At 38.7% G+C, this 52,059-nt stretch overlaps 1 protein-coding gene across 2 annotated transcripts; it reads right to left on the bottom strand.

Moving 5' to 3' along the window:
- Nucleotides 1-5,186: 5,186 nt before the first annotated feature.
- LOC137603372 (SH3 and PX domain-containing protein 2A-like) lies at nt 5,187-50,775 on the bottom strand. Of its 2 annotated transcripts, XM_068326755.1 has the most exons (14): nt 50,384-50,775; nt 46,019-46,099; nt 40,492-40,567; nt 39,321-39,397; nt 38,484-38,575; nt 33,290-33,321; nt 27,104-27,232; nt 16,336-16,449; nt 13,824-13,907; nt 10,441-10,558; nt 10,014-10,342; nt 9,850-9,899; nt 9,225-9,344; nt 5,187-9,000 (listed from the first exon to the last, which is right to left on the bottom strand). In XM_068326755.1, the coding sequence occupies exons 1-14, from the start codon at nt 50,459-50,461 to the stop codon at nt 7,072-7,074; spliced, it is 3,309 nt and encodes a 1,102-aa protein (XP_068182856.1). In that variant the 5' UTR covers nt 50,462-50,775; the 3' UTR covers nt 5,187-7,071. The 2 variants fall into 2 exon arrangements, with proteins under 2 accessions (XP_068182856.1, XP_068182857.1); XM_068326756.1 differs by lacking the exon at nt 13,824-13,907 and having other exon boundaries at nt 50,384-50,774.
- Nucleotides 50,776-52,059: the final 1,284 nt, after the last annotated feature.

Genomic DNA, 52,059 nt, shown 5'->3' on the forward strand with positions numbered 1-52,059 from the left:
TTTTTATGCTGCACTCCAATAGACACACATACAGCCCATGAAGTCCAGACATGAAACAGGCATCAGTGAATGCTGTTCAGAGCCAAGTGCTCTCAGAGTTGAGAGGTAAATACACAGCCTGGTCTGTGACAGTGACATGAATACAATATACCCCATTGGTTTCCGTGTACACACAGACTTTCTGCTCAGACCTTGCTGTGAACCTGGCTGCCAGCCTTCTGAGGGCTTAAAGGCTTGGCAGACTTGTTTGAGTTGTGTTCTTGGATCTCTTCTCGACAGCCATGGAGGTATCACATTTGAACTAAAAAAAAAAGCTCAACACTATCGATTATGAATTTTAACCACACATCAGACAGTCCAAAAGTGAGTTTGTTCCTCTGTTGTAGTTAAGGCTTTAAGCCTAGTGTGATGTTAAATCTTTTCCTCAGTCAGATTTGCAGTGTCGAGGGACAGAGTGTGAGAAGAAGAACATTTGCATTAAAAAAATACAGCTTTGTTCATCGTTCAGTTCAGCTGAGGGATCTTAGTCCTGCTTTGTCCAATTACGGTGCTGACGAAGACAGAGGTGAGGCTCTCTGTGATGCTGAGCTCAACCTGTAATGACAAGCTGAATGCTGCTGCCCTCCAGAGGCCAAAAACAGTTCCAACACCATCAGCATGGAACAAAAAGGAAGTGAGATTCATTTATTTTCTGCATGTGACCCGTGGCACCACTGTGTAGTCATAGTAAGATCAGAGAGTGTGTTCTTTATTTGAAATATGATGATGGAAAGAAGTTATACTTTACCTGCCATTATATTTTTCATGTCCAAACCAGCATATTTAAGTATTTATTGGGCTCAAGCTCCATTGTTATTTGTATTTTTTATATTATTTCCGATCTTTTTAAATTTTTACTGAACATGGTTCAACACTTTTTGCTTTCTTGTATTAACTTAAATCAATTTAAGACACTCCTCACTAGTGTTCTTTTGCAAAACACTTTAAATCACATTTCAGTTTTACAGTCAAGCAGCTATTTCTAAACTCAAAATGTAACTTAAACACTCATTTTTACATTGAGGTGTTTTTGTCATGGAGCAATAACAAACCACCGCCCTATTTCAAGTTATAATCCTCTTAGGAAGTCAAATTCACCTGCACATCTTGGATTTAGTGTTTCTTCTATCTCCCTCTCATGATTTAGTATTTGCATGCACAAATGAACACATATTTAAGTACACAACTCCAGCAAGCAAGACAATATACACACACACATAGACACATACACATACACACAGCCAGCAGACAAACATGGTATGAAGATGATCAGCAGGAACCCATTACTTAGTTCCGCACCAGCAGTACAGTGCAGAGATGGCAATGGAAGAAACAGCCACTGGGATGGACATATTTCACATCAGATTCCTGTGGGGTGTAAATCTTATTACAATTCAGGCACCAGATTCAATATATCAGCAATATGCAGTGGCTGATGCAGCATCAGTGTTTTGATTTCGTGTTTCTCAGATTATAGCTGAAGGCGACAGTATTATAAATGACAACTCCACACTGGTAACTTAACTTTAGCATTGTCTGTTAATGTTCAATTTTTCAGTTCTGTGAGCATAGACTGAAAGTCATTGACACCAAAGTTCAATTTACACGTTCTCCTGATGCTGCGGCTGATTAAGGACAATCACAGTGAATCTTACAACAATCTGTGCCCTGGGTGAGAAATGAGAGGGATGTCATGCAGCTGAGGTGATCAGCTTCATTTGCTCTGCCTGCATTACTTATGCATGCATGTAATTTTTTACTTAAGTAGATGTGAACGCAATCAATACTGATATCCTTTACTTACTGCAAGGCAGACAGATTTAATGCAACACGTCTGAGATGCTTAACTAAAGTAGAGATTATGGGCTGGTATACATTTTCATTAAATATTTATGTATTCATGTGTTTGCTTTTTCAAATTACTCCATTCATTCTCAAATGGCTTTTATAGTGTTTTAGTTTTAATGATCACCAGCAAGAATTTAAGTCATTTTTTACTCTTCTATGTATTGAAATAAAAACAAAACAAAACAGAAGTTTCATGATTGCCCCAGCCCCTATTTATATTTGTCTAAGGAATTGACAACGTCATTTCAATAAAGCCAGATGTGATGTTAGCAGCAATCTGAAAGGAGCAGACAAGAGCATTAAATGTTAAATAGATGAGGATCTGAATGTGACTCAAGATTCAAGTCACGCAGTGTGTCATTTCAGTGCTTGCAGGTCCCCCACATAAATTTTAACCATGGTGTTCTTGTATTCTAAACAAGGCACACTAAAATATTTTGAGCAAAAGAAATGATGTTCAGGGAAATAAATATGTTATTTGTAACAAAATCTTTATTCAGATTTAATGTTTGCTGCCTACTTTTATAGTTTGAACTGAGGAATCTATGCATGTATTTAAAGCAGGACACAGAACGGTCATAAAGTGTTAAATTAAAGCTGTAAACTGAAATTTTGATTTATTATTGATCAGCACTAAATTTGATCTGAAGCAATTACAGCTGGAGCATGGTACACCGCCGTCCGCAATTTAAATAATATATACACATTTACAGTACAAAGCATGTGAAATAGATATATCACGGGTCCAGTCAGATCCTGGTGTTGTTCTGGCTTATCTTCACCACTAAGAACTGGCTATTTGCCCATGACATATAGACACTGTCCTCCAGGCACCACTGACACTGAAACTTAAGAAAGTATAAACAGATAGTTAGCTATATGTAATGAAGAAGCAGTGCAAATAATTCTACTGTGTAATGAAGATTGTTCACTGGAAAATTTTCATCTTTTGAGCATCATTTAGAATTTAGGTTAAATTAAACATATATACTAAATTGAATATTTAAATACTGGTGCAAATAAATATTCTATTTTAAAAAATGCATGACTTTGTAAAGATATTTTCAGTTATTTGCATCATTTCACTGTTTGGTAATTTATGTAGTAATATTGGGTGATTTTTACCTATACTTAATGTCTGACAAAAAATGCTGGGAGAACCTCGAGCCACGTTTTACACATTTATCTTTCTGCATGCTTGAGCTGACCCAAAACAGAAGGTATTCTCCAGATGTAACTATTAATAAGGGCTTTAATATTTCAAATGTCACTGTGCAGGATGCTTCTCTATCAGATTATTTCTCTGTATTTTTCAATCTCTTCAACTTCAAAGTATTCACTGGAGAGAAAGCAACATTAATGAGAATCCCAGAACACTTTATGGGGGCCGTGATCTAACTGTCCCAATTTCAGATGACGATGTTCGACTAAATTCTTACACTTCTAAAATTATAAAAGAGAAAGATGCCGTTTCTCCTGTTAAGGTTAAAATGATCAGTGGCATGACAGAATGATGGCATAGTGATTAGCCTCACAGCAAGAAGGTCCTGGGATCAAATGCACCAGAGAGCCCCTGAATCTAGTTGGCTCCCATTCCTGTGGCCCCCTCTTACAGTCCAAGACCCTGCAATTCAGTATGAACGTGCGGGTGGGTTTTTGTCTGTGTGGCCCAATGATTAATTGGAGAGTTGTCCAAGGTGTAGCCCAGCAGTACCAAATAGGATAGATTAATAGGCTTCAAATCCTTCCCTGCCCTCCAACCCATACCTTGTAGTAAATAACTGGATAGATGATAAGGAAAGTAGAAGGAATCACAGAAAAGAAACTGCTGGGGAGCAGAATGAAAATCACCAAAAACCAAAGCTCCAAAATTACTCTAAAATAAGAAAAAGCTCAATACTGCTCTGGCATTGATTTGTTTTGTTTTGTTTTGTTTTGTATGTCTGTCTGTTTGTTTGCTTGACTTTTTTTGGTCTTTTCATTGTTTTGCAGACATACTGGAGTGTGTCCACCAATTTGAGCCATGCTTCTACAATGTTATTATCTAGTCTCCATAAATTTGGATAAAAACAACTGTTTAATATTGCACAAGTTTTTATATCTTTCCAGCAATAATTTAACATTCGTGGCACTCACAGAGATTAATGGTTCAATAACTCATTCATGTAATCTTGTTAAAACAGTCTCTTTTATAATGTAATAAGGCATAAAATTACATTTAGCAATTTTACAGCGATAGTTAATGGAAAATATTACTATATGTGGGGGAATTGCATTGTAAAGATTAAATTAATAAATTTTATAACAACTCCTCTGGGTCTTTTCCAAGCTACACTTCACAATTAATGTGACTTGGTATAATTTGCAGATTTTACAAATGAAAACAAACAAAACGATTGTTATATGATTTCAAGAACATTATTCCATAGTACACCTTAAGTTTAAAGACACCCTTTTGTGTGAAGTCAATTTGGTGACGTGAAGTTGTATGAGGGTAATGTTATTCAAATAATTCTTTTTCAGTTTGAGTTTATGAAATAATCTGCTTTTAGCATCTCTCATTATACAAAAAACCAAGAACATTGGGATATCACCAACAGCGATCATTATGGAATTGAAAAAATTGTCTCCACCAGGTAGGTCACGTTTTCACTTGGCTTGTTCTCAGTAAGATTACAATTAAATTACTACATAGTATTCCCCGCAAATCGGTGGAATGATGGCCTGGAAGAACACATTTAATTTCAGTTAGAAAAGGTGCCACTCTCATATGCTACTGCTGCCCATTAGTGTTACCATCCATGCTGTCTTCTCGAGTCAGTGGACAGCAGCTCACTTGCGTCACACTTGAACTGTTGATTGTCAGGCTGTAATGACAACAGGCCCTTACAGAAGTTCTAGCTCTCGAGTTTGAAGTTGCTTGTTAGTCATATCTATCTATCTATCTATCTATCTGCGTGCTGACTTCCTTCCTCCCCTAAGCACCTGATTTCTCCCATCACTACTGACTACGATATGGATTATATTACTACAGCTTGTATTACTACATTACTTTAGGAAGGATATTTTTGTAAATGTGTGACAGAATACCTTGAACTGCAGATAATTATTATGATTTGTCCACTCTGTAATTACTGTCGCACTCAGTCAAGAACATTACATAACTAATGTTAATCCTTGATTCAGACTGTTATTATTAGTATGACTGAATAAAGCTAACAATAGCATTACTAGCAAACTATATTGGGTAAACCAGAAACTATATACGTGAGTGATCTGCATTAAAAAAAGCAAACAACTGTTTAAAAGTGCATTTATTGACTTCATTTTTGGCACACAGTTAACATAAAACAAAAGTGAGCATCCCATTATTACTGCACCTGAAGAGTTATGTCAAATTTACTGCCCAGCAGAAATTCAAAAGGTTAAGAGTAAGACAGCGGTTCTTAGAAATGTTTAAGCTGTCGCAAATTTGTTCATCAGTAAACTACTAAAAATAAAAATAAAATGAGTAATAATGTGATTTTTAAGTAATTAATAAATATGATCACTGATGTCTAGTGAGGTTTTATTTTTGGACAGTTTGCCTCAAGTTTCATGGGAGTTCATCAAGGTTTCTTTTTACATTTAAGGATAAAGAAATACTGAGATAGTCAGAGATGCTCACAAATTGCTTTGTTAGGACAATATTAACAGAAATGGATAAAATATTTTACATAAAAGTGACATACAATATAAAGAGATATAAAACAACAACAACATGCAAACAAACAGCACCAAGATGAGAATAAGACAAAGCAGCTTTGGCAACAACTGAGAATTTCTTTGTGGAGAAGAGGAGAAAAGGTTTAATTTCAATAGCTCAAGGCATCGTCCATATAACGAGTAATTTCAAACATGCAGTAAGCTTTAAATGCTTAAAAGGTTTTAAGAAAATTACATTAGAAACTTACAGTGAGAGTTTTACAGAGTGGACACAAAATTACATAATAGTTCAAGTTAAAAGTAACCACTGAAGAATTTTAATATTCAGTCATTCTTCTACTCTGGTATTGGGTTGTGTCAAAAGTCCAAATACATTTCCCCTAACGAAACACATCAGGTACTGTCTTACATAGAATTGCTTTAACATATATTGTAATTTAATCGGACTCCTCCTTATGGTTAAGGTACCGGGTAAGATTTTAATCGTAACTTAATGACTTAAGCTTTTTTTCCTTTTTTTTTTTTTTTTTTACAAAATAACCATATCGCAGTACTTGACATTACTACTCAGTAATAACCTGATAAATTAGTGCTAATAGTCTGATAAAGTGGTGATAATTATGTAATATCTTGCAATTACCAAAGTAAAAAATAGGGTACTGCTTGGTATTAACAGTAGGAGCATTGGGTACTATTAGACTGAAAAGGTGAAATTATTAAAAATATTTTGAATGTTACAAGCTGTCTCATAACACTGTACTAATATCACTTCAGGTAATTTTCTCGGATATTGCAAACCTTATGTTTTCAAGGTAAAATTTCATCATAAATTCTGTGCATTATTGGCAGGTTTTGCCTATCTAACAGTTTGAAAATTTAAAAGATTGTATCAGAATATTTGACCAAATCAATCCATTAGTATTTAATTAAACACCAGAATGTGTTTAATTAAATACATATTTCTTGAAAAGTATTTCTTAAAAGCACTTGTGTCTTCCAATAATTCATTCATTCATTCATTTTCTGTAACGGCTTCATTTGCTTGCGAGGGTCCCGGGGAGCTTGAGCCTATCCCAGCTGTCTTGGGCCGTGAGGCGGGGGAATTCTGATTATATAATTCTATAATCATAATTAATCAAATCAGGGTTACTAATTGCAAAACCACCATTTAGCATTTTTATTCCAAGTATTACATTTACATTATTATTGATGTTAAAAAAGGAGATGCTTTTCCTTTGCTTATCTTTAAACAAGCAATCATTTAAAAGAATCTTGTTAAATATCACCTAGATACACCCACTGTTGATACCAAGTCATTGATAATCCCTTTGTTATTTACATGTTATCACCTCAATATTCTTATTATCAAACTATGACCCACCATTGCCACTTAATTACTCAGTTACAGAGTGCTACCAATTTGATCAGACTAAGTTTTAACATGTATATTCAGAGTTCTGCTAGATGCACACACAAATGTTAGTGCTTTCTCTCGAGGTAATTTGACGGAACCCATCCCTTTCTTTGTGTGCCATTGTCTAGAATCTTGCAGTACCACCATCCATTCGGGTTTCTATCCAGGACCTCCAGACTTGTCCCCTCAGGAAATCCCATGGTCTCCTCATCACCATGGTAATCTGCTATGGAGACATACACATCTCTGAGGTTGTTATGGATAAAATGGGGCTTGGGTTTCACTGTGGATACGGGGATGACATTCTTCTGTGAGCTGAGGCCAAGGGATTCAGAGCTACCGGTACCGAATCTGTTTCTGGTGGGTAGTGCTATGTTGTTTGGTGCCAAGTTGCGTGGAACAGTGCCGAAGGATGCATTGCGTCGCACTGTTGGGCTGGCACGAGGGTGATCTGCTGAGTTGAGTGACTCATTTCTCTTGAGAGAGCCTGCAGGGCTGGGACCATCTCTAATGGGGGCCGATATGAACACAGACTGAGGTCTGACAACTTGCTGTTGTTTGGTACTGTTTTGCCTTCTTGGATTGAATAAGCTGCTGGGTTTGGAAAGACCACCTGGAGGCTTGGAGGGGATGGGTGGGGTGACCTTTTTTAGGTTTTGGTTGATGTTGTTCAATGCCTGCACTCTTTGCTCATTCTTCTCCAAGCTGTTGGACTTGCTGAGGCTTCCAGGTTTTGTTGGGGTGCCATCAGATTCTGACCCTTCATTGTCATTTTGTTGCCTGATTGGCTCAAGGTAGTAAGTTGGGGCCCAACCCTCTGCATCTCTCCAACGAACATACCACCAACCACTTTCCTGCTTCTCCACCACTTCCACCTCCACTCCAGCAGGAAAGCTGAGCTCAGATTCTTGGACTTTCTCATAAGGATCAGTGGTGCGATAAAGGCTGCATCCTTCTAGGTCAGAGTCTCCCCGACTGCCTTTAGAATAGATGGAGGAGAGATCGGATGTGCTCTGAGAGGAGAAAGAGTCCTCCGAGGAGATAACTGATGCTGTCTCAGAGTCTTCACCTTTAGCTTTGGAGCCATTTTTCAGCTGCCCTGTTGGCCTCAGCTGTCTTCTCAAGGTGCTGATGTCCATTTTCTCAGCACTGGAGGCCTTGGCTAGCTGTGGTTTAGGTCTCACAATTGGTTTTAGTTTAGATGAAGACTTGATGGAAGAGGATGCTTTGCTTTCCTCTTGGTCTTTCTTACCATTGGATAGATCCGGCGTCGACTCACCAGAGGCAGATTTAGGAACGGCTGCCTCTTCAACTTTGTTTGAAAATGGGCTGCCATTTAAGTCAATCTTGAACTTGTTACCTGTAGGCTTCCGTGCACCTGATGCTGAGCTTGCAGTCTTGCCGGTTTCTGACAAGACACTTGTCTTAAAGGAATTTGAGTCCCTGCTACTTTGCCTTTCTGGTGTCTCTCTGAAGGGACGGAAGCCATCGTTCTCATAGATACACTCTTCCTCTGCCTCCGCTTCCCCCTCAGCCTCATGGCTATCGTCAAATGACTCACCCATCTTGAAGGAGGCACTGTGGAGTGAGGAAGCAGGAGAGGGCTTGGAGGACAAATGGGATCCCTTCTCTGAGGAAGTATCCTCATTCTTCCCATCCACCAAGGAACCTTCTCCCCTCAAAAACTCAAACTCAGACTCCATGTCCAGATCACCAATGGCAGGGACATCATATTCTGGCTCCTCATACACTGGCCTACCTGGAGATACAGGGGACTCTGGAACTTCAGACACAGGGCGGCTGGGAAGTGCGGTATCCACTGAGTCCTGTTTCTTGATAGGTGGAGCTGGAGGTGGAACTTTTGGGCGGCAGAGAGTGCTTGTTCTACGATTCAGGTTAGGCTTTTTGCGCTTATCAATGTAGGAACATGGAGCCCAGCCCTCCTTCTCTCCTATCTGGACATACCACCAGCCACCAGAGTTCTTCTCAATGACCTAAAATTCATATTCAAAAAAGTGCTTAGTGTTAATATCAAAGTGTTATTATTATTATTATTATTATTATTATTATTATTATTATTATTATTATTATTATTATTATTTAGAGTTAGACAGCAGATATGCTACTTAGCTACAATAATTGTATCAATTTTCAGGTAGACATTAACAGTTGGCAGGGTATCTCTTTGCTAACATTTAGCTAATATATGAAACCTTACCTCTGCTTTCTGTCCTCCATTGAAAGTGATACCATCCGATATACAGGACTGGAAATCTGCAATAGTGTAGTACTCTGCCTCAACTGTAGGGGGCTCTGGTGGAGATGGCAACTGAAATCCCTAGTAGAGGAAACTGGAAATTATTATTTGCCCACCACTACATTTACCATAATCTCATGCAATAGAGTACATTGCAGGAACTTTCTACAGAGTCACATTTCAAATGTCTAAACTAATCAGTTTTGAGAATTTGAATGCAAAGATTCATTTTATTTTTAAATATCTCATATTTTTAAAAAATATTTAATAATTTGGAATTTTGCACAATAATTTTGTTGTGCCAAGGACTCACCATGGATGTCAAAGTCCTTCGTATTATCTTTCACTGGAGTAACATTATTGTACAGTAATATCTTCAATTTGTTGATCTTTTCATAATAGAATTTTTTTTCACTTTAAGAAACAAAACAAACTAGAGACCTTACGCTGCCAATTGAAAAAGATAACAAGGATGCACATTGATATGCATCACTTAACACCACATTTTTAGTTCAGTAATCTACTATAAAGTAAGGAAATAGGTGGATGGCTGGAATGATGGGTCGGCAGCTACAATCAGTCTTACCAGTGTTGCATCTCTTCGAGGAGGAGGCTTTTGCCTTAGAATTGGGGAACCTGTGACAAAAAAATCTAATTAAAAATACATGCCTGGGTTTGGCTAGATTTCAGAAGGCACATTTATACACATTTAAGAAGACAAGGAATAAATGTCCATAAAAGATGACTAACCAATTTCTACCCGATGAGGTGCAATGCGGGCTACAGCTGGTGAGGCAGGCTCTGCTTTACTTTTTCCGTCCTGTGGGCTATTAATAGGGCTGGGGTCACCACAAGGAATTGGCAAGCTGATCTCCTTCCTGGCCACCTGGGGGCTCTCTGAGACACCATCAGTCTGTGCATCTTTCTCACATAGAGCTTTCTTATTAAGCAGGTTACTGATCTCCATGATGTTTCCAATTATCTCCACTGGGCCTGTCACGGTCTTCTTGCAGGGAGACAGGTCATCCTTCATTTTCTTCAGGTAAGAAGCTGGAGCCCAGCCCTCTTTATCTTGGTACCTGTAAAGTAAGTTGGAATGGACAAATGATTAGAAGACATAGCTGTCTGACATGAATGAAGTCGAAAAAATGCCTGAAGCAAAGGAGCACATGTTCACCTAATAAACCACCAGCCTTCCAGGTTCTTCTGAATCACTTCCACAATAGCTCCTTTCTCAAAAGCGATTTCATCCTTGCCCTGGCTGGTGTAGGACTGCACTGTTACATACTTCTCTTCTGCCAAAACCAGAGCAGACAGTGACAAGTCAAAAAATAATAATTAAAAAAAAGTTTTTAAATATGAATCTTGACAATGTACGTTACACACATTTAAGGTCAGACTAGATTTGTAATAGATTCTTTTTTAACAAGTAATTGGCTTTAAATGGCACTGTAATACAGGTAGTCCTTTACTTATGAACATATGACTTATGAAAATTCGGACATTAAACACGTGCCACCATCTTAAACTATTGAACCACAGTTTGGCTTTCTGCCACAGCCCCTGCCGAGCAACACTGCTGCATTCGCTCATGTCTGACACTCATCTCCCCCTCTTGTTGTTGTTTGTTGTTCTCTCTGTGAGCATCTCAGAGCATCAGAGTTTACCTTGGATACTTAACTGTTTATCTTTGATTATAAATAAAAGGCTAGTGATGACAGTGTTGATGATCTTTCTGATGACAACCCTGCCTCTGACTGACAATAACTTCCCCCTTTGCTCTAAGGTAAGGTAAGGTACAAGCTACAGTACTGTACATTAGATTGTCAACATCAAGAAATGACTGTTGTGGTTGGATAAGCTTTAAAAAATGGTTTAGAGTTCCTTCTTATTATTATTCTCTTCAAGGATTAAATTATAACCATAAACTAATCTAAATTCAAAACAAACGCGTGAATTAATAATGATCCTTAACGGTAGATATTGGAATTATACGTATGTGTTTAATATGACATTAAATGTTTTTATCCTATTTACTGGACAGTAACATCATATTATGTGCTTTTAACAGTTTTAACAGTGACTTTAGGAGTCCAATATTTGTGGCGTACAAACGTAAAGTTGAGTGAAATGACGTAAACGTGGTTATTATTTTTCCATTTTCCTTTCTGGTCTCAACAAGACCCATCTAAAAATAATTTAAAAGTGATAGGGGAACAACATCTACAACCAAAGCTCTATGATGTGTTAGACAATAAAACCAGATGTATTTTAGCATTAAAGTATTGTTAGTTCAAATTTATGCCATTTTTCTGCTGTCTCTTCTCCACGGCTCATAAAGAAAAACACAGTTGGAAAATCTGCCGCAATATAGGCTGACTGGATTTGACTTCTTTGTTCTGCTGTAACTTAATTACTTCAAATAAACTTGAGTCTTACAAGAAGGGATGTGTTTGAGGCCAATGCGGACATGGAGGGCAAAATATAAAGAATATATTATATATAAACTCCAGACAGCAACTCCATCTGGCCAATCTGCCTCTATATCTCTTTCTCTTGCTTTCCCTTGCCTGTCCCTATCAACATTTTATTTCTTTTCCACCCAGCCGATCAAGGCAGATGACCACCCTACAGAGTCTGGGTTCTGCCTGGAGTTTTTTCCTTAATGAGGTAGTTTTCCCCGCCTCTGTCGCTTATCCTTGCTCAGAAGGATTATTTGGGTTTTTCTTTCCATACAAATGCTTTAAAATCTCTGATGATGTGATTAAAGACCCAAATAAAAGTTATTTTATTTGATTGAAATATAAGCTTGAGACAACTCTGAAAACTAGCATAAGGAAACTACCACACAATCCAATAAAACTCTAAAATCATGGACAAGAATCATCCGTGTGCAATGCTTACTTGCTACAATAGGTCATTAGGTATGTGATCACCGTGGACTACTTAGCCCACGAGATTTAAAAGTGAGTGAAATATTTAATATACCGTACAACTCCCTTGGAATATATAATTGGTGTGGCAATCTATTACAACCTCCTCTTTCTTGTGGACTGATTCTTCTTTGGTCAGGTATGAAGCTCTTATAGTTACTGTAGTTTTATATATATATATATATATATATATATATATATATATATATATATATATATATATATATATATATATGTTGGTTTTTTTGCAGTGCAGATCTGATCCAACCAAGTTCACGATTATAATCAGTTCAACCATCATTGACCGCCTTGAGGCGCTGATCTTGCAATGTCCGCTTTTTGAGTTGTTTCCCTTTCTCTCTCTTCCCTCATTTCCTGTCGAAACTATCAACTGCCCAATAAAGACCTTAAAATGTTCTCCATACACAACTAATTATACTAGTATTAATAAAATGTGTTGACAAAGGGAAAGCTAGTTCCCTAATAGTATCCTTGGCTTTGTGACAAGGAGCATCTTCCACTCAACTCCATAACAAAGAGCAGAGGCTCCAAATTGATTTATGCCTAACCATGAGGCCAAGAGGCAGACCAAAAAAATAATTTCCTGTCATTACAGAAAATCCTGTTTGAACACAGACACAGAACTGTCTTCATACAAGTACATTGAAAGATGCTGTCCTGTCTGCTATCCTCCCGTTAGTCAAAATTCCGGTGACATAATTTGCCAAACGTCTTGGACGCAAGACTGGAATTCTGTTCACCTGCAAAAACTACAAGCAACATCACAAGCAGACACAGCACATGTCTATACAGTTTATGTCTATACATATACATATGCATGTCTATATGTCTCATTTTCTTTTCGCCTGATTCTTCCAGGCTTTCTCTGACAGAGCTGGTCACTGTTTTTCCTCTTACCAGCCTCTTTCAAACAATATCCAGCAAAGCAATGAAGGGAAACTCTTAATCAGATGTTATGTTAACCACAACATGCATTGCCTGCATCAGTGTTATAAAATATTCGTGTGGAGTCAGCAAAATAGTATTTATTTTCTTAAACACTAAGCAGGATTTCTGAGGTCTAAGGGTGGAAAAACTTTCTCTACTCCAGAGAGTAGAGTCCACTGCCAAGCAAAAACTCTGGGCTGAACTCAATAGCCTATCCTAAATTCTCTCTCAACAAAACACCCTTGGCCTAGTTCAGAAGAACATGTGCAGGTTTGTGACTGATATCCATAAGGAAGATATTCTTAAGTTTTACATATATCTACTGTATGTCACAACATAACTGTCAATAAACACTGCAGACTCTGATTTTTAGAAAGTTGTCTTTTTATGTTAAAAAAAGAAAAAAACTTGAAGAAAAAAACAATTTTAATGAAGGAATTTTGTAATGTAAATTTGAGGCTGGCATCAATAGTTGATGTGTACAAAAGTTGCTGATTTCACCTTTGATTTCTTGGTTCATTTCATATGAATGTCAGTTAGTGGTTAGTTATGGCAGGTTGTGGCTCATGATAAATGCAAGAAGACAACACGGCTGAACCATATGATAAGTGACAAGAAGTGAGAAGTGAGGATGAGGTTGGGGTGTGGGGCGATGGATGAAGCATTTGTCTCAGTTCACCTCGGCTCTGCTGCCTGCTGATGACACCACCCAACGTCCATCTCCGATCCAGCCTCTTCAGATGACTCTTATGTCGCTTAGTAACTGACAGATACACGTGGTGACCAGACAATGACAACAATGGACAAACAAATATGAAAGACATGAAGAGCAAGCACAGATGTTACACAACACAGAGCAGAAAACTTGATCCAACTAGAGAGCCCCATTATTAGCTGGATGAGGACATGAAAATGAGACCACAAAGCAAAACAAGGCAGGCAGTTAGAGAGGATGGATGGAGGTTACAGAGGAAGACATCTCTCTGGCCTGTAATTATGATGGTGTCAGCATGGTTTCCCCATCCTGTTGTGTAAGAGCATCCGTGACACACACCGCTGTTGCACGAATGCCATCCAATTAATAGAGCAGCTGTCAGTACAGCCGGTTAGAGTTGTCAGTCTGTAATTCCCTGCATCATTTGGATATAAAATTGGAGATGAAAAGGATGACTGTGAGATCCTGTGTCACATGTCTACATGATGGAAGAAGCAACTCCTTCGTCTAATGGTTGAAAAAGAAAATACTTTTCACCCCCAAATACTATTCCTAATTTACAATGTTTTGAGCATCAGAAAAAATCTGAGAGACAGATTAACGTGTATAATTGTAGGAAGTTACCTGTACTTACTTTACTGATGCCAAAAAACAAATAAAACCTAAAAGGACATTTTGGATAAAAATAACTCACGCTATTGTGAGTTTAGTAAACACAAAAAGTGGAAGCAGAGGATAAACATTAGACTTAATGTTTGGCTTAACCTACTAAAGGTCACAGATTCACCCTGAGACTTGCCACTTTCCGTAAATTTTCCATGCAGATATAAGAGTGGTGTCAAATTTCTCTGCTAACTGTTGTGAAGAATAAGTGGACATTTTCCAAAATGTGGGATTACTCCTTCCAAACATCATATTTTATGCATATTTATTTAGAACAAAATGTGACCAAAACAAGGAAAGAGAGCATGTGTTTCAACTCAATCTGTCAGGTTTTTTTTAACTCTCTGGCCTTCTGAAAGAGTCAACATGACTTCCAAATGTTCAGAAATATGTGTTTTTGCCTGTGACACTGTGGTGCCACACAGCGCTGAAGACCACAGGCCTGACAAAGAAATGCTTTATGAATTTCATGCCATTCCCCTTACAGACTGGATGCATAAACACTACTTAGAATGGCAGATTATCCCTCATGAAAACCCTCTGGAAACATCTATCTCAAGCAGAGCAGTTAGTGTGTTGGATGTAAATGTTTGCATTTAGATTTGTGAGTCTGGTTTTACATTTGTCGAAATCGTTCGTTGATAAATGTGTATTCTTTAAGACCCAACGGGGACAAAGCATTTTAACATATTGTGAAAGAGCAACAATGTGTGGCCTCATGTTTTCTCTCCCTCTCTCCCTCTCTATCCTTGGGTAACTAGATATATGACACAAAGGGGAACCAAGGTCCCATTGTTACAAAATACAATAATTGTACAGCTAAAGAGGCTTTGGCCAGATGACTGGAAAATCTCGTTGTTTGTTTGGAAGTGCAATTTAATCATTTCCGTGCCTCTTTTTGTTTGGTTTTCTCCAACACGGTACTCTATAAAGCTTAACAAACACACTGCAGTTGTTGATCTACCTGTAAAAATGATCCCAGCCTGAGTCTGTGACGCTAAATGAGCTCTGTTGTTCTGAGATTAAAATGTTCTCTTCACTAATATTTGAACTTTAAGACTTGGCTCGAGAGCCATATCTGGCAGGGCTAGAGAGATGATGGGACCCCATCTTCAGCTTCATATGGGTCTGCATCATATTTTGGCAAACCGAGCCCCACAAGGGTGTGTTTCTTATCAGGGCTTTGGATCCCTCTCTGACTCAAGTATGCTCACAAATTTTAACGTCAACACTCGCCCACTGTGCTCCAAGTTAGCGGCTATCCACAATGAAAAGCAGATATGGAATAGCATAATTTATGTCAGCTCTTGCTTTAATTAATGATGACCATGACTTGAAACACGACAGAAACACATGCTTCTTTCATGAAGTCACTGCACTGAGGTCAGATCAAGTAGTACTGTGCTGCACCTCTAATGTACAGAGCATTACTGTGCAGCACATCACTTCAGCAGTTGTGGTCTGGTCTCTCCTGGAACCCCTGCTTGCTGTTTGCTCAGGCCTGAATCTACACTGTGTTTAAGCATGCTTGTAATGGCAGACAGACAGAGAGAGGTGCTCACACCAGTAAGGCGCCAGTCATTAGTGTAACGCAGCATTGGTGAAGAAGTTAACTCTGTTTTTCTAACAGATCAAAGACTGAGCATTGAGGTAAGAGGTTGTATGTATGTGTGTTAAACAGAGTATGGGAAGTTGTGTGTGTGTGTGTGTGTGTGTGTGTGTGTGTGTGTGTGTGTGTGTGTGTGTGTGTGTGTGTGTGTGTGTGTTTGCGTGCGTGCGTGTGTGTGTGGCCAGAGGCAGGAGTTTGACTTACCTTCTCCAGCTTTGGAGGCACCGACCTCCAAATCATCCCGCGTGCCACTGTGTGAGTTCAGATAGGTAGCAGGGACCCAACCCTGCTCCTCTGCGGTGCTGACAAACCACCAACCTATGGAAACACACAGAGGATTGAAATCATCACCACAAACATTACACTGCAAGATGAGGGCATCCTTAATCTTAAGCATGAGGAATTAAATTGCATTTGAAGTTGAAGTTGTTAACGCTGGACAGATCAATCTGCGTCTGTGACGAGATATAAAAATGAAAAAATACACAAAACTAGAAGGGTGCTCATAGAAAACAAAACACCTTTCAAGATTAAAAAAAAGTCACAAATCAGCAAATGCAAATGCTGCATGTGCGGATTAATTTCCAAACTAATTAAAATTACAGAAAAATAGGGATGTGCTGTAAGCATTTCCATGAAAATAACTACATAATAAAGAACTGAGGTTAAAATGTCTCATGCAGAATGAGCAGCAGTGGGGCATCTTACAGCTGGTTAGAGCAGAGGAGTGTGTTATTTCTCCGGATATGTTTTAATTCCCTCCATGCTGTTTTATTGTCACTAATGGCATTTTCTCTCTCTGGCTTCTGTCTCGATCACTTTACTGTTGCCACTCTTGAGCAAGCTACGATGACCTGAATCCTATCTGCAAAAGTTTTCAGTATTTCTTGTGCCCAACCTAACAGCATATTTAATGAAAATCAGGAAAGTTAGGGTTTTGTTTTTTTAATCCTTCTACAAAATCAGACAACACACACAAAAACTAAATGAGGTGATAAATCTCAACAAAGACAGATGAACTTGAACATGGTTCAAATCTGCTATTGTAACAACAAAGCCTACAATTTAAAGTCTGGGATACCTGAATACTGCTACAAGTATTATGTTTCAGTCTGATATCCGGCTTGTGTACTCACACTCCAATACCACTTCACGGAAAGGTGAAAAAAATACAAAAAAGTGTTACTAATGTTGAAAAAAGTACAGTAAAGCAGACCGCAAACTATGCTTTGCTAAACTCTTGAGAAGAGAAAATAGTTCCAATAATACAAATAATCCAATCAACCATTTTAAGAACCAGCACAATGCAGTTTCAAGGTAAAAACCTGGGATCCCCCAAAGATGTGCAGGCACATACTTTACATCTGTAAAAAATATAACAAACATAACAAAAGCCTTGAAACTGGGAATCAGCTACAACCAAGTCAGAATTTTGTGTCAATGTAGTGCATGCTTCAGCTGTGCGGTGTGCTGGAAGGTGTTCATGTTCTGCTCTGGGACGCCTCCAAAAATCACCATGAGTGAAGCTGGAATCGTTTCCCTTCTAGCTGGATGTTAATGAGAATCTTTTGGCTCAGAGAAGTATCGCTATACAATATGCATTTTAATGACAGGTACTCAGGTGTAAGCACTCATACCTATACTTGGTCTGGCAAAAACTTATATTTGTGCATTCCTAAAAATATTTGTTGGCACTTTAACAAACTGAATTCATTTCAGCAAGAGAGATGCAAAACAAGTTACATTTTCAAAAGGTCTCATACCACATAAATAGTGATCAATGGTTTTAGATGAATAGTGATCCATGATCTTAGAAAAAGAGTTCTGTCGACTGGATTTATTGTGAAGGAATGCTGATAAGAATGGAAAGTGACAAAGCTGGCATCACAACAGTCAAATATGTGGCATGATACACATATGTTATGTGTTGTGGAACCGGGAATACAATATGGCTGACAGCTGTCCAGACAACCTGCAAAGCAGATTGGAGGATTGTGTCACACATCCACAGCTGGTCCAAATGGCCAGTGAAAACTTTCCTTTATAAATGGCATGTTACAAGACGTCCCACTCAGTCTCAGTCAAATACAAAAACAAAGCACAACAGAGAAGGAAATACACATTACACATCAGGCAAATAAGAATAATCTGCATGTTGCAAAATTAGTACTTGTCTTTAAATTTGCAGTCATTCACACTTACAACAGAAGATCTACAGGACGACCAAACGCATAACATGAAATAACCAAAGTATTTTTTATCTTACATGTGAATTAACCCTTCACATGATCACTCCATTTCTTGTACGAGATGTTTATCCAAAAGATGAATGTGCTAAGCACCACAGCAAACAGCTCCAGCAGCTGGAGCTGTTTTCGATAGAGATAGGGATGGTCCAGATGGGACGATAACATTAGTGTTTGGCTCTTAGCATCTTGCTGGCTGAGGCTCTATGCAACAAGCCATATAATGTGCTCTGACTTCAAAACAAGGCTGTGGCTTGAGCAAAACCTCACACAAATAAATCAGACAAGAGCAGTAGAGCAGTAAGCTAGCAAAACAAAAACAAAAAAAATGGTGTGACATCCTGATGTCAAATAAATAGTTTATAGTAACATTTTTCAATACTTTATTAAGTCATTGACAATATTTAAGTATATCAGATGTGTCCTGTTTAATTACCAACAAAGGGTAACTTTAACCATATTCACAGTATATTAAATTAGACTCTATGAAAGGTCAGCTCATCAGGAGCAAAAAGAAAAAAAATACCATTTTCACACTTGTCCCATCCCTGTGATGCACTGGCGACACGTCTGGAGTGTACCCCACCTCTTACTTGCAGCCAGCTGGGATAAACTCCAGCAAAACCCCTGACCCACAAAGCGGAAGAGTGTCTGAAGATGAAACGATTAGTCATTTCATTTTCAGAAAAATGGATGAATGGATGGATGGATGGATGGATGGATGGATGGATGGATGAATGGATGGATGGACACTTTTGACACATGCTAGTTTCAGGATTATGGTGTCATTCTCACATCAGCAAACCAACACCCACCTGAATTTTTCACTTTCCATTTACATGATGTTAAGTTTAAAAAAAACAATACATTATCAGATGTTATGATGGAAATTAATATACTCAATTTATGGATTGTATTTTGGGCTTCAGGGTTGAAATAACATTATTATTATTATTATTATTGTTATTATTATTATTAATAATAAATAATATTAAAATACAAGATTCCTCCTCAATATGTTTTGTAAGGCCTGCGAAAAAAATACGATCCTTAACTTGTTTTTATTTGACTGTGTTTCCAACTGTATACTCTTTGTAATGACTCAGACTTTATTTACAAAAGAAACAAAGCCTCAGCAATTTTGCTGTGAGTGAAAGAGTTGAGAATAAAGCTGAATGAATACCAAAGAGTGATTGAAGTCCTAGATTCAGCTGCTGAAAGGCAAAATGATAATAGAAATATGATTAGGAGGAAATGTGTTGTCTCTTTCTTGTTTCCTGGACGGCTGGGCTCTAAACAGATGTGGGTGGAGTAAAAAGTGAAGGAAGCATGTGTGATTTTGATCCAGTCTTTTGGCTGAGCTGTCCTGGATTCCACAGCAGAATGTGGTGATTTAAATGTTTTTAATCTGTCAGTATAACAACCTGTTCAATGTCTCTCGCTGTTGCTATTCATGTAAGGAAAACTGTAAAGCTATTGCACAGTTTGAACCTCAAAGGAGCCTGGCAAATGCTGACTGGCGATACACTTGGGTAAACATTGTCCAATATTATGATTATAGCTACTCAGTCCACATCCTGAGTAAGTTAAAAAGCTTTTAAAGCAGTTGAGCACAGTTGAGTTTTGCGGTCAGTGGTTCCATAAGACAATAGCTAAAGCCACAACTCTTTGGTGGAGATATAGCACCATGCCAACAAACATCAAAATGTCTCTGAACTGTTTTTAGTTAACAGATTTTTTTCATTTCACCAAAATAAATTCATGAAAAATTATATTTTAAGTGGAGTTAATAGTAAGCAGTACCCAAGTTTATACTATGACGTATGTTTGTATCTGATTGAGTTAAATAACTGCTGTATTAACATTATTTCCTGTAGTAAAAATTTAATGTTAAAAATACTGATAATAACTTTGCACCCATTAAGACCATAGCCATATTCAATGGCTTAACCCAGAGCAAATATTTGGACTGACAACATTCACCCAGGAGACTAGAGTGTACATTTTGAATGTTTGATTTGAATTAACTAAAGAATTTATATCAAAGAGATTTTGTTTATCACGTAGTTACTATAAATGGGTCCTCGTGCATTTGGATGAGGTGTGAGTTGCAGGAAGCACAGAATCAGTATCTGACAACATTAGAGGTGAACAGCTCCTGTAGGGCTTGAGATTTACCTTAAAGTTTCATTTGAACTGTATTTTTATTAGCACTGTCTAACCTAGGTTTTTCTTCAGTAGTTATCTGCCATCTGGAAACCCCATCAGCTCCAAGACCCTTGCTTCATTTTTAATGTAAAAAGAAAGAGCTCCTCAGTTTCACAATAGATTAGATTTTTGCCGTTTGACTTTTTTAATAAAGTGCCAAAATGACCTACAAAACAAATCCAAATCTACAGTAACAGTCAGTCAAATGTGATACCTGAGCAACGGCATGCATAAGATAGTATGACATTGGAATGCTCTGTAATATCCTCCTACTCTTTACATATTTATCATTGTGACAAACGGACCTTAAATTACACTGAACAGACAAATCAACATTTGAGCTTTGGAGCTACTTTGCAATACTCCTGAAAAACTTTTCTACACATCTTGCAAATCTATGAGAACCACAGATTCAGCAGCACAAGGAGGCTTTTTTTCCATAGCCTGAAATGTTGAGGAATGCAGTGGTCAGCAGTCCTGCAGATATCTGACACCACTGTTAAGAAGGGCAGGAGAAAACCTCATTCATTTCTAGCTTCTGTATTCACTAACAGTGGATCCAGTATCAATGCAGAGGGGGAAACCTATCCGTGCCAAAACACACGCTTCCAGTTTTTATTAAACACTGGTTTTCAATTACCTGTGTGTGAGCTAGTGTTGACCTAAGGAATAACCCTGTGTCCCTCACCACCTCTGAATGGATCCCCTCATGGTTGGAATGAAGGTATAGCCCACAGTTTGTGTGCTCGCCACTGATCTGGACAAACAGTAGTCTTAAGTGTTTGAAAGACCAGCTTCACCAAATGCTGGAATAACTGAGTGGTCCATTATTGAGTGAAGGGCACCGCTTTGCTTCCACAGACTGATTTTTGTAACCTTTTATTACCACAACATGCACTGTTATCACTTCTCTTATTCATCTCACACCAGTGACAAGATGGAGGTTCAGACGCAAGTCACAAATCTTCTCTTTCAGTTTCAGTTTCCATATCTTAAGTGACAGTGAAAGCTTAATTTCCTTAGACACTCATTAGCGCTTCCTATGGTAAACTGAGAGAATTTGGACAATGGGGATTACTATGAGAGAATAATGAGTCTTCCATCTGCCACCGCAGCTTCAGCTTAAAAAAGGCATTTAACACTTGGCAAGGGTCCTGCATCATGCCTGTGGTTCATTGACATGTATTGTGTAGTTTTCTTCTTTTATACTTGTTAAAAATGTTCCTGCTGAAACGACACATACCAAGAAAGGAAAGAGAATGTTATTATTGTAGTAGCACAACCTCAACATCGACTTAACCTTCTGAATAGCTTCTGACAAAAACTGCAAACTACAACATTATTTTTCCTGTGTGTGTTTTGTCTGTGCATAATAAGATGTAAGCTGATATGGTGATATTATTGTGTGTGTCAGTTTTTTTCATTAGTCATTATGCACTGCCCAAAAACAAGAATAAATGTGATAAGATGATTCCAAACAGTAAAAGGACTTTTCGATACTGGGATATGAGGTTTTGATCATATCAAACAGCTTTACTCTACAGCCACGTAAATATGTATTCTATTCATATCTTATTTTAGAATGTTAGCATGCTAAAATTTAATAATTAGGATAACACAATGTACAATTGCAGCTCATTGAAAAATAATATTTTTGCAGGTAACTTAAGTCTTTCTCAAAGATGATTTATTGGTTTGCAGAAAGCTGAGAAATCATCAAATGCATGTATTCTGGGTGGAACATGATCACGTAAACCAAACTTGAAATTACTACTATGTGAACAATGTGACAGAAATTTTGGCACAAGATTTTATGTCTAACAACTTGTCTAATCAGGAGTGGCTCAAGATAATTCTAGATGTACAACATTTTATGAATTCATCAAAGTTATAAAGAACTAATCCTTTACACAAACTCTATCTCATCACAAGGAGTCCTACTATGTTAAGGATATACTTGCTACCAGCCTGAATATGAATACATTATAGGCACTAGCACAAGTTGTTCCATGTGAGAGCCCAGAGGATATTCTGGACAGTCATCATGCCATGCTGAGGGACAGGACTTTCTTTATCAGTCAAGATTGAACTCACTTGCCTCATATTTGTAAATTTGTACATCTAACATTACTGAGAAAGCGGCTCCTTAAGCGCTTGCTTAAGTTGAAGGGTAGAACTGGGATACAGTACAACCTGCACATAGGTGGTGCCAGGAGGTCTAGAAAGAGATGGTGTGAAACAAACATTACTGGAGTTCTTTAGGTAAACTGTAATTCATAGAAACTGATCTGGAGAGGAGATGGGTTAAACCCTGACTGGGAGTGATTTTCTAAGGAAGACTGCACGACACTGCCCTTGAGTTGTAAGCAGACATGCAATATGTCCAGAATTAGCTCTGAATCATTTTCCTTTCCTACGTATGCCTCATAAGAGGGTATAGTTTACACCAATGGATAAAGAGTTTTTTATATGACCAGCAAAGCTGCTACCTTAGCTTTGGTTAACATCTCTGTACTCTAGTGTAAACTAAGGCATCCTGGAGGATCCATTAAGCCATTATAACCAACCAACCTCTCTGAACCACTAACTTTGGCAGGAAATGTCTTTTTCCATTTTCTCCCTGAGTTCCTCCCTCCACTACGCTCTCCTCCGGAGCCAACATCTCCCCACTGGCAAACTCTCATAAAACAGCTGCAAAGGGAGTGAGGACAGAATTAATAATTATATAACAACTTTTATATACGGCTTAACTTTTTTAACAATAATAAAACGCTATTTCAATAAAATTTTAATAGTGCTCCTTTAGACTGTATTCACTGCAATGCATCAAAGGAAAGAGTTTGTGAAATAATGTGTTATTCCTGAAAAAAATGAATGGTCAACCCAACTACAAACATAACAACAGAGAAATTAATATAAATTACTGCAACTGCTGAAATTAAGGTCACCATACAACATGTATTGATAGGTTAGAGCAATGGAAAATATTGTCTTGGCTCAGAAGAGCCAGCTGGAAAAGTAGAGAAACTAAGCTCACTTACAGGTCTGACCTAGATTCACTGGCCCCGTTGAAGGCATATATTATCTAATCCATGGTAGGGAAGAGCTGATAACTGCACTGGGCAGCAGTCACAGCCACAGTTTATGGTACAGTTGTTATAACAGCAGGATTTTTGTCTGAGGACTAGGGCGGAAGTCAAGAATAGAATCCCATTTCTAGAGCTCTAACTACTCCACTCTCATACCATCATGTTAAACATCTCATAAACAATCTGAAAACAATGCTGATACCATATTCAGAAATGTCACAATGTGCAGATATTGTCCTCTTAGCGCATCCAAACCCTTTGCAGGGAAACTTAAAGTAGGAATGGCTTTCAACTTAGCTCTGCATTGCACAGATCAATCTGTAAGAAACCCTTAAGGGGTTTTACTCCTACAAACAGAATGGATACTAAATCACATGAACTCACAAATCTTAGTGCATACTTGTTGCCATTGGCAGAGGGATATAGAGTGATGTCACCAAGACAAATGGAGCAAATGGAGCTGACCTCCATTGAAGGAGGTGTTAAGTTTCCATTTAACTGCAAGCTATGCTGCTGGAAAAAGTCTCTATGGCAAGATGTACAGTATGATGGAGTTGGAGTTACTTCAGATCTCTGTGAAAGTGTCAGTCAGTGTGTAGTAAAACTGTTAAATAACCTCAAGTTGTGTTTTAAGAGGTCTGATGTCTACTGTTTTGCTTTCTAGGAAGTTATGACAAAACCAACCAAACTCAAGCAGAATGAATGAGCTGAACCAAGAGTGAGAACACTATATATGAATTGAAACTACAGCAAAAAATATGTGTCATGCATAATTCTGTGGAGACTATCTTCATACCTTTACCCTGCTCAATAATAACGTCAAGAAACTATAATGATTTTATGTAAACAAACTGAGGCAAAGGCTTCATCAACCCGGCCATTGCTAGAGACCAGGATAGTTTCATTCTAAAGTAGGTTCTTTCAAGTTTACCCTTAAACTTGTCAATTATCAGATTATGAATATGAGAGATTTAGGCTGCCCCTACACAACACTGTAATATAACATTGCATTTGTGAAATAATAAAGTGAATCATATGCAAAAAGTAAGATGCTTTTCAAGCAATGACAATAAAAACCTACGGTACATACCAACTATATACAGGAAATGATGTCAACTATTTACTTGGATTATGAACAATGATGACCATGACGCACATGACTGATTGATGTATAAAACAACTCTATTATCAGATTATGAATATGAGAGATTTAGGCTGTCCCTACACAACACTGTAATATAACACTGCATTTGTGAAATAATAGAGGGAATCATACGCAAGAGGTAAGATGCTTTTCAAGCAGTGACAATAAAAACCTACGGTATATACCAATTGTATACAGTAAATCATGTCAACTATTTACTTGGATTATGAACAATGATGACAACGATGCACATTACTGATTGATGTATAAGACAACTCTATTCTAAAAGTTGCACTTGCCTTTCAAATCTCAACAGTCCATTTACTGCTCTGTGTGCAAAAATGTAGGAAACTGAGCTAACAGATTTAGTATGGCTCTTCTTTCTCCACTAGGGGGCTCCCAATGAAATAATAAACTACATGAAATCTACCATTACACAATAGAAGTCAACAGCTGCAAATTATTTATAGGTCATCAATACACAAATATACTGCTCTAACTTTGCACATAGGGGGGCTAATTTTGTATATAAGGGATTGTTCACCTGAAAACCATTTCACTAAAAGAGATTTTTATTGTTTGTTTTGTATTTCCACCCATTTACACAGGAACAGTATCCACTGGACTCAAAACATAAAGCTTTCGTAAGCAGGTCCCTGAGTGGAATCTTTTGACAATGCTATCCTATCCTCAACACGTAAGTGAACTAAGTGCATTTAAAATAATGATGATACAGCGTTGCTTCATACATTATGGTTCTTGATGGCTTTCTTCCATGCTCACAGATAACAAACACTCTAATATGGCCAAGACGACAACAAAAACACATTATTGTCCAGTTTTGTGCTGAAGTCTCTGTTGACTTTGTTAAAACTAATTTAATGAATATTTGTTGAATATTTCTGTGATCTTATTATGAGGTTTTAAAAAGTTACAATGCCACCTATTACAGGATTAATTAAAGGATTGATTATTATTGTTCTGGCATGCATAACACAGCGATTTCAATAGGTTTTAGCAATCCATATTTACAGGGATCATTTAAATAAGTGAATGCATTTAAAGAGTGAACATCGAACTATTTAAAAATGCACATACAGAACTTCACAGGGAAACATTGTGTAAATAAGGTCTAAAAAGCACAGAACCACACAGCTCAATGAAGAAAAGCTTTCACATGAGACCCCTGATAAAGAGACTTCATGGTGAAGGAATATCCACCTCTCTGTGGATCTCCAATGAGTTCAAATTCTACTGGAGTAGGCAGTGATAACAAACACAAGAGCCTGAAGGCAAGACACGTGACACTTCAAAGCGTTCCTGCTCTAAAGACAGTCTTCCTTGAGGAAAGTGTTGGAAGGCGTTTACATTCACACCCATTGTGAAACCCTTTCCCGGTTACAGCTCTCTCCTCCATCTCCCTCTCCACATCCTGCTGCTGAAGAACACATGAGTCCCATTACTGTTTACTGCCTCAGCACACCACTACCCTTAGACGTCATACTGGGTCCACACATCCATGGTCTCTCTTGTGCTTCACATGGGAAATTTTTTTCAAAATATATGTCATCCATTTCTGATTGCTGTGTCAAAAAATGTGAAAGAGTCTCTGACCAGCTCTCAAATATACTGTAGAAAGAACTATTATGATTCAGATTTTATAGATGCATTTGAAAAAGTAATTATGGTCTCCTTTAGCTTTCTCCACCCACAATAATTGGAAGTTCCTAGAAGAACTAGAGCATACTCCTAGAATGTGCTTTACGTCAGCAAGCTGCTGACTAACCATTACATTTTGTTATTGAATTGAATATACATATACTGTATAATATATAGTATTAATTGAATATACATGCATCCTTAAACATGATCTTGGCCTTGTTTTGCTCTTTCCAGAGGTTAAACAGCTGACTAAGGACTCTCTGCAGCTGGTATTTGTAAATCTAGCATGTCTTCCTGACTTTCCATTTAAGTGAGGTGGAATAATTAATACAAGTCTGGAAGACATTCCTTTTGCTAGAGGCAACATTCTGGCCCTCAGCCTAAACCAACAGTGGGAAAAAAAACAGGGCTGACTGCAGGCCAAAGTGAGCCTCTAGATGGGGCTAAGTAACAGCTAGCACGCAAAGGACAAAGGAGGTGAAAGGTTTGAGTGAGGGAATTAATTTGAGGAATTATGGACTGAATTATCAAAGAGACTTGTTGTTGAGCGACATACATACAAAATATAATCTCCATGATTCCACTCAACTTGTATTTGCTGTGTATTTGTTTAGATTACTCACCACTCTCACTCTTTTCAATGACGTCGACCACCTCACCCACTTGAAGGCTGATTTCTGCAGGTTCTTGTTTCTTGTAGTTGGCCACCACTATATACTGTTCCAGGAGCATGGGATCCGAAGCGTCCAGACCTGGGTTTGATGGGAAAAAACACGCTGTCAGCCAGCTGCCAGCCATAGGTCCACGAGAACGACTGCTGGGCACTTGTGCCATAGGCCACTTTGTCTGTAGAGCTCAGCCAATCACAATATTCACAGGGCTCAATGCATCTTCCCGAAAGTCTAGCCATAGAGCTGCATCCCCCTCCAGCCCATCAACAGGGGCAATGGGAATTCTACAAGAGCAGGAAAAAACACTCCCTCCAGCTCTGGAAAACAATCAAGCACGCAAGTGTAGAAAATCCTTGAAGTGGCATCATCCTTATTGCCCAACACAACTGAAATCAGGTTCGGAAGTCGGCATATTAACACAGTGAAAGCAGGAGTAATGAGAAAGCACAGGGAGCTGTAGTAGTGACAGAAAAGTGAGCTAAATCCAGCTGGGGAAGGGACAGTAGAGTGGGAGAAAGAAATGGGTTCCCTTGGAAAATAAACCATCTGCTAAAAAGCCTCCTTCTCCTCAGTTGGGGCTGGAGCTGGAGGAAGAGTAGGGGGTTGTGTACACCAATCATAAGAGTCAGCACTAGAGGCCTTAAATAGAACCAGATGAAGGGGCTGGAGCTGTGCTCAGAGGGATGGCCTTGTGTCTCATGAAACACTAGAGCTCTGACTCCAGCATGCAGCACAGCCAATGAAAACCTTCATTTCTATACTTCACTGGGTTAACCGTATAAACACCGGCAGTGACTTAGTTTTCATATTGGCTTTCATAACTCAGTCACTTCCACTACTTGACAAGAGTTTGGTTTAATCTAGCTACAGATTAACTTTTTACAACAGAAACACTTGAGAATACATTTAAAAATTCATGCAACTTATTGTATGTAAACCTAGCCTGGATTTAGTTATGATCAAGAAAATTTTTGAGGGACGCATAGTAGAAGGGACTAAAACAGAGCTAAGCAGTGGCAGCTGGAATCCAGACACAAACACAGCAACCATTGGCTCACACATTAACAATAGACTCTGATGACCATTGACATCAATGCTCCAAATTAAAGGAAGCCCCTTTTCCAAGCTAGATATTATATGGTTGTACTCTAATAATGCTGCTATATTAGATACACAGTGTACTTTTACAGTGTGACTTAATATAAAAGGTTCTACAGCCACAGTACAAACCACAATCTCTATTTATGGACACATTGCTGCCTTTACAAACTGCCATCAGTCGCAAAGGAAAGAAAAGAGCTCTTGGCTCACATTAGCAACAAATTATAAACTCAAATTAAACTAGTGGTTAAAACAGTTTCTGGGGGGAAAAAAAAGAATGAGGATAAAAAAGTAAGAACAATTCCATTTAACAGCTGGAAGGATTGAGGCATAGATAAGGAATGCTTGAAACAACTTGGATTGAGCTATTTCCCCTCAAAAGCCTGGCGGCAGTCTTTCAGACTAATGATTAATATATTTCTATTTGGATGAAAATTCGTTTTCAATTCTGGATCTAAATTTGGAATGTCAAGAAGCTAAAACTTAAGATGTATTGAGCAGCTAAAACTGCCAAAGTGTCTGACACTGGATTACAGCAGTAGGCCTGTGGTTTATGATGCTGCATGCAATCTGCATTCTGTCAAACTACATAATTGGATGCATAACAATTAACATTCTGGGTTTTGTCTTATTTTTCTTAACATAAGGTTTATAATGTGAGAACAATTAAATTGATTGCTGATAGTATAAGCTCAACAAGGGCTTGAAATTCCTGACTTGAACACGTTTTGCTGAAACAACTCCAATTTCTCCAAAACATTAGATGATGTTAACAGATGTGGTCTGGACTTACATATTTATTGATAAGAAGTATTTTTCCCAGGTGTAATTTGTTAGCTAAGAATGCAGTTTAAGGACTCCTTCTCTTCAAGCAAATAGAACGCCTGTGGATATATCCTGTCAATGTTTATAATAATACATCTGGTCTTGAAATAAAATAAAGATCTACTGTGAACCAAGTCCCAATAAATATAGTTTCTTAGAAAAACTGGAAAAGCTATAAAAAATAACTTTTTAATAATATGTATAATGTAAACATAACCAAACTCAGACTGACACTTCAATTGAATAATACAAAAAATATTACTTTCGTCATCCCTTATGATTAAATCATATTGAGTTGATTACATTATAGTAAAGGCAAGACATATTTGGGACCTGGGAGGTGGTATCGACAGAGAAGTACAGTATATGAGTTCATCTGATTGCGCTGTGGACGTACAGCTGATGCAAAGAAGATGCTTTCAGTCCAGTCCACTTGATGCTGGCCTTTAACTCTGAGTGCCATATTTTGAAAACAAGGGCAACTTCACAAAACCAAGTCTGGATTGAGGGAACTAAAATCTGGCAAAGTGAAGGGCCTTTGTTTGGCTCATCAGCAGCAGATGTGCAGTTAGATTCGAAGGACATAAAACTGCTTTTCTGACTAGTACAGATGTACTCATGTCATTGAATCAGTATGTGGCCCTGAGGGGGAAGGAGCAAAACACCAAAAACATAATGCAGAAACCTCTAAAATCATACATACAGTAACACCCTTATGGAAGCTGTTTCAAACTGTTATAACCAAAATACCTTAAAAGTGAGAAAAAAAGTGTATCCTTAATAAATACAGTCATGTCTTGTAAGACTCAAACTTCACATTAATATTCTTCCTCTTTCTTGTCTCTGAGGGCATGTTGTAACATCCCTTAAATGGTTCCCATCAGCAACTGTCTTGCATTAAACCATGGCATGACTGCATATCATGTAGCCTTCATGCATGAACATGATAATGACAAACTAAGTCTCTTCCAAAGGCATTGCTTCTCCCTCGCTCTGATAGAGGTAAGCTCAGCAGTAGCATTACTGTACAGCATTCTGATTATGCAGAGGGTTTTCCAAATGGCTGGAATAACAGACAAAACTATTATTTTGTTGGAGTTCGAACCTCCATTGCATCAGGCAGGGATTCAAGGTATCTGCATTTAACTTCTGACGGCTGATTGGAAAAGAAAAGCAACATTAATAAAAAGCCCCGAACTACATTTTTCCCTATGACTTACACACTAGCCTAAAGCTGTAAATAAATACATGATCATGTATAATGTATCTGTCAAAGGACATTCTATGGTTTAAATATAGCATACTGAGAAAAGGGCTACCTTCATTACTGGCGTCCACTGAAACAAATGGTGACATATCAGAAACAGAGCAGCCAGTATTGGATCTGCTCTATGTGGTGGGGGTTAAGTTTGGACTTCGAAAAAGAAACATTTCAACACTTGTGTTAGAGTTTATCTTTGGAACGAGCAGCAAGCAAGACAAGCAAAATGCCTGTTTAAACCTGACAGGCGCTGTCCAGTGAGAAATAGTCGCTCAAACTGTGTGCTGTTGTCCAAAAGATTTGAAAGTGCTCATTTGCTTAATGATTTCCTTCGCCAGTTTAAAATTTTATCCATCTACAAACAAACATGTGGACCTCCTGACCTCCCTCATCTAACATAGCTGAACAGATTAACCCTCTTTCCTCCCAACAAGCATGCACATAGAGAGCATGCAAACACCCACATGGACACACACCCTGTAGGCCCCCGGAGACCAGCAGCTCAAATAAAGACAGCGAGTCTGCACACATAAACATACTCCCTCGGTCTGTGCGCAACACTGAAAAGGTTTCCACTTGCCACGTAAACCTCTCCTCTCCAGCTGCTTTTCACATGCACTACACCCCTCAGTGCTCCATTTCTTTTCTTCTCCCACTCAATTTCTGACTGCCTTCTGCTCATCTGCCTTACGCCTTGGAAGAATATTATTGCTAATGCTTTAAAGATGATCTACATTTCAAGAACCTCAACAATGTTTTTGTTTTTTTATCTGTGGAACGTTTGTTGCCTTTCTTTTCTTTTTTTCTCTCTGTATCTTGTATAAAATATCACCAAAGTTGAAAAGTGTTTCATTTAGGTTTCGATCCTGCAGCAGTCCCAATTATCTGACAGTGATCAATGATGATGACCTCAGTATCAGCAGTCCACTGATGACCCCCTACATCAGGCCTTAGTGTTCTTTGGTGCTAAGTCACTGACATGGACTTTAGCTTCATACCATAGGGTTGTTGAGAGGAAGTCACGGAGGGAGGGGGGGGGGGGATTGGAGATATGGGCCAAAATCATTGAAGTTCAAATTTTAGTATTGTATATTATATAACCCCCTTTTAAATAACAGTGGAATAACAGATAAATTACCAATGAGGTTCAAAACAGTCAGTGGCACTTAAGAGTGAGGTACAAAAAGGAAAACAGTTGTGACAGATGCAAAGGCCATGCTGAAAATGGCAATGAGACCAACAGCGAGGGATCATCTGTGAATGTGTAGGTAAACAGAGTTCCTGGTTAAAACCCTTGACCGCTAGCAGTTTTGTGGCGAACGGCTGCATTCTGCTGTTTAGGACAGTCGATGGTAGACCTGCACCATGTAATTATGGAACCCATAAGCTGCAGCTACAGCACAAATATCACCACAGACTCACAGCACTTTAACTATTGTCCAGTATTAAATACAGAAGATCATTCTTTCAGTTGCATTCACCACTAATGGTCAGCAGGGGGTTGATGGTGAGGACTGAGAGGTCACATACTGTATGGAGGGTTAATATAGTAGGTCCTCCATGCTGACTGGGATTCTTCATAATCTCTTTGGTAATCTCAGTCCCATTGGATGATTTATTGTACCCTTTCATATGCTTGCATTTATCTACATAACACACATGATAACACTTTTAAACCAATTCAGTCAAAACACAGCAGTTCAAAGGTCAGGTCTTATATCACAAATATCCGAGGTGGCTGACAAAAAATGAAAATGCAATCCGATCTACTTGAGCAGACAGAATGTAGACTGCCCCCCCACCCCCCACACACACACACGTGTAGCTGAAATAAGACAATTTTTCCATTTCACTGTGTATCTGGAATCCCATGTTACGTAAAGCCTCAATATGATGGAGCATATAATGACATTAGGTCGGGGTCTTATTTCATTTGGTGGCCACTCCAGCACAGCCTTCTCTCAAAGTGGATTGCCCACAGAAAATTGACTTACAAGTCATTTACTGAGACTTTCTTTGCCCAGTTATGTCATGCATAACTGTGGCAGATTGCAGGAAGGATGGCCACAGCAACTCTGCATCTCATTGCAGGAATAATGTGTAATTTAGTAATGTGTGGATATTCTGAAACTGCATGCATGTGCAAATATACAACCCTTAAACAGCTGTTCACTAAACCCCTCACATACTTTTCCTGCTGCCTCCTACGCCCATATCTCCATGTTTAGCTCAGCGGCTTAGTCTTTCTTTCTTTCACCAAACAGGTGATTTCTCCCGGCTAATACTATTTTTGTATGGGGGTGTGTGCATGTGTATTTCTGTGTGGAGGGGGTCATCAAGATACAGAAGTGTTAGGTCTGGATGGGCGATTAAGAGCATGTGGTTTTCAGATAACTTCAATTATTTAGCACTGCATTTCCATGACACTGCCAAAGTTATGACAATAGCTAAAAACAGACTCCAAAGTGTTTCCAATTATTAATTCATTAATGATTTCCCAGATGATAAATTCACTTTGTGGTAAATAAAACTGTCTAAAATGTCTTCCAAATTTCTATCCATTCCAAACAGTAGTCCAGGACCAAACTATAAAACACATTGTGATGACTGACAAAGAGATTCACAAACTCCTCTGACTTAAACTTAAATGAGTATCTTTGCCTGAAAGCTAATTGAAAAGATTAAGCAGTTGAAATTACTGTGACATCCAGAAATTGAACTAATTTCATGCAGTGCAATTTGAAAATACAAAATAACTGTTGTCACATATGTAGCAGTACGAAACAGGAACTGCAAATAGGTTTACGGTGGAAAATCAGTTCAATACAGTAAATATCAGTATAAAATATTAAAATTTAACAAACCAAAACAATGACAATGACACATAAAACTCACAATATAAATCAAGTATGTTTTAAATACAGAGGAGATTTGGCAAAATACACCCTTACCTGATTTACGCTTGCCAGAGCCGCCGCAGTCTCTGGAAAGAAAGCAGCACCAGAGAAGCATGGTCAGTACGAGTGTGTGTGTGACAAAGGTCACAACATTAATATGACTTGATCAATCCAGTAACTGGTTGCAGCAGAATATATGCCTGGGACCATCCTAATGTAGTTGGCACACAAGCACCAGCCAAACCCACACTGGGAATGCGGACAGAACTTGACCCACAACCAGGGGGAGGGAGGCATGGTGGGCTTATGGGGGCGTGGGGGTGTGTCAACGGGGTCAAGGACAGTATCAAAAACAAATATCATCATATATTTAATCCAGTGCACACCAATGCATGTCAGCTAAAATGGTAGATATCTTGTATTTGAGGGGTGATGCAGCTGCCTCTGTTCAACAAAGGAGCATTTATTTATCATATCGTCTTGATGAGTCCCATTCACATTCGGATGTGAAAGCATCTTTCTGTTCCATGCATGGACTGCAACAAAACACAAAGGACGAGCATCGTGTCAAAGAAGCCACTCTGTATTCTCACGCAAATCAGCATCACAAAGCAGCGGTTTGTCATTGACAGTGCCCACAACTGCTGCACAGGTCTGGGTGAGCTTCTGGTTTGGTTTCTTTATTTAAACTGGATCTGATCATTTGCATGGTTCCAAACCTTTGGCTGTTATTGGATCTTTCCTGCCAAAGGATGATTTTATTTTAGTCTGACAAAAAAAAAAAATTGTTATTTAGATGTGAAAGTAAGTAGCAATGCTTTTTTTGTTTTGTTATTTAATTTTATATACTTTTGTGATCCCCGAAGGGAAATTAGAAGCACACTGTAGTCACTCACATGCACACACACACACACACACACACACACACACACACACACACACACACACACACACACACACGGGATCTATAAGCATGCAGTGGGGGGGTAGAGTGGCGGGCAGCTCCATCGCGGTGCGCTCCAGTGAGCAACTTGTAAATGGAGACGGTGCCTTGCTCAAGGGCACCTCAGCAGTGCTCGGGAGGTGAGCTGACACCTCCCACTGTCTACCACTGAACGACTGCCGCCCCTGCTTGTACAGTCAGTTCATTTTAAATACTCAGTGTCTATTATGCATATCCATGATGTATAATGTGTACACTTTAGGAGGTGCTGACTGGTTGCTTGTCTTTCATGAACATGTGTTTAGCGAACTGAGTTGCAGAAAGAGCCCACTGAGGTAAAGCTGAGGTTTGACACAAATGGGAAAAGACACCTGGCTCTCCGGGGAGACCAGCAGCAGGACTGGAGCCATGGCCAGTTATGAGTCCTCGTATAAACCCTGTCAAACAGTCAGTTGCAAGTTGATCTGTTGGTCGTGTTGTTTCTTATACACCAGTTAACAAGAAACCTTCTATCTTAACTATTTGGTCATTTTCTTTAGTGTAAAAAGTTATTCTAGGGTACACATGAGTTGTTTCAGATTTTCTAGAACAAAGAGAAAAAGAAAAAGAGACACTGAAAGAAAGACTGAAAGACACTGGAAGACACTGAAAACTACAAAGGAATTGCCCAATTTCAAGTTAAGCAACTCTTATTGCTTAATCAAAACATTTATACCAACACTGTATTCCTCTGATACTTTAGATTGAGTAATTTTTGGCACAAGGCTTTTCTGTTTCCAGATGCATGAGCAAATTCAAGGTATGATACATATCCAGTAACACATTATACAGTTTACAGCTCAGTTCTGCTTCATTAAAAATATGAATGACACACATGATTCTGAATAAAGCCAGTTGGAATGTGAAAACACAGATAAACAGGACAGTTACATAGTCAATACAAAGTGAGGTGAGTTGTGACATTTCTTTAGGAGATGCAACTAAACTCTGGGATAAATTACAGCTTCATAGTGTTGTTGGGTTAGGTTTATAATGGGTTAGGTACTGTTCAAATGAAGACATGTGAGACAAATTAAATGGAACGTGTTTTAAGTGTTCCTTGATTATCTTATGCAGTCTCCTGTGTTGACTTTGTGAAAATCCAGTAGGGTGGAGAAAATGAAATGGAGACAAGTACCATAGAGGATTGGGGGACGAAATGATTGGGATAAAGTAGATGCTTGACCTGCACCGCTATCCTGTGGCCCTCAAGACAGAACTGGAATAACATTCTCCTGGGAGGAGACTGAGCACACAACTGTAGCACTGTGTGCTTTCCACCCGTCGCAAGGAAGATCAAATTGTTGAGGGGTAAGAAAGGGAACCAAAAATTTCTCTAAATGTATTTAAATGATTAAAGTTGTATAAATGCAATGTGTAGATATTATACATACAGTTTTGGTTTTATTATGCAAAAGGGGTGAGATGCTTATGAACATATAGATGGACTTAACATCCAAGTACTTCAGAGTCTATCCTAAGTTTGATTCAAGGCATACCGCCTGTCTGCAACTCGTTCTTTGTATTAGAAGAGGAACAGGTTTATTATTAGCCCTTTATTCACATTCATCAGCCAATCCAGTGAACTGAGTTGTCTGCCCTGGTGTATGTATACATTATACATACACATACTACCTGACCTTAAGATTTACCTCTGCAGGAATAATCTCCAGGACAGGGGATCCACCATGCCACTGAACAGAAAATCTTCATGAAATGTGCCGTCTAAGTTTTTCAGAGTATATCCTTTCGGAAGGTAATGAAGCTACTTCTTCACATTCAAACAGTAAACTCAAACACATGGACCAAAATCTCCCCCAAGGCGTGATCGTGATTACACAATGATGTCAGGGCAGAAGAATTTCAGTTTGACCCTGAATCAACCATTAATGACTTCCCTTGCGGTGAAACAAAAATGTAAGAATTAAACATTAGGTTGTAAAGAACACAGTATTTATAAAGTCACTGTTTTTAGATTAAGTTTAGGGGATTAGACATGCATCAGATATAATTAGGCTTACAGTAATTCTCCAGCAAATGATGGCAACTTGCTACAATGTGTTCCACTCATTTCTGTGTGTATGTTGGCATCCTCAAGGAAAGAATGCACAGTAGCTGTGCTATATGGTTCACACATCTGCAAGACGTTTGGAATCAACAGCGTGTGGTTAGAGTAGAAGCCAAAAGAGCGAGGTGTCTTTCCTTCAGAGACGCTTCTGTGATCTTTCAAAAGGCAGCTTTAGATTGGCATGAATATGAAACTGACACAAAATAAATTAAATTTTTTTAAAAATTTTCTTTATGTAAAGTTATAGTATATTATGAGTCAGGACCATTTTGTAAGTTTAATATGGAAAATTTTAGAAACAATCACTGCTCTGAGCCTGACTTGTGGCATGAACTGAAAGTTAAATCCAGTAAGCTCTGATATTTTCATTTTTTTCCAGGAGATATTTTTGTCTGTGGGTCAAGCTCTCAATTTTTTATCTTTTTTTTGTTTGTATGCCAATTCGGTAACTTCCCCGTCGGGTCACATATGCTAGGACTCACAAAGATGTAGATCTACTGTAAATGTAATAAATCACAATGCAACTGCCGAACCAACCCATCTTCATAGGAACATGAAAGTTCAACACAAAAAAGACATACACTGGAGAAGGCCTGTCAACATAGAAACAAAAATTGAACAGATGATGAAATCAGTTAGTATTAATACAAAATGAATGATCTGTTGCTATGGAGATGATCTATAGATATATTTGATTATTTAACATTCATATCTGTGCTGTTGCCCCTGACCTTCAGACCTGTAAATGGTCTCAGGCACTGCAGCATCACACTGCTCCTTAACAGGTGAAGGATTATAAAAATGAAAGGGTTTAGTACCATATAATATTCACTATAATATAATATATTAAAAAAAAACCACAGTCCAAAGTAAAATCACAAAAACGCACAGGTAAGAATTATATGTGTTTTTAATAAATGTGAGCTTGTTAAGTTGGTTTGGACTATCTAAAAATAAAAAAGCAACAACCTCAAGCTGACACACTTTAAAATCAAAGCACATTAAAAGCTGTGTCTCATTAAAACAACATAAAGAATCGCTTTCAAATCTACATAATGGTCAAACTGACCTTGCACTGTTGGAATTGGTTATTAGATTTAATTATACGCAGTGCAACTCATCACCATAATGGACATTTATCTTTTTAACTCAATATTCTCTGCCTGTACGCTATCATCTATTTTGAGGTGCTAATACAGACCTGAGGATGTACAAATATTTTTAAAAAACCAACTGCCAGATGTATTGTAGGGTCTCTCTTTCTTGACATAGGATTCCAAAAGTTTCTTTCCTGTGAAATGTTTACTACTTTTCAGCTTCCAGTCTCTTAATAACAAAAAAAAAACGTGATTTAAACTAAAGTATTAGGTCAAAGACATTCCAAACTAAAAGTGTTGAACTCTACAAACTCTAAAAAGACAGATTAAAACAATAAAAAAAGCGATGGCACTGTTTACTCTTTTGTATGAGAGCAAAAACACAACCTCGCCCGCATCAGTGTCTTTATGCTGATGTATGGCTCCCTCTTGTGACAGTGCACTTTTTTCCTTTCACTTGTGTGAGCATGACGTCTCCTGACCATTGGGTGGCAGCAGCAGACGAGCGCTTGTCGTTGTCTTGCTACTAATGCATTTGATTAATAGAACAAAAACCAGTTAAAAGAATCTGAATCATGTATAATTGCAGAGAAATGATTGGTCTAATAATTATTCATTCTCATGCAGACATACTGGAACAACAGCTGCAGTTTATAGTCTGTATTCATCATGTTTAAATGATGTTATGATAACTGTATTTGTTGAAATAACACCTGAGGGGGATAATTCTTTGCTTGTACTCTTTATACTCTTTATTATAGTTGTCCAAATCACGAGGAAATAGCTCAACAAATTAGGCGAAACTTTATGGCTGATAACCTTTCCTGTGATCTTGTGAAACAAAAGAATGGCTCTCTAAAGGATTCCTCAGAGATGAATAAAACATCTTCATCTGAAAAGCTCTGAGCAGTTTCTAAGAGCGAACTGTTTTCTGTCCTAGAAATTCTCATTAATAAAACACAACTGGACTGCATCAATCAGCTCCGAGATGAACAAAGCCACTGGATCAAGACAGGTAAAGGCTGTTGAACCACGAACATTGCTGCTGGAGCATCCGCAGGCTTTGACATGGATTTCAAAATATATAATATAGGAACTCACTCTGTGGGGGGGTTGAGGTCCTCCAATTTGGTCTCAAAGAACTTGAGGACCTCCTCACTTTGGGAAATGAGGGAAGGAAGCTTCATCAGCGCCTGTGGGGAGAATGAAGTTGCAACAAAATCTTAAATTTAAAGGTTGCAAATAGAAAAAGTCCTGCTTGGTGGTTGGTGAGTAACCAGTTTAAAACAGTTAGTCATTATGGAGTCAGTCGATGAGAAGACCAGACAGAGGTGTGGAGGGTGTGGAGGGGAAGGAAGAAGGCTCTGACTAAGGGTTAAAACAAAGAGGCACACAGAGAGTCGATGAAGCCGAATAGTGGCCAGTTTCAGCTGCAACACATTCAAAATGAAATGCTTCAGCCCGTGGCACTGGAACAACAAAAGATATCCTCATAGGAACAACATTAACAAAGAAATCTAATTTACCCTTACTCAGTTCCTGTAAATGAAAACTGCTGCTACTCTTGGCAAAGCAACTGCCCTACATTCCCTCCTTTGGCCTACTGAGTAGAAATAGGTCAAGTTGCAGTCTGAACTCACTACTACGACCTGAGTCTGCTGATTCATTCTTATTCTTTAGATTTTCTTTTAGTCTTGTGTGCCCCCGTCCCCCCGTTTCCTTCATAGGATGCTTATTTACACTAGCGCCAGGAAATGACCAGTGCAGATAGAGCAGTTGTTTTCCTGTTGAGGCTGGTGCAGGGAGATAAATGTTGAGGCCTGACTTCCAGATACAGTCGACAATGTTCAGAGGGAATTGCACACATCAACAAAAAAACTAACTACAGAGAGGAGTTCTGAGCACATTATGAGACACTTTATGCTGCTTTTGACTTACTTTGCAGTAATTGTCCAGGTGCTTCAGCCTCCTGACGGCAACATCTCTAATGTGACTTCTGCGAAACAAGACTTTACCTGAAGAGGAATGAACAGAAGAGCACTTAAGCACACTTGTCTGATGGTGAAGCTTACATTTATTACAAATCCATTGAACACTCCTTGTTCCCTGTTGATGATGAGAGGATTACTCTGCTAATCGATGGAGTGTTAATGTTCCGTTGCTCGGTGTGTGCAAAAAGGGGAACTACAGTAGTCAAAGATGGTGGCGCAGTTGTTCGTATCAACGAATGTTTGTAAGTTGGATGTTTGTATCTTGAGGACTACCTCTATACTGTATGTTATGTATATCTATATGTATAGATATATGCACATATATCCTCTTTCTTTTACTGGCCATATATGCAGCTCCCTTCAAAAACTTCCTTGAACTTGTTCATCGGTTTGTTTTCTTTTGGTTCTGTCACTGAGACGTTTCCCCTTTTTGTGTAATTCATTATTATGTTCCAGATGTGTGTACACTTCTATGTAAATTTCTATCTTTGGTACTTTGAAATGGTAGGATATGATAAATGTATGTTTATTCTGACACTGTAAAAGCAAAGTAAGCTGAGCTTTCAGGGAATACATGTTTTAAATCTTTCATAACACAACTAAAAAGTCTCTTCTACTCCATAAATGAATGGGGGTAGTTGTTAAAAGCTACTTTTCTCCTCATTTTATGACCCTGTGTCTTTACTACCAGTGCCCAAATGCAAGCAACCCAATAAACATTGTGTATGCTGTTTGCTGTTACAAACAAGTCAGTCCATATTTGGCTTACAGAGAAATTACAAACAACATTTGGTGGGGTTGAGTTGTACCAAATATCAAACAAAGGGTTTCTTCATTTCGGCTATAGCTCACAATGAGTTCATCTGATGAGTTTATACCTTTCTCCTCCACTCCCCCTGCAATGGCAAACTACAGATTGATTTGACCAGGGAGGAGTAGGGCATCTAATAAAACAATGAAATGTAGTAGACAATGTTATGGGCAATGTAGGAGGACTGACACGCATTACTTGTGCTAGAAAAATGCTTTCTTTTGCTTGCACATAATACTTTCTCTAGAAAGATGTAAAAGGGATGTGTACGGGTGTTATACATGGTTTAAAGTATGATCTTAATCACCTGGCAAGAATGGTATAATCCTCTTTTTGGGGTCCTTCTGTCCTCCTTCAATTGGAAATTTGTCAAGGATTTGCATCTGGAGTGAGGCAGAAGTGAACAAATGTTAGTTGTGCAAAGAAATTCAAAAACATTAACTCCTAATTAATATTAAAAACACAAATGCCACTATAAATGGTGGTCAAATGTTATCTTGTAACTGCTGAACACTCTTTTATCTACCAATCTACTGAGTAGTCAAAGTTGAAAGTGGGGAATAGAAATGAAACAAAGAGAGTTCAAGATGTCCAGGAACAGAGCACGTCCTTGTTATGGTACATGATTTCAACATGGTCTGTAATTACATGAATGCTGTGTTGCACAGCGACAGTTTGACTCTGATCCCCAAGGCACTAGACAGGATTACATCACCAACATTTATCTGGAACAAAATCAAAGCGAGTTCCACTTAAGGAGCTCAGAAAGACATGAGAGGAGGAAAGCAACAGTTTGGTGTTAACACTTGACATCGGAGACGATAAAGAGACTGATTTATTAGAGGTATAGGAAGAAACAGATGGAAATAGATGCTATGTCAAGTCCTTTTATGATGACAGATTACATCAATTTCTCTCTAAGCGTTGGCTGTTTGTATCAGTATCACTTTCTGCCCCATATGGACAAAAAGTGAGTGTGTTGTCTACAATGTGTCATCATGTTGAGCACTGAAAATGAGCTGCATGAGTCTGTATCATGGACAATAGGTTCAAGTTAGCTCTTTTGATACATGAAAACAGTACTGTGATCTCACAGAGAAGCACCATTCAGTAATAGCAGGCTCACAATCCATGGGGAGACACAGAGAACTTCAATCTGAAGCACACATATCTGTGAGGACGAGACCTGGAGACCGGTCTTGGTCCAAACCCAATCAAAAAAAAAAAAACTAGGTGGATAAACAGAATCAAGTTTGGAAGGTGAACTTAGCTCCACTTTCTGGGTCTGCTGGACTTGTCACCAACAGAAAGGTGGTGTGGTTTCTCCTCTTGTGGTTCTTTCTTTTTCTGCACAAATCAGCACCTTTTGCTGAACACTTAAATTTATCTCTGGTATTTCCCCCTCCTCTAAAATACACACAGCTTACACAATCTTCTTTCTTTAGAAGAGGATGACCGTGATTATTGTGGTTTGAGGGCAAAGCAAAAGGGCTGAGTGTGAAGCATAGTTAACCAAAGCTGCACTTAAACACACTGTTTTATGCTGCTAAAATTGAAAATGCAATCTAGACTGTTTTCTTCAGGTTACTGTGGGAATACTGTAATACAGTTTTATAGCAAGGGCAGAAATTCAAAATAATCCAGATCGTCTGACATTGAATTGGCAGCTGGTATACTAGGCTGCACACTCATCATGTTATCAGCCTCACCAGCTGGATGTGGCTGAATATTCCCCCTAAGATGGGAGTGTTAATACCTGTAGAAACAGCCTGGGCTGACTGAGAAGTTTCTCATCGAGAGGTGACAGCACAGTCCGCCCACAGACACACACACACACACACACACACACACACACACACAGACACACACACAGACACACACACACATACACACACACACACACACACACACACACACACACACACACAGACACACACCTTACCCGCTGACTCACCTGAGTACACTCAGGACAGCTTTGAAAACTTTCAGACTTTCAGAAACCTTTTATTCAGGAGTCTCTACACAGAATTTGTCAGTGCTTTGAGCTGCAGAGTCAGTCAAGTGTTACCACAGAAAATACGGTAAATGTATTCATGTAGCAACAGGTGCTATGATGTAACAGCAGCTGCTGATGTCTTTTAATGTATTTAATAGTCTATGTTGTGAATAAATGACAGTGTTATGAGCATGAATTATGGTGACAGGAAAAACCCATACAATGTAATGGTAATCATTTGAAGCATTTTAATTTAATGGCAGTGTGTGTGTGTGTGTGTGTGTGTGTGTGTGTGTGTGTGTGTGTGTGTGTGTGTGTGTGTGTGTGTGTGTGTGTGTGTGTGTGTGTGTGTGTGTGTGTGTGTGTGTGTGTGTGTGTGTGTGTGTGTGTGTGTGTGTGCGTGTACTGGGGGAGGGGGGTGACAGACAAAGAAACACTGCACTAAGCTGGAGACAAAGAAGCTGCTCTGAGAGGAATCTCGGACTGAGGGAGTTTTAGGAATGTCGAAGTGGGAAAACAATCCAATCTCATCTCTTGACAGTTGTTTACTGCGGTGTTACTATGTTGTAATGGCTGGCTTAGGCAGGAGCGTTATCAGAATCAAGTAATGCAAACTGATGTTTTATATATTTTCTGTTACTGGTGCAATACTGAGAAATGTGCAAATGCTTGAGTCCTTCATGGCTAGCAATCAAGTAAATAAATAAAAAGGGAGCCAAGAGAGTCCCGGTGATGTATTGGTCCTTGCACAACAGTGCGTCGCACAATGAAGTTAATGTTTACATACTAGAAAAGGAAAAAAAGGGTATTTTACATAAGTACCTAGGAAAAGATTCTTTTTATTATTTAAATGTGTGCCTGAATATCATAGTATCATTAAGATGGTGACAAAATATAGTCAGCATCTTCTCATTAGAAGCCTTGCCCATAAACTATGACTATGTAAACACAGAATCCATCTTCTCTGATTGTTCCTGAATCGTGCATCAGGTTTTGAAAAAAAAAAAGGAATTAATACGTCCGCATCTCTGGTTATGCTGCACCAAAAATCAATCATTACAGCCATGATATTACTGATATTACACTGCAGACAGCTCTATTAAATAACCTTTACTAATCTGAGTGTTTTCAGTCATTCGTTTTAACTCACATGACTGCAAATTAGCACAGGTTTGATGGTATTTTTGGGGGGTCAGAAGTGTAACGCAGACACAACACAATACAGACACATTATAAAAACAAAGCTAATCTGTTCCTGGGTCAGTTCCCTAATCCAAGAACAATGACGACTAAGGGATTTCTGGGGAAGTTTCTGCTTAAGACGAAACCAAGCCGCCTTTCACACTCGGCAGTACCCCTGTAGAATGCTGTGGCCCCTGTGTTCTGTGGTTGGATGGTATGGAAGGGGGGCAGACCTCAGAGGATTGTTTCTGACTGTAAACTTCGTTTGACCCACTGACCAGTTCTGCTCATGTCAAACTGGTTTGGTTAAAAAAACATGTCCTTTTAACAGCAGAAGCAGACCTTTTCTGGTTCAGCAGGAAAACAAGTGTTTGAAGGAATCGATGTTAAGAACTTAAAAGGATCACACTTCACTTTGACTGAGCAAATGAAGGAACCAGATAAAAGTACATGGGATCTTGATAATTTATGATAATGGCTTCCCTGAGGAACAGTTATGAGTTATGTTGAGTGCACTGGAGGGGTTTGAAACATTAGCAGTGAGTGCACTTATGGACGTACATTTAGTAAAAAAAAATTGATACTTCGATCCTAAAAGACAACAGCAAACCTGTCTGTTGCTGAAGTGGGATTTTATATGAATTCCCTGACTGACTTATACTGATGGACTAACATTAAATGATTGGTGTCTCTTAAAAAGGCCTTTATTGTTCTGTGACCGTCCTTGACCTATCTAAATTAATGGATACAAGATGAGATCATGGTCACATTTGTCAAAGGCCAAGGACGTTGAATATATTTTTCCCCTCCAGTCTGTAGTGAACATAAAACACAAACGCATTCAACAAAGGCAGGGAACTGTGCAGACATGGGAAAAGACTGTGTCAAGCTGGCAAACAAGAAAAAAAAAAGAGGACTGGGTTCAGCTTAAAGAGAAGACAAACGATGTAAGAAAAGTGGAATGAGTCTCATCTCATGAGACCATAAGTACAATGGTGAAAAAGTTCTTATATAATCTTTCAAACGGAAGCACCCTTTTTAGGTTTCATAAATCCAAGTTTCCAAGGATCATTCATTACCCCAAAACCAGACCATTTTTCTGACAGTAGAATCCTCCTTATTTTATCTAGTGCACTCCAGGATGGCTCATTTTTCTACTGCAAATCTCTATGGCTCAAAAAGTATTACTTTTATTCAATATCTTTTATGATATTGCAGTTTTCAGCACTTACTGACAAGTTGTCTTGATTCTTTGTGAGGAGATATTTCTGCTTTTTGTGCAACGCGACAATGCCACACTAGGCATGGATTGTTCGAAACTGCATAGCAAAATCAGTGTTAATGAAAACCCAGCGGAACACTATGCCAGAGTTTCATCAACTAGTCAACATGGGCTTTTGTTTAGTTTACACTAGTTTAGCTGTAGTGTCAAAGGTCAACACCACCAGGGTACAAAACATTTTTAACACTAATCAAAACTCATTTGGAGGAATCACCATCTCATAGTTAAACCATACAAAAAAACTGAACACCTTTGACTTCGCTGTGTGCCAGTATGTTTTACTCAAGACATCTTTCATTTTTCACCTACATGACTATGTTAATATTAGAAGACATAAGACACACTATCCCCACCCATTCTGTATGGACAGCTGCAGACTGTTGTTCATCGTGGATTACCACAGCCAGACAAACACACCCACACAGCAGGGTTCTATGGATAAGATTAATGTTTACAGAGACAGGGGAGAAGCTCTGTTTCCATCAAAGAGGGCAGACTTTTCCTAGCTATTACTAAAGGGCCAGAGAACAAAGGGTTTCCTCTGCTGCTTTCGGTAGAACCAGCCCACCAAAGACAGTGCTGTGGAGGGCAGTTGGTGGAGACAAGGCAGAGCCACTAATGAGAGCTTCAACCCCCTCACAACGCTGCTTAGAGATTTATAACAAACTACAGTATAACCCAGGGAGTCATCAAGAATCTAAATGTTTCTATGAAGACACGAGGGATCAGACAGTAAAATAAAATTAAATCAAATCGCCCATTTCCCAAGTTGGTGTTTAATTCACTATCCCAAACGATCAATGCTACTTTATTGGTCTGTATATGAACATAAGAACCCATGGAGAACCCACAACATGAATTAGACTTTTACCAAGGAGACAGTTGGCATCAAGTAAAAGAAAAAACAAAGGAAATTATTAGTTTCTCTCAATAACAGAAAGAAAAACACATTAGATAGAAATTCAACACAACTAAGTAAATCCTGATTAATTCATAATTTCACATTAACTCGGATGGGAAGCTTTGAGGCCTGCAGGCTGCCAGTGAGCCTGAAAACTGTAGACATTTTACTGATGGCTATTGGATCCACAGAAATAACTTTGCGCCACGCTGTATTTTACATAGTCACTGAGGTCATGTTTTCTTCCTGCATCTGCTGACTGGATTTCCCCTATTTGCTTTTCCACAGGCAGGTTCCAGAAATCTCAAATGAGTGCTCTTACTAAGGCTTCCAGCAGCTGAGCAAAAAGAAGTGACAAAAGGCTCCACCTAACAGGCAGCACTGAGGCCATCCTAGACATGCAAATTAACGGTTTAACCTCTTATTCCTTATGTATGTAGTGGTTATAGCACTATTTTTCCAGTGTTGCCTACCTGTAGGTCAAAGAATTTGCTGTATCTCCTGTAGATGACATGGGAAGTGGAGTCTGAGTAAGTGACATTGATGAGGTACACCTAGTAAGAGAAAGACAAACACAAACAGAACACAGCCATTAGGGGAAATCCCTTTGTCAAAGTCAACATGGCAAGGCTTAAGCTTGACTTAATGACACAAAGTGCATTCCCACCTAATCTGACTTTAAAAGGTCATCAAAGGTCAAATAAAGTCATTAAGTTAATGCGGTTCCATCACACATCACAAGGGTATTGGCTATTATGTCATAAAAGTAATTTATATTGAAAAACATTTGAGTCGTTGTGCTAGTAGAAATAAGTTACAAAGAATTCTTATCAGTGGCTTCTAAAGATAATAGTAACACATTTTACTTTTCATACCCACCTGAGTGAGGAAACACATAATGTTCCCATTGTGTCAACAATTTCCTGCACTTCCATACCGGCGGGAACGATGACAAGAAAGAGCTGTTTACTCATAAGGCAACTGAAATAGGAGACGTTTCCTTGGCACACATCAGTCATTTTTCCTGAAATGAATTCTCTATTTCCTCAACAATAAAGGGCAGGCAAACAACTGTGCACACCCTGAAGATTGGAAACAGATGGCTGCACTTATCATATTCCCATCAAAGCCAGTGCCACAGAATATTTACAAAAGCAGCATTTAGACACATGGTGACAATCTGCAAGGACACCAGTTACTAGTTTGAAAAGTAGTCTTCATTCTACTTCACAACAGAAAGAGTGTGGCAGGACGAGTTGTCCAGCAGCTCCCTAATGACAGACATCATGACTAAACACGCTGGATTTAGGCAACAGAATGACTTGGGGCAAGGGTGTGTGAGGTCAAGAAGCATCCCAGAATAACCATGGATCATGTTTGACTTCAAAAACAACAAAATAATTTCCATTAGACAAAGGGCCCTATTGATGATGATCATTTATGCAAGGCAAGAGGGGGATCGCAAATCTTGACACAAATATTACGGATTACTCATGAGCCTCATGAAATGTTAAAGGGGATTAAACAAACAAGTGAACATTTATTTGTGGGTTCACCTGCATTCATGTCACATGATTTTTGGTCACATATGGAAGAACAAATTTGCACTTGACAAGGATGTTCATGAATATTTAAGTGTACAAACTAAAGCCCTTCCATTTAAAGTCTCATCTCTCTGGACTCTGGACATGAACATTTTGCACTATAAATAAAAGGGATTAGCTGCCATGCTTCATCTGACTAGAGTGCAATGAGTGCCTGGAAGGAAATCACACTTGAATAGGAAGGACAAAAGACAAAGGGTTGCTTCTTTCCTCTGGTAAACCGGATGAGCATTTTCAGTTGCTTAGCTCATAGTTAATGAAATTTTTTTCTCCTTCTTCCCTTTTGGGGACTTCCCAGTTAACCATCACCTCTAGCTTCCATCCCAAGGGAGAGTCTGCATCCCATGTTTGGTGGCCTTAAAGACCCCCCATCCACCCCCCCTCCACCCCCCCCAGGAAGGAAATGGATGATGCAATTGAGCCTGACTCTCAGATTCATTAATCCAATTGCACTTGTTGGAGTAATTGATTTTTGTAGTCCCACTGAGATGTGTTGCTGACGAGATTTGGTCACTCTAGTGAGTAAGGTAACGAGGAGTCTGTAGTCACGCTAGCGGATCTATAACATTGCAGTGTTTAATTCTACATGCTTTTGTTCGATGCTAACATTCCAGCATCTGACAGACAAATTTTTATTCATCACCACATTTTTAAAGAATGTGAGCATGCCAACAGTTTTTGATCAGCATTAACCACTAAATGTCTTTTCTCACTACAAGTTTGTGTCTATATCACATAAACTGCTTGACTGACGAAAATAAAACAGGGTGGATGGATGGGGTGTGAAACAAAGATGTTGATAATGCAAAGATTCTAATGTTTAAATTCTAACGTAGGTATGGAAGGGTGGATACTTCACATGCCTTGTTTGGAATTCGGAATGGGGTTTGATTTAATTATGGTATGCATGAGGTACGTGCTCTACTGAGCTCCCTTCCAGATTTAACATTCGTGCAGAAATTTGATTTCTTTTCGATGTTTTTTTCTATTTTTTGTCCTGTCCTGCTTTGATTTGTGTCCTGGTCTTGGCATATGTGAATTTCCCTGAAGATAAAACATCAATTTCTGCTTGGATGTTAATGTGGCTCTGCCTTCCCAGAACTGCTGCTGGGCTGTGAGCTACAGGCCAATTTTGTTTGGTCGGCCTCTCATTACCCTGCTGCTGTCACAGCATGGACACACCCCTCCAGCTGCCAAGGGCTTCATGATAAGAAATGATAATTCTGCAAAAGGCTTTTTCCTCCTTTTTACAAAAAAAACTTACTTTGATAAACTGAATCAAGTTAAAATGTTTTGAAAATATTTTTGGACCATAATAAATATGAGTAAACTCCTGGGCACTTCTGTTATCTTGTTTTGTGCAATGATGCGCACATAATGCAGTACTTGTTAATAATTAAAAATAAGACATTTGCCTGCTTTGTATTGTCCTTCATCAGTCATATTGAAGATTTGGAGGTAATCACTTCTTTATCTGTTCTCATTTAAAACCTGAACAGGAGAGGAATAGTGTGTCTGTCTGTGCAGAACCCAACTCAATGCCAGGCTGGTTGACCAACACTGTAGTCAACCAGCCAACCCAATCCTGAGCTAGATGACAACACATTATTTATCTCTGTGATCTCTGTTTACCAGTCTGTGCCTGAAAGGTGAGGTTGTTCATTTTTCTTTCAAAATGTTTACTAAAATCTACATAATTTAATAAACCTGTTGAAATCAAAATCGTTCTAGAGAGATAAGTCACTGTCCTTGCAGGTAGAATCAAAAATCCATAACTGAATATATGATGTGACCCATACAATCCACTAATGCAAAGGAGTGAAGGGGAAAAACCCACAAGAGGCCATTTAGCAAAAAGGAAATGCACCAGTACAAAAGCAACTACAACCAAGGCAGTCACAGCCTGTATTTGCATAGGTCAAGATCAAAGCTAGTGCTCTGACCTACTGTCATAGATCAAAGCACTAGCTTTGATCTACAGTCCTACTCACAATGGCCTTCTCCCTCGTATTTCCATCTTATCCAATTCCTGAATGTACAACAGTTAAAATTTGACCTTGATGTAGTTTTCTCAAAGTCAAGGTCATCATCTCATTTTCATCCCCTTTGCTCCCCGAGTAATGTGCTTTTTGTTTCATCTTTCTATCAGCAAGGGCTGTGAAGATATTTGGTGGACAAACGGACGGATGGATGGACGGACAAGCAGATGGACAAACACACACACTGATAATTACGATACATCCCCTTCGCAGGATGTAAAAAGTAAAAAATAAAAAAATGAAATCATGTAAATCATGGTTTGAGCTGCATTTGCTGATGGATATATGTTGAGACCAAATGATACCACACTGGTTGACAGAAAATGTGGGGGCTCTGAACACCAGCTGTGGGAAGCAATCAGATGAGTGGAATGGAACTGGAGCAGCACACAGTAAAAGGCTTTCAGACGGACAAGAAAAACAATGTGTCCCAAACTCACACCTACCCTCTGTACAATGTAAACAGGCAGCAATGTCACTCATTTCACTGGTAGCTTTTATTTAAAAAAGTAACATTAATAGGTTTTTTTTTTCTTTCTGTGTGTGTGTGTGTGTGTGTGTGTGTGTGTGTGTGTGTGTGTGTGTGTGTGTGTGTGTGTGTGTGTGTGTGTGTGTGTGTGTGTGTGTGTGTGTGTGTGTGTGATTTCAATTAATATTTCATGTATATATAGCCACACTTCTGAGATTGTTGTGTGCACAATGCAGAACGCTAACCTGCTACTGTTTACAGGTGTCATATCCCACGTGTTATTTATCGTGTTATTGTTGCACGTTAAAAGGCTAATGTTTGTCAAACAACTTTGGTGGATGATCATGTTACTTTTCGATGCCAGGCCACAATAATGCATGAACTAAAATAAGGAGATACACTTATTATGCTTAACCTATTGGTGGCGCTACTTGTAAAGCCAGGGTATTAAATCAGGCATCACGCCAAATGTAGTCGATCCGTTTCACATGTCACTTAGAACAGCAGAAAATAAACTCTGGTGGCATTAAAAAAAAAATCAGAGGGTCGCTTTGGATGAGTCCTCTGACGCCATTAATGTCTGTACAAAATAATCGGATAATTAAATCTAAATGTAATGATCAACGGACACGTTGGCCTAGTTGAAATATCAAGAGATGAAATTATAGAAGATGGATCTACCGACGTGAAGTTAGTTGGAAAAACGTGGTCGGAGAGACAACTTACATAATGTTTGGATGGATTCCTTCTCTTCTGCACATCCACAACATTGACGTCAAGAACCGTTCTTAGCTGCATCTTCATCAAAACAGGAAAGACTTAAACCAATAACTATTGGAAAATACTACCAAATACGACGTTCACCCATGAAAGTGGTAAAAAGAGCGAAAACCCATGAGAGAATTTCCCCTGAAACAGGAACGCGGAATATAAAGTTGGTGGGGGGGAAAAGAGCGTGTCCGCGCTCAGGATTGAGATTCACCCATTAAAACGATGGTGCCAGGCGGTCTCAGAGCTTCTCAACCCTTTGAGAAACATGACAACGCAGTAAAACTGGCGTTTGATCAGTTTTCTCCTCCCTCAAGAAGGGTTGGACTGCTGTGGAGGAGTATGGAGGACAGGAGGAGCGCAGCGCAAATCCAATCTGTAGCCCGTGGGGCGGGCCTCCTCCTCCAGCCAGCTGGACACCCTGCGTGGGACCCTCTGAGGGAGTGAGGGCAAGCTGTGGAGGATTCATTTGTAACTCAACACTGAACCCATATGCAAAATAAATAAATAAAAACATCCACAGTTTGGCACAAGTCTGGGTAGCCTGCGAAATTTTATTGAATAGCAAAATTTTCCAGTATGAAAAAAGTGGGTGGGAAACAGTCGCTTCCTCCGTCAGCAAGAAACGTTTTGGTGAATGAAAGGATCATAACAGCACAAGTAGAGCAGAGGTGTTGCGTTTGTTTTTAATCGTATGTATAACACAAAATAATCTTCTATTTTTAACTCCCAACTAAACAACAGCAGCTGCACACGAGGAAGGCAAAGGGAACAATAATGTAACATGATATCGCTCAAGCCCCACGATGCATTTGGAATTATTTCTTAAGTTTGATTAGGATTTCTAACACGACCGTATTTTATTTATTACTAAACTCCGTTTTTGGTGGCGGTGTGACCGGGGAGGTGAAGAGAATGGCTTGTATCACCCTGCCACAAGGGGGCACTACACAATACAAAACGTCTGCCATATAAAAGACCATAAACAAATGGGTCACTTATGTTTGTTTTATTCTCATTTTCTTTCTGTAGTTGTGGGGAGGTAAGTACCTATAAATAAGTTCTTACTGAGTACTGCAATAAAGCAGAGTTGTGGAATACTTGTATTCTATTTAATATGTAATATTTCTTTGCATGTCTATGTACTACTACTAATAATAATGTGCATCTTACTACAACTCTGCAGTAAGTAACTGCAAGCCTCAGATTACACGGTCCACCAATAGGATAACATTTGTGAGACAATGAAACAGTAGATAATAGGGTAATTTTATGTTAAGAACATCAGTGGCAATGGTAGAAATCTAACAACACTGTTATTGCATAGTCATATGTAAATCGTCATTACGGGTGGTGTTACAGTTTTTGTTCTTTTACTCTTGTTGAGGATACACAGAAGCGGTCTTTTGTACTGTGTACAAAATACATTGCATACACACAATTTGAAAAAGAAATCAACTTGTGAACCTAATGATAAAGTTTAGGTGTACTTGTATTTAACTTTGTTGTCATTGTAAACTGTGCAAAAAAAAAAAGAGATCTGTTTTTTCCATTAAATACACTCAAAGCATTTGAAAACGAATCAGACAACAAACATTCATGATTTGAACAAGAATCAATTCTATTGGATATGA

Source organism: Antennarius striatus, chromosome 11 (assembly GCF_040054535.1).
Source record: "Antennarius striatus isolate MH-2024 chromosome 11, ASM4005453v1, whole genome shotgun sequence".
Classification (NCBI taxonomy): Eukaryota; Metazoa; Chordata; class Actinopteri; order Lophiiformes; family Antennariidae; genus Antennarius; species Antennarius striatus.

Excerpts from the sequence above, each read along its gene's own strand:
- LOC137603372 (XM_068326755.1), bottom strand. The coding sequence starts at position 50,461 with ATGAAGATGCAGCTAAGAACGGTTCTTGACGTCAATGTTGTGGATGTG. Across the intron at positions 40,568-46,018 it reads GCAAATTCTTTGACCTACAG|ATGCAAATCCTTGACAAATT; the intron begins GTAGGCAACACT and ends GCCTCACTCCAG. Across the intron at positions 39,398-40,491 it reads GATTATACCATTCTTGCCAG|GTAAAGTCTTGTTTCGCAGA; the intron begins GTGATTAAGATC and ends ATTCCTCTTCAG.